The sequence below is a fragment of the Xenopus tropicalis genome, chromosome 8, assembly GCF_000004195.4.
Source record: "Xenopus tropicalis strain Nigerian chromosome 8, UCB_Xtro_10.0, whole genome shotgun sequence".
Classification (NCBI taxonomy): Eukaryota; Metazoa; Chordata; class Amphibia; order Anura; family Pipidae; genus Xenopus; species Xenopus tropicalis.
The window spans coordinates 134,215,611-134,286,560 of record NC_030684.2 but is presented as its reverse complement, the minus strand read 5'-3'; the positions used below and the strand labels follow the sequence as shown (position 1 = coordinate 134,286,560).

General features: G+C 45.1%; 4 protein-coding genes across 4 annotated transcripts in view; all 4 read left to right on the top strand.

The window, feature by feature from the left end:
* Positions 1–6,300, top strand: part of LOC101734387 (major histocompatibility complex class I-related gene protein-like) — a 9,691-nt gene extending 3,391 nt beyond the window's left edge. The window contains exons 2-6 of the mRNA XM_031890828.1: positions 462–719; positions 1,797–2,078; positions 2,629–2,898; positions 3,732–3,842; positions 5,756–6,300. Coding sequence (XP_031746688.1) covers positions 462–719; positions 1,797–2,078; positions 2,629–2,898; positions 3,732–3,842; positions 5,756–5,949 — 1,115 coding nt within the window. The 3' untranslated portion in view covers positions 5,950–6,300. The remainder of the gene's footprint in view (positions 1–461; positions 720–1,796; positions 2,079–2,628; positions 2,899–3,731; positions 3,843–5,755) is intronic.
* Positions 6,301–18,475: 12,175 nt separating this feature from the next.
* Positions 18,476–32,292, top strand: LOC100495542 (major histocompatibility complex class I-related gene protein). The gene is made up of 6 exons (XM_002940065.5): positions 18,476–18,688; positions 23,536–23,793; positions 25,100–25,375; positions 27,202–27,474; positions 28,247–28,357; positions 29,566–32,292. The coding sequence occupies exons 1-6, from the start codon at positions 18,625–18,627 to the stop codon at positions 29,754–29,756; spliced, it is 1,173 nt and encodes a 390-aa protein (XP_002940111.1). The 5' UTR covers positions 18,476–18,624; the 3' UTR covers positions 29,757–32,292.
* An 8,708-nt stretch (positions 32,293–41,000) lies between these two features.
* Positions 41,001–57,771, top strand: LOC116406581 (major histocompatibility complex class I-related gene protein-like). Its single transcript, XM_031890827.1, has 6 exons — positions 41,001–41,098; positions 46,383–46,640; positions 48,383–48,658; positions 52,328–52,600; positions 53,415–53,525; positions 55,036–57,771. Exons 1-6 carry the CDS (start codon positions 41,035–41,037, stop codon positions 55,224–55,226), a joined length of 1,173 nt encoding a protein of 390 aa, XP_031746687.1. The 5' UTR covers positions 41,001–41,034; the 3' UTR covers positions 55,227–57,771.
* A 2,257-nt stretch (positions 57,772–60,028) lies between these two features.
* LOC100495225 (class I histocompatibility antigen, F10 alpha chain) overlaps positions 60,029–70,950 on the top strand; it is a 21,694-nt gene continuing 10,772 nt past the window's right edge. Inside the window, exons 1-3 of the mRNA XM_031890829.1 lie at positions 60,029–60,109; positions 65,523–65,777; positions 69,180–69,455. Of these exons, the coding sequence (XP_031746689.1) occupies positions 60,046–60,109; positions 65,523–65,777; positions 69,180–69,455 (595 nt within the window). The 5' untranslated portion in view covers positions 60,029–60,045. The remainder of the gene's footprint in view (positions 60,110–65,522; positions 65,778–69,179; positions 69,456–70,950) is intronic.

Below are 70,950 nucleotides of genomic sequence, written 5' to 3'. Positions count from 1 at the left end.
TGGCCAGTCCTACACTCACTCCCCCCCGGTCTGGCCAGTCCTACACTCACTCCCCCTGGTCTGGCCAGTCCTACCCTCACTCACCCCCGGTCTGGCCTGTCCTACACTCACTCACCCCCGGTCTGGCCTGTCCTACACTCACTCACCCCTGGTCTGGCCTGTCCTACACTCACTTTTATCTGATTCATTAAGAATTCTACTGCTTCATTATACATTTAGCAAAGGGACTAAGTTTTTGTCCCAACACTTCAACTTTAGTGAACTTTAGCCTTTCCTTTTTTCAGGTCTGACCTGTAAAGCAAGGAAACCAGGATCCTTCTTATCATGCTTTTTATATAGGTTTTATGTTAAAGAGAGGAAAGGAGAAGATTAAAGAAATGCCAGTCTCAGTTAAATATTTGTTCTGTTTGTATATTTCCTTATACATGTTAAAGCCTCTCTGTATATTTTTGGTCTCCTAGAAAGTCACACTTTACAGTATCATATCACTTTGGCATCAGTGCCTATCCCTGGTGTGCCTCAGTATTCAATTATTGCGTATGTGGATAACAAGCAGTACGGAAGATACAACAGTGAGGTATGTGAGGCCGAGGCTTTGCTTCCATCACTGGGGGCACTTACCGAGCACTTGAAGTTGCAGACCCAATTTGCTAAGGGATATGTGTTGAAGCAAACACAGAAGCTGAATTTTCTAATTGAATTTTTCAATACAACAAAAGGTAAGTGGAAAACATTCTACAAATCTCAAAAGAAAATGTTGTTATCTGAAGAGACCCCCTTCTGAATATAGACAGATGTATTTTCTATTGTACAATACGATTTAGTGAATAATAATAATTAAATTATTATATTGTGTTGTAGTTTTTTGGACTTGCTCTTTAAAGAGGAGCCATGAAAGTCACATGGTAGAATAATCCTTGATCTGTGTGCTAGTAGGGATTGACAGTTCTTTGAAATGTCTTACCTCTTCAACTGTATGTAGCTATTCTTAAGGTGGCAAAGCACTGTAAGATACGCTCGTTTGGCAAAGTCGCCAAACAAATGGATATTTCCATGGATATGCCCACCTAAGGTGGGTGATGTGGGAGTAACCTGATCGTTTGTCCCTCAGGGAATAGAAGTTGCCAGAGTTGATATGGTCCCCGATCTGACAGGCAAATCAAACCTGCCCAATCGCCCTCTTGCCGGTTTTGGGCCAGAAATCAGTTGGGTAGGCAACAGAGATCCCCATCAACATCAAATTCAGGACAAGCACCAAGTTGGATAAGTACATATACTTATCCAAAATGGTGCTTGTCTTGAATTTGATGTTGATGGGGATATTTAAGTGCAGTTATTGTAGCAGTTAGGTGCTGGCTTCTGTGTGGCACATTCTTCCTTGTTGTGAAAGAATTATCTCAGTTGGAGAATTCAGAAGAATTCTTCCATGTCACTATACAATCTGATAAAGTCTATAGACTTTGCCTGTCCTTTATATAATAATGATGTCTCCTAATGGGAGGAGGGAAGCTTTATGCCAGTATTTTCCTTCTCTTTTCTTAAATGTCATCAAGAAAAAGATGTCAGCATTAAATTGCGCAAGTTTCTTCCATTGGTCATACAGTGAGACTTGATACAGGAACCAATAACGTGTACTCAAAACACAAAACTTAGTAAGATAAGACTAAAGCAAAAAAGTATAAAAAGTTGTGAAATAAAAGACCTCAGGTAACATTAAGTGGAAACAAAACAGAACAGGAAAGGTGTAAAATATGGTGTGTCATATATATCTGTGACTCAGTACATTTACATTGCAGGTAACGGGGATACCCATATCTACCAGAGGAAGGCTGCCTGTGAGCTGCATGATGATGGCACCATTGGGGGATACCAGGAGATTGCCTTTGATGGGAAGGAGCTTTTAATATTTGATAAGGAGAGAGCGGTATATGTGTCTGTAAGACAAGAGGCTGGAATGCTGGAACAGCTATGGAATAAGGAATATAATTCAATGAATAATAAGCTGTTCATGGAGATTGACTGCATTAAGCACATAAAGATGTATCTCCCGTATATATCCACTGACTTGGAGAAGAAAGGTGAGATCACAAAGCAGTGCTTGACCATTTTCTTTAGAAATTTGCTTTAAAGCAGTTACTCCTGCAGTGACGTTGCTCCTATAGTGTACTATATATAGAATTTTTTCAGTGTTTATCCCAGAATTAAGTGCTTACCCAATCGTTAGCCTTGGAAGCAAACAGTCAATAGGAGCAAATATAGTCCTTCCTCACTCATTAACAGCCAGTAGAATTAACGCTCTATAAATGAGAAAGAAAGAGATGGGCATGACAGTTACCAACAGGAGTAATTCTATTTGATTGACCAAGAGAGTATGCCTAGCAGTGCCTTTACTCCTCCTTACTTATTATGTTGCACTTCTCTGCATTAGTTTAGCTCAACCCCTCCTCTACTAGTATGCAGCTGAACCCGGGGATGTAGTTCATGGTCACGTGAATGTGGATCCAATTTATATGTGGGTAATATCATTTAAAGATGAGTTTAGTTACCCTTTAGAAGCCACCACTTTAATTTGCAGCTAAGTTACAATTCCTTTTAATGTTTAATGTATCTGCTCTCTTTTCCTGCTAGTCCCAAGGGTGAAGATTTCCAGCTCAGAGTCAAATGGGAGAATCAAACTGCACTGCCGGGTGTATGGGTTCTACCCCCGAGATGTGGAAGTGAAGTGGATAAAGAATGGGAGAGATGAGATTCACTCAGAGGAGGCAGCACAGATCCTGCCAAACCCTGATGGCACCTATCAGATCAGAGTCAGTGTGGGGGTAACACCAGACAAAAATAGTAACTACTCCTGCCTTGTGGATCATAGCAGTTTGGAGACCCCCATGATTGTACACTTTGGTGAGTTTTTTGTACTCTTGTTTAGCGTTTATAAGCAGGCCTTTGCAGTTCTAATGCAAGTTAGTGTCTGCTTTACCTATTGGCACAGCCCACAGTGAGAACCCTGAAACCTCTTCTGCCTTCCCCTACTCCTAAATCTCTTGCCCCCTACTGCCTTCACACATTGTGCTCCCCTCCAATAATGTCATTGTGCACACAGGAGCAGAGTGGGGTGGGAGGAGGCAAGGTAGCCGGCCAGGTTTCCTAGGGTGCCCAGTTGGGGTGGCCCACCCATGGGAGAGATGCAATAAAAAGTCTGAGGGGAGTTGCCAAGAGTGGGGAATGGAGAGGCAGAAGGACAGTTACAGAGTGGTGGGTGGCGCGCAGGCAGATTACGCTAGGGGTTTTCCTTGAGATGCCTCCATCATTACTGGTGGCGCTGAGCTGCCCTGTGATTGGGCAGGTGGGGAAGGAAGTCCAAATTTGAATTTGCTCAGTCAGCCTTCAGTCAGTAGTTGGAGCTTTAATATTTAAAAAAAAACTCAAAACCATACAGTCAGAAATGAAAAATAGAATAAATTCAAGATTTATACTATAATATATTGTTTGTTGTATTGTTTCTTACTATACTGTATATTAGAAATTATTGTATTGTATTAATACATTTTTGACTGAAAGAATACTATATTGTAAATAATGTAAATGGTTAATTTAATTCTCCTAATATTTTTTTCTTCAGTTGTTTTCCCATGATGCTCTTTACATTACTACCTGTGAAAAGATTTTCCTTCAAACCAATATCAGATCCTTACATTTTTTTTTTACTATACATTTCCTTTTTTAACATTCAACAGAAACCAAAAATGGAAGCTGTTTATATATCATCATTTCTGTCAGTGTGACGTTGCTCCTCCTCCTCCTGATTATCCTGGGAGTATTTATATACAGAAAAAGAATGACGGAAGGTATTTATTTCAATATTAAAATATCTTTATATTACATATATAACAAAGGTTTATGATCCAGAAGAGGGCACCAGGGGTCATTTATAAACATTGGGCAGATGGGCACCTTGCCAGTAACTGATGGCAAGAGGTAGAATCATTAGAATCGTTATTCTACTTGCAGCTGTCTAAAAAAGCTACCCGTGTTTCAACTTCACTGAACTGAGGCAGCGGAAAAGTAACCTGGTGAGGTTGAGATGGGCTAAAATGAGCCAAAGAGCCCTTTTCAAATACAAGATATGCACCGAGAGCCTACTTAGAACAGACAGTAGCCACATGCCGTGACTCTCACTCAAGGAATATTGGGCGAAGACATGCAAATCACTTCTTAATGTCTCTGTGGCCATAGTGTAATATATAGTGTAATACTGTTATTGCTTCACAATGTGCACTCTCATGTGCCTTTTAACACCAATGATGACTTTTACTTATATCACCCTTTTGTGCCCAGTTGTGATATCCCTTTCTGATTGCCAATCTACTAACAGACCCCCTTGGGTTTATATGGCATCCAATTGGTTTGCTTGTAGCTCCCACCTCTTAGTTTCAGGCAGTGTTAGAAACCACTTCCCATAGGTAAATTTCCAACTTTAGCAACTTTAGGTTAATTCCACGACCTTTCTGTTTCCCTTCCCCTTCTGTGCATTTACTGTGGGATAAATGCATACACCATATGTGTAAAAACTTAAATACTTTAGTATAAATAAAACTTCCCAATACACTCACAAACAGAGTATAGGATGTGCAGGAGTCACTGGTATGGATCAGGTGGCTGCTCCTTTTTCTTTCCCTGTTCCCGACCTGCAGTGTCATTCCTGGGTTCAGCAGTCCTGCCCTGTATAGTGCTCCTCCTCTGCGTCCTCTCTCACCACTGACGTGTTTCGCCACTTCCGGCTTCCTTCCTTCTTTTTAATAGCAAGGTGTCAAACAGTACTCAGCCCACATTAGTTTGATGCTTCTCAAGGATGTGGCCCATCACTCACTCCTACCTGACATGGTTGCTGCAAGTAGCAGGGTACAGGGGCTTGGTATCCATTCTCCAGCCCCACTTAGTTTGTCTGTGCCGGTGTGCTCAGGGATATTAGGCCCAACAGAAAGCCACTGGTCACATGTATGTGCATTATCGACAGCCTTTAAACTCAAACATGTTTCCAAGTTTCACTTGCAGCCAACACATTAGTGAAATGCATCTTGTGGGAAACAAGGGATACTTAACATATAGGGGCAGATTTACGACTTTTTTTTTTTTTCAATTTTCAAAATCAACTAAATTCATTTTCCCAAATATCTAATATTTACTAAAAAAAAAAAGTCGCAAGGAAAAGTTGCTCGACTCGACTTTTTTGAATTGTTGCTGCGAAAATCCAGACTTTATCTAATTGTCACTGCAACAATTCTAAAAAATAGAGTTTTGCCTACACAGTTACACTAGCTTTATCATCAGCTCATAGCTCTCCTAATGTGTTACAATCCCCTAATAATAAGCCAAAATGAGACTTGCCCTAGCACCTCAGAGGAAATGTTATGACACCATTTGGGACAAGGTCAAAAGAACAGGACCATAAATGGCACTCTTCATAAGTACATAACCAGCACACAGAGGTGATAAGCTTATAATTGCATAGGTATTATAACTATGTACTAAGCATAACTGAGCAGGAACAGCCCTGAGTTTGCTTATAGCTGAGACATTCTGTAGGAACATGGGAGAGTATAGAGGCATACAGTATATAGACAGCATTGCAGGACAGCCAGTGATGACATTTCCCTCAACAGCTCCAGTTTCTTAATCCCCATATCTCCTCCCTGTAGTTGCTTGTGCCATGTAACTATTCTTTCTTTCATTATAAATAATGTTTTTTGTTTTCTTTTAGACTCTCATGGCAGCCATGAACCTGTGAGTATCGATGGGGAGAGCTTGAACACTGATGTGTGCCCCGAGGAGCAGGAAGAGCAGATATCTGATAGCCCGCCGGAGGGATTAGAGAACTTGGATAAGATAATTCAACCCAAAAATTTTAAAAGAAGGTGTTGTATTTTGGATTCAAGCTGTTTCAATGGGTTCTAAAGCCCCCATGAAGCTGACCCACTTATTTTGTTCCAGATGTGAACAAATTCTGCTGCTCAAAAGCAATTACAGATGCAGGAGGATTCACCAGAGAATGCTGATTATGAGCACTACGGCAGCCATCTTGTTATCTTACATGTAGACTTCATTGTGTCCGGAGAGCTGGGGAATTTTTCAGCAATCGATATTGTTTAGAGCAGGGATCCCCAAACTTTTATTAACACACCCAGATGTAAAAAGTGTTGGGGAGCTACACATGCAACCCAAGTTATTCGGGGATGCCAAATAAGGGCTGTGATTGGCTATTTGGTAGCCACATGTGGACTGCTAGCCTGCTCTGTGTTTCCACTTGCCTCCAAGACAGAAATGTAAAAATGAGCAAAGACATTATGGCCACTGGGAGCAAAATCAAAGAGGGTGGTGAGCGACATGTTGCCCCTGAGCCACTGGTTGGGGATCACTGGGTTAGAGGAGCAGAGGGGCCTAAGCCTTATTTCTTGTAACAGTAACATTACTTATTGGAGTTAGATAACTGACTGGAGGATGGGGCAATTCTCTGGTGGATCCTGGAGGTGCCAGGGGCACATGGGAAAGAAGCAGAACCTGGGAAGAGTCTGGTCCTGGAGCCCAAACTAAAGGGAGGTTCACCAGAGGCAATAAGGCACGCCCTACATGCCCAACAGGGAGGTTCCACCCCTGCAGCACCACCTGCCAAGCAACAAGAATTCTCAAGGTGACCAACGCCGTCTCAGTGCAACAGAATTGCCTGTAAACTCTACTGACTCAAACCCTCTGAGCATTTGCTTAATAAGTCCCCAATGGGAGGCTCCAGTGAGGCCTTTTTTTGCATAGAAAAGACATTTTTGAAAAGATAGTACTAACTGGGGTTTTAAGGAACACAAGGGGTTATGTAATAAAAAGTACTAAGTTTGCCGAGCAACAGTGACCCATAGCAACCAATCAGCAGGCATTTACTGGTCACCTGTTAAAAAAACATACATCTTATTGGTTGCTATGTGTTACTGCTCCTGGCAAACTTAGTGCCTTTTATTACATATGGGGGTTTGTGTAGCAATTGAACTGTGCTTTAAAAATCCCACCTGTAAGTAATTCAGGGGCTGCCACTTTAAAATACTGTGGTAGTTAGTGGGCCGGTACTGTATTGCTAGTCCGTTATACAGACCCCCATGTAGGTGTTCTACTACTCTGCATTTTTCTCTTTGCTATAAAAAGTTCATTTGCTACATTTGTGTTATGATACCCAAGATCTTCCTGTAACATATACAGTGGATAAGGTGCCCTTTACTGTGATTTAAAAAGATATCATCTATTATCATCTTAATAATAGCAGGGGCTCCTTTATTCAATATAATTAGCTTTTCTGGATGACCCAGTTAAAGGGGCCACAGTGCAAATCCACAAAACATTGCATTAAATGAATGAACCATGCTGCTACTTATTGCTGAGAGTCCGAGGGTTAAGAGTGCAGTACCTTTTTCATCTTTATATGCAGCATATATATTGCAAGAAAGGCACAACCATGATGTCATTATTATCAACAAATGCCACATGTTATCTATAAATAACATTATCTATAAATTAATATTAACTATAAAAAGTGCCTATATCTTTAATACACACATATTTATATAAATACCCTATCCAGTTTATACTACTGCAATCTCCTACTAACCAGCCCCCCAGACTCCCACCTCCCTCCCCTGCAATCACCCTACACCTACACCCTGCTGCTGGGATCCCCCTGCTCTCTCCTAAGAGAGAACCTATTTATTCCATGGTAATATCCCTATCATCAGCGCCGGATTTGTAGTGGGGACGCCCCGAGGCCACCCCCATTTGGCGCCCCCTATCCCCCCCCGCTGCGCCAATATGCATGCGTGAACCCCCCTTCCCCCGCCCGCCGAGCGCGCATGCGCAAGCGCCAAAGTTGAATCTCCCATACGGGTCAGTGGGGAGAGTTCCCCATTGCTCCGTATGGGAGCAAAATCTTAAAATTTGCCTGCGGCGGGGCGGCATGCCGCCCCTATGCTTGTGCTGCCCTAGGCCCGGGCCTTTGTGGCCTCGCCACAAATCCGGGCCTGCCTATCATGGCTGCCTGTTAAGCAAAGGAAAGCATACAAATTCCTTCTGCTAACATTCATATGGCACTGCCATCTCTCAACTTAAACCTTTCTACCTTGCTGCTCCCCAATTCCTAATTCCATCCCCGAATTCCTTCTTAAGGAACAATCTCTCTAAGTAGGGATGAACCAAATCCACTTTTCTCGAATTCGACCGAACCCCAAATCCTTCTTGAGAGATTCGGCTGAATACCGAACTGAATCCGAATCCTAGTTTGCAAATGCAAATTATATTACAGAAGGGTTAAATGTTGCCGTCTGATAAAAAAATTTAAACTTCTATGTTTACATGACAAAGAGTCACATCGTTTTTGAGGATTTGGTTTCAGTTCTGCCAGGAGCGTGGATTCGGCCGAATCTTGTTGAAAAAGGCAAAATCCCAAACCGAATCCTGGATCCCTAACTTTATTTGTCTTGTCTAGTCCTACACTAGTGCCAAACCCCAAAACATGTGCGCTTTTATCCTCCAAATTGTGCCTGTATGTTACCCGACTACTTAGATTGTAAGCTCTATGGGGCAGGGACCTCCTTCCTACTGTGTCTCATACCACATGGCACTTACGCCCTGTGTATTTATACTTATTTATTGTATTTATTATAACACTTGTCCTCCCTGTGTGTAATTGTGTATATTGTAAGACTGTACAGCGCTGCGTACCCTTGTGGCGCTTTATAAATAGAGTTACATATAAACAAGGGCTTTGTTCACTCAGGCTGAAAAGCCAGTACAGGTGTTGGGTCTGATTAGTCACTACCTGTAAAAAAGTGGATGGGGCTTGGAGCAGGGTAATTTGCGTTAACAAGGGCTGCTGAAAAAGACTACAATTGTTTATTTTCTTATTTAATGTTTGTGATTAGAGAAGTGTATGAGGCCCCAGTGGGTTTTCACATGCGGAAATTAGAGGAGTAACTGGATTCTGGTCTAGACATGCTCTTCTTTCTTAGGGAGCAGCACTGGTTCTAATCTGGTAGATCAGAAGGGGAAAAACTGAACAAACTAACACAAGGCATGATAAATATACCTAAGGAATAGCAATATTAGTATTATCTGTAGAAATAATCTTATACCAAAGCCAAATGTGGGAATCCCCCAGCAAAAAAAGGAAAGTTGTGCTCAACCACTAAATTTTAAACCTTTAGGCGGGGGTGCAATGAGGTTGGGACCACAAAATACATATAGACAACAACAAGAGTCCTTCTGCACTCACCCATTACCAATATATATATAGGCATTAACCCATTCTGTGCATTAAGCTACCAAGCAATGCCCTCCCCTTTAAGCAAAACAGGGATTGTTTGTCCATATATTGCAATATACTTCAAGCTGGCCAACTGCGTCAAAGTCATCCCTTCTGGCCTCTCTATGGGAGACTTTCCTTGGGCCGGGTTGGAGCTGCAGAGTGCCATTGAGCCCTATGGGAGATTTTCCTTGGGCCGGGTTGGAGCTGCAGAGTGCCATTGAGCCCTATGGGAGACTTTCCTTGGGCCGTGTTGGAGCTGCAGAGTGCCATTGAGCCCTATGGGAGACTTTCCTTGGGAGGCTTTCCTTGGGCCGGGTTGGAGCTGCAGAGTGCCATTGAGCCCTATGGAAGGATTTCCTTGGGCCGGGTTGGAGCTGCAGAGTGCCATTGAGCCCTATGGGAGACTTTCCTTGGGAGACTTTCCTTGGGCTGGGTTGGAGCTGCAGAGTGCCATTGAGCCCTATGGGAGGCTTTCCTTGGGCCAGGTTGGAGCTGCAGAGTGCCATTGAGCCCTATGGGAGACTTTCCTTGGGCCGGGTTGGAGCTGCAGAGTGCCATTGAGCCCTATGGGAGACTTTCCTTGGGCCGGGTTGGAGCTGCAGAGTGCCATTGAGCCCTATGGGAGACTTTCCTTGGGCCGGGTTTGAGCTGCAGAGTGCCATTGAGCCCTATTGGAGACTTTCCTTGGGCCGGGTTGGAGCTGCAGAGTGCCATTGAGCCCTATGGGAGGCTTTCCTTGGGCCGGGTTGGAGCTGCAGAGTGCCATTGAGCCCTATGGGAGACTTTCCTTGGGCCTGGTTGGAGCTGCAGAGTGCCATTGAGCCCTATGGGAGACTTTCCTTGGGCCGGGTTGGAGCTGCAGAGTGCCATTGAGCCCTATGGGAGACTTTCCTTGGGCCGGGTTGGAGCTGCAGAGTGCCATTGAGCCCTATGGGAGACTTTCCTTGGGCCGGGTTGGAGCTGCAGAGTGCCATTGAGCCCTATGGGAGACTTTCCTTGGGCCGGGTTTGAGCTGCAGAGTGCCATTGAGCCCTATGGGAGGCTTTCCTTGGGCCAGGTTGGAGCTGCAGAGTGCCATTGAGCCCTATGGGAGGCTTTCCTTGGGCCGGGTTGGAGCTGCAGAGTGCCATTGAGCCCTATGGGAGACTTTCCTTGGGCCGGGTTGGAGCTGCAGAGTGCCATTGAGCCCTATGGGAGACTTTCCTTGGGCCAGGTTGGAGCTGCAGAGTGCCATTGAGCCCTATGGGAGACTTTCCTTGGGCCGGGTTGGAGCTGCAGAGTGCCATTGAGCCCTATGGGAGACTTTCCTTGGGCCGGGTTGGAGCTGCAGAGTAGAGATGTAGCGAACTGTTCGCCGGCGAAGTAATTTGCGCGTACATCGGGTGTTCGCGAACGCGGAAGTTCGCGAACTTTCGGCGTATGTTCGCAATTTGGGTTCGCCTTAGCTGGCGCCAAATTTTGACCTCTCACCCCAGAGTCAGCAGATACATGGCAGCCAATCAGGCAGTTCTCCCTCCTGGACCACCCCCCCCAACCCTGGACCGCTCCCTTCCATATATAAACCGAAGCCCAGCAGCCATTTTACATTCTGCATGTGTGTGTTTGAAGAGATAGTGTAGGGAGAGAAGCTGTGCAGGGATTTGAGGGACAGTTTAGGTAGCTTTGCTGAGTCTGACTAGTGATCTACTTTCTACTGCTCTGTAGTAGCTGCTGTGGGCAGCTGTCCTGTGCTGATAATCTGCTGTAACCCAATAGTCCTTGTAAGGACTGCTTTTATTTTCTGATTACTGTTACTCTAGTTTTCTTTTCACTGTGTACTGCAGCTCCGTCTGTGTGTGTTGGAGACAGGTGTGCTGCTCATAGTAGTGCACTAAGCACTAACCACCGTTTAAAACATAATTTTTTCTTATTTGTCTTTTTTTACTTTGCTACTGTAATTTATAGAGCCCAGTGCTATTAGTCTAGCTGTGTTGGGGACTGGTGTGCTGCTCCTAGTAGTTCACCCCCAGCACCAACCAGAGATCACTTTTGTTTTATTATTATTTTTTTTTTCATTTATCTTATTAGATATTAGATATAGATATTTAGATATTTATTTAGACATTCTGTCTAAAAATAACAATAGTAATTCCGTGTCCAGAAACATCACGCGAGTGATGTTTTTCCACCGGCAATACTACATCCACTACTGTATACTTTGCCATTGCAGGCCTTGTTGTTGCCACTGTCTTTTTCAACCAAGTGCCACCTAGCTGTGTGAGCTTTTGCACATTCTGTCTAAAAATAACAATAATAGTTTCGTGTCCAGAAACATCACCCAAGTAAAAAAAATGCCAGGCAAAGGCAGGCCGCCACGCAGAGGCACTAGGGGCCGTGCTGCTATGATATCCTGTGGCCCTAGGAAATTGCCCAGTGTTCCGAAGGCACTTACCCTGAACTCCCAAAATGCTGAAGAGGTAGTTGACTGGCTTACACAGCACACCCTATCCTCTACCGTTTCTAACTTTGCCATAACATCCTCATCCTCCTCTGCTATGGGCACCCCACGTACCACTTCCTCCACCACCATCGCCCCTTCTTCACTGACAGTGGAGTTGTTTTCACATGAGTTTATTGAACTGAGTGATGCGCAACCATTATTGCCTGAAGAAGATGAAGGAGATGAGGACGTTACACCAGATATCATAATTCAGGCAGGCAACACAACAGAGATGGACATAAGGTGTGATGAGGTCCCCGCTGCTGATGTCTTCTGTGAGCTGTCTGAGAAGAAATTGATGCATCTGAGGAGAATGATGATGAGGAGATTGATATTTTGTGGGTGCCCACAAGAAGAGAGCAAGAGGAGGATAGTTCAGATGGAGAGACGGAGAGTCAGAGAGGCAGGAGGAGAATAAGACTTAGAAGAAGCGTACTTCAAAACAAAGTTGCACAATATATGAAAGTCTGGACAATATGGGAACTCCGAGGCCTAGCCTCCTGACCGAATCATTTCTACCCTTATCACTTCCACACCCAGACCGCCATGAGGATTATTACTAAGCCAATCGCTCTCTCCCTTTCTATCCCCTATCCTCCCTCTACTCTCATTTATGGCTTACTCATATAGTTATATGTTTTCATCATGCATCCAACTGTTAAATGGTTTGATCTCTTAATCTGTATACCTCCACCTCTTTTCCCTCTCCCTTATACATAATATTAATCATTTAGCCTTCAGTATAACTTGCATAGACGACAATAAGGCACTTGCATTACGTACTGTTTCTTTTTAATATGCTATTCAAAGAATGTATAATGTAAAAGCCAATGGTACAATGTAATAACCATGCATGCACTGAAAAAATAATAAAAAATTTTAAGTTACAAAAAAAAAAAGACTTAGAAGAAGCAGGGACAGCTCGCAGGGAACAGTAGGGCAACAACATGAATTGGCACCTGTGGTCAGCCAGCCAACGCACCCGCCAACTTCTACTGTTACTGCTAGAAAGCCCACATCAAAAGGCTCAGCAGTGTGGCATTTTTTTAATGTGTGTGCCTCTGACAAAAGCGCTGTAATTTGCAATGAGTGCAGTCAGAAACTGAGTCTTGGGAAGCCCAACACCCACTTAGGTACAACTGCTATGCGAAGGCACATGAACGCCAAACACAAAGCACTATGGGAGCAACACCTCAAAGGCAGCAGCCAAACGCTAAGCCACCCTCCTTCTGCTCCAGCATCTTACTGCTCTACCTCTGCTGTCCTTGACCCGTCTCAACCACCCTCCACTCCGCCTTCCACCTTGACCACCAGTTCCTGCTCATCTGCCCCCAGCCAAGTTTCTGTGAGGGCCATGTTTGAGCGTAAGAAACCAATGCCTCCGAGTCACCCCCTTGCCCGGCTTGACAGCTGGATTGTCTGCACTCTTAGCCCGCCAGCTTTTACCATACCAGCTGGTGGACTCTGAGGCTTTCCACCAATTTGTAGCAATTGGGACACCGCAGTGGAAGGTACCCAGCTGCAATTTTTTTTCACAGAAGGGAATACCACACCTGTACCAGCATGTGCAGAGCCAAGTCACCGCATCTCTGTCATTTAGTGTTGGGGCAAAGGTCCATATGACTACTGACACATGGTCCTCCAAGCATGGTCAGGGCAGGTATGTCACCTACACTGCCCACTGGGTGAACCTGGTGATGGCTTGGAAGCAGGGAATGCGTGGTTCAACAACAGTGGAGTTGGTGTCACCGCCACGGGTTGCATGCGGGTCTGCCACCACCTCTACTCCTCCTTTGCTCTCTAACTCGTCTTCTAAGTCGTCTTCTAACTCGTCTTCTAACTTGGTTTCTTCCTCGGCTTCTTCCTCCTCTTCTGCTGTGTCCTCCTCCACACCTGTGCACCCCCAGCTCAACCTAGGCTATTCGATGTGCCAGGTACGCCGTTGTCATGCTGTCTTGGGCATGACGTGCCTGGAAAGCAGAAACCATACCAGGTCTGCACTCCTGTCATCTCTGCACTCACAGGCCGATTGGTGGCTGACCCCACACCAACTGAAAATCGGAAAAGTGGTGTGTGACAACGGAAGCAATCTGTTGGCAGCACTGAGACTGGGCAATTTAACACATGTGCCCTGCATGGCACATGTTTTAAATTTGATAGTCCAACGGTTTGTCTCAAAGTACCCAGGATTGCAGGACATTCTCAGGCAGTCCAGGAAGGTGTCTGGCCATTTCAGACATTCCTACACAGCCATGGCACGCCTTGCTCACATTCAGCGGCAGCACAAGTTGCCAGTCAGGCGTTTAATTTGCGACAGCCAGACTCGCTGGAATTCCACGCTTATGATGTTTGAACGTCTGCTGCAACAACAAAGAGCCGTCAATGAATACCTGTTTGAACTGGGTGGTAGGACTGGATCTGCAGAGCTGGGGATTTTTTTCCCCCATTACTGGGTGCTTATGCGTGACACCTGCAGGCTGATGTGCCCTTTTGACGAGGTCACAAATATGGTTAGTCGCACCAAAGGCACAATCAGCAACCTAATACCCTTTGCTTTTTTTCTTGAGCGTGCCGTGCGACGAGTGACAGATGACGCTGTAGACCAGCGTGACCAAGAGCATGATTTCTGGGCGGAATCACCAGAACATTCCCAGGCACCTGCTGCAACGCAGGGAGAGGTGTCAGAAGTGGAGTCAGAGGAGGAAGGTGGCTTTGTGGAGGCGGAAGACCAACAGGAGCAGGCTTCCCGGGGGGCTTGTGGTCACCTTTTGGGGAGCCCTGGTCTTGTATGTGGCTGGGGGGAGAAGACGGTGGTGGATGAGGACGTAGTCCTTGATAACGAGGAAGGGGAGATGGATACCTCTGCATCCAACCTTGTGAGAATGGGGTCTTTCATGCTGTCATGCCTGTTGAAGGAGGCTGTCATGCCTGTTGAAGCCCTGTATCAAGAGGCTTAAGGAGAAGGGACCTGTACTGGGTGGCAACGCTACTAGACCCTCGTTACAAGCATAAAGTGGCAGAAATGTTACCAACGTACCATAAGTCCGAAAGGATGCTGCATTTCCAAACCAGCCTGCAGAACATGTTGTACAATGCTTTTAAGGGTGATGTCACTCCACATTCCAGGGGCAGAGGTGCTAGTAATCCTCCCACGAGCACACCTGCAAGGACAATGCACTTTGGCCACTCTGTAACGTCAGACATGCAAAGTTTTTTCAGTCCAAGGCAGCGCCAGGACCCTTCTGGATCCACCCTCAGAGAATGCCTCGACCGGCAGGTAGCGGACTACCTGGCATTAACTGCAGATATTGACACTCTGAGGAGTGATGAACCCCTGGACTACTGGGTGCGCAGGCTTGATCTGTGGCCAGAACTGTCACAATTTGCCATAAACCTGTTGTCTTGCCCCGCCTCAAGTGTCCTCTCAGAAAGGACCTTCAGTGCAGCAGGAGGGATTGTAACTGAGAAGAGAACTCGCCTAGGTGACAAAAGTGTTGATTACCTGACCTTTATTAAAATGAATGAGGCATGGATCTCGGAGGGTTACTGCACTCCGAAAGACTCGTTCTGACTGCCCATGCAGCTGTCCTTCTCTGCACGCCGCTTGACACCACACACAGCTGTCCTTTAGCGTCCTCCTCCACCACCGTACAAACTAGGGTGCAAATCCTACTGGTTTCATTTTAAGCCAAACTTTTTGGACAGGTAAATCCTGAATTTTTCTGTCTTCTGTGCTTGTTACGCTATCTTAGTTTTTTGAAAGGTTTTGCCTAGGGCATGGTTATGATACCATTTATCTAACATATTTTTTCTGTCTTCTGTGCTTGTTACGCTATCTTAGTTTTTTTAAAGGTTTTGCCTGGGGCATGGTTGTGATACCATTTATCTAACATATTTTTTCTGTCTTCTGTGCTTGGTATGCTATCTTCGTTTTTTGAAAGGTTCTGCCTGGGGCATGGTTGTGATACCATTTATCTAACATATTTTTTCTGTCTTCTGTGCTTGGTATGCTATCTTCGTTTTTTGAAAGGTTCTGCCATGGGCATGGTTGTGATACCATTTATCTAACATATTTTTTCTGTCTTCTGTGCTTGGTATGCTATCTTCGTTTTTTGAAAGGTTCTGCCTGGGGCATGGTTGTGATACCATTTATCTAACATATTTTTTCTGTCTTCTGTGCTTGGTATGCTATCTTCGTTTTTTGAAAGGTTCTGCCATAGGCATGGTTGTGATACCATTTATCTAACATATTTTTTCTGTCTTCTGTGCTTGGTATGCTATCTTCATTTTTTGAAAGGTTCTGTCTGGGGCATGGTTGTGATACCATTTATCTAACATATTTTTTCTGTCTTCTGTGCTTGGTATGCTATCTTCGTTTTTTGAAAGGTTCTGCCATAGGCATGGTTGTGATACCATTTATCTAACATATATTTTCTGTCTTCTCTGCTTGGCACGCTATCTTCATTTTTTTAAAGGTTCTGCCATGGGAATTGTTGTGATACCATTTATCTAACATATTTTTTCTGTCCTCTGGGCTTCAGTGGCTGCGACAACAAAAATACAAACTTTTTCAACATTTATCTAACATATTTTTTCTGTCCTCTCCTCTGTGCTTCAGTGGCTGCAACAAAAAAAAAAACATAATTTTTCAGGAATGTACACATTCCTGATTTTTCAGGGTTCTGCAACAGCGGCAAAATTGTATCTTTTATGGTCACCACAGGTGATCAATAAAGTAGGACAAAACTGGGCCCACACTGCAGAATCAGTGTTTTTTGGTTCACGTCACTGTACATTGAATTACCTCTGCCTGACCGTGCACGTGCGCACAAGCACGGTGACTGCTAAACACACCACTACAGAAATATTCCCACCGACAGGACGAACGTCCTGGAGGTGACAAGCAACTAGTAAAAACTATTATTCGCTTACTTGACGGTATCATTAAAGCTTTTTGCGTTTTTTTTCGTTGCAGTAAACGCAGCGTTTTGTCTTTGCGTGTGAACCGGCCGTAACCTTTACACGACTTGATTGGCATGTAGACGCCGGACGTTTTAAAGCAGTTTATTACACAAGTTTAGGAATGTAGTGTGATTTGTGCCCTTTACAGCACAAAACGCAACGCTGTGTCAACAACGTATTTTTGAGAGACATTTTTGCCCTTGATCCCCCCCCGGCATGCCACTGTCCAGGTCGTGGCACCCTTTAATCAACTTTAAAATCAGTTTTCTGGCCAGAAATGGTTTTTCTAGGTTTTAAAGATCGCCTTCCCATTGAAGTCTATGGGGTTCGCAAAGTTCGCGAACGTTCGCAAACATTTTTTTTGAGGTTCGCTACATCCCTACTGCAGAGTGCCATTGAGCCCTATGGGAGGCTTTCCTTGGGTTGGGTTGGAGCTGCAGAGTGCCATTGAGCCCTATGGGAGACTTTCCTTGCACCGGGTTGGAGCTGCAGAGTGCCATTGAGCCCTATGGGAGACTTTCCTTGGGCCGGGTTGGAGCTGCAGAGTGCCATTGAGCCCTATGGGAGACTTTCCTTGGGCCAGGTTGGAGCTGCAGAGTGCCATTGAGCCCTATGGGTGACTTTCCTTGGGCCGGGTTGGAGCTGCAGAGTGCCATTGAGCCCTATGGGAGACTTTCCTTGGGCCGGGTTGGAGCTGCAGAGTGCCATTGAGCCCTATGGGAGACTTTCCTTGGGCCAGGTTGGAGCTGCAGAGTGCCATTGAGCCCTATGGGAGACTTTCCTTGGGCCGGGTTGGAGCTGCAGAGTGCCATTGAGCCCTATGGGAGACTTTCCTTGGGCTGGGTTGGAGCTGCAGAGTGCCATTGAGCCCTATGGGAGGCTTTCCTTGGGCCGGGTTGGAGCTGCAGAGTGCCATTGAGCCCTATGGGAGACTTTCCTTGGGCCGGGTTGGAGCTGCAGAGTGCCATTGAGCCCTATGGGAGACTTTCCTTGGGCCGGGTTGGAGCTGCAGAGTGCCATTGAGCCCTATGGGAGGCTTTCCTTGGGCCAGGTTGGAGCTGCAGAATGCCATTGAGTCCTATGGGAGACTTTCCTTGGGCCGGGTTGGAGCTGCAGAGTGCCATTGAGCCCTATGGGAGACTTTCCTTGGGCCAGGTTGGAGCTGCAGAGTGCCATTGAGCCCTATGGGAGACTTTCCTTGGGCCAGGTTGGAGCTGCAGAGTGCCATTGAGCCCTATGGGAGACTTTCCTTGGGCCGGGTTGGAGCTGCAGAGTGCCATTGAGCCCTATGGGAGGCATCCAAAATCATGCACAGAAGGATCAAAGTCAGAAAGGCTTTGCCCCGTTTACGATTGTCCAGAGAACTAACAGTGTAAGTTGGCAGGGACTTTTGCCTTTCATTCTTAATTACAGTTAAGGCAAAAATACACTGGCAGAGAATTTAGTAAGTTGGGTTGAAAAATTTACAGCGGCTAAATATCAGCACATTGAGCTTGCACAGTGTAGTTACATTTGTAAGTAAATAAACCAGTAGAAAATGTGCACTAGTCAATATGGCCCTAAGTGCAAGACTGAGAACACAGTATGAAAATCTTGTAGATTGCACAATTTTTTTTTTTTACAATATACATCCCTTCCTGCACAGGGGAAACAAGCCAAATATGTTTTCTCTTCTGTTATTTCATTAGGGTCCCTGTTAATGTAAATATACTTTCCCTTTTCTGCCCAGCAACTGTGCCTGAGAAGGCTCCTGCTTTCCCATTGGAGAGATCACGTAACCCTGCCCAATCAGTGGAAACGTTTGACTCACAAAAATGAAACTAATATTCCATTGTGTGAATATAACGGGAACATGGCTGGTATCCTCCCTCCGGTGTTTCTGATCTTTAGCCTGGGGACTTCTGTTGTGTATTCTGGTGAGTAATAATAATATTATCAAGGATAATAACTAAGAAGCTAATTAATCTTATGTTAGTACATAGTTATACCTACAAGTAGAAACAATAACAAAAGAATATCCATGACTTGCTTGCTAGTAGCTGGAATAATTATTTACTTTTATGCTTTTTTTACACAATCAGACACAAATAAACACACAACTACATGCAAAGACAAATACCCGCCCCCCCCAGTGAAAATATTCTGTTGAGAATTTTTAGTTTTCTTAAGGTTACAATTGTTATTAAGTAGAAAATGTATCATTAACAGAAAGCTCCCAAATACCCCAGGGTCTGGCAAGAAGTACATTTGTACCCTGCTCACAGTTGGGGCCCTCACAGATGTAGTTAGTGGAGGGGGTAATGGGCTATGTGGTACTAAATCGTCTGTAACACAGACACTTGGTCTGATAGTGGCCCTTATCTACAGTACAGGCTTTGGACACAAACACAGCCACCATCATGCCTAAGGAGTTTAGGAACCTAGACTTTCTACACTTTATTTCAGAAATTAAACCTATATATATATATATGTGTATTTCCTTAACCCATAGAAAGACAAACCATACAGCTCTCCTAAGAACTCCAAAAGTTTATCTTGATGTGGCGCAATGTGAAATTGCGTGGTTTTTTGGGGGGGATATATATCTGCATTAGCCCCTTCCCCCTTTTTTTTCTTTCAGTACCACCCCCTCCTGATTATTACAGTAATGGCATTAATAAAGATTAAAAAAAAAAATAAAAAAGGAGTTTAGGAACCCAGACACATACAAGGTTTTTCACTGGCTGCACAGGACCAACCATTTAAAGTCACCAACCAACTGTTCAGAACATGAATATTTTCCAATTTTCACTTCCCTTAATCCATTAATACAAGATATTATCATGTAATCCTAGTCAGGCATGGATCACGGCAAATTTTCACCATTGTATGTATGTATGTATAACTTTATTTATAAAGTGCCACAAGGGTATGCAGCGCTGTACAATCTTACAATATACAAAATTATACACAGGGAGGACAAGTGTTATAATAAATACAATAAATAAGTATAAATACACAGGGAGTAAGTGCCATGTGGTATGAGACACAGTAGGAAGGAGGTCCCTGCCCCGTAGAGCTTACAATCTGAGTGGTTGGGTAACATACAGGCACAAACTGGAAGGTAAGAGTGCACCAGGTATGGTCCCTGCCCCGTAGAGCTTACAATCTAAGTGGTTGGGTAACATACAGGCACAAATTGGAAGGTAAGAGGCACCAGGTATGGGCATTTGCCCTTAAGCGCAGGACTGGGCAAAATAATGTTTTAGTGCCCCAGAAGGTACAGTCTGAGTTTTATCTTAAAGAGAGTGGGTGAGTGTTCCCAACGGAGGGATTCAGGGATAGAGTTCCAGAGGGAAGGAGCAGCGAGATAGAAAGGGTTAAGTTGAGAGAGTGCAGTGGGTGTGGATAGGGTAAAGAGACGGAGGCTCTGAGAGGAGCGGAGGAGATGGCCAGGAACGTGCAGGGAGACCAGTGAGCTTTTGCAGGGTATTAGTTGGAGGTGTTAGATTTTTCAAAAAGTTATATACTGTAGTTTATAAGAACAGCAGTGTGTAGAATGGAGCAGAGAGGAAGATATTACTACAGAGTAGGGACAGGCAGCTGGAGGGCTAAAGGAAGACGTTACCTTTGGAAGCACAAACATGAAAGATAAAACTAATAAGAGCAATGCCATTATGCAGGGATATCCAGTAAACTGGGTCTTGATTCACATGGACAGAGGCTGCCGAGTCTTCTGCTGTTGCTCCCTAGTTGCTCCTCTTGTTAAACTCCCTTTTCAATTCACTTGTGAATAGAGATGTAGCGAACCTCACAAAAAAAGTTTGCGAACCCATTTGGGAACTTCCGCCAAAAAGAGCGAACTTTTGCGAACTTTGCGAACCCCATAGACTTCAATGGGAAGGCGAACTTTAAAACCTAGAAAAGCCATTTCTGGCCAGAAAACTGATTTTAAAGTTGTTTAAAGGGTGCCACGACCTGGACAGTGACATGCAGGAGGGGGATCAAGGGCAAAAATGTCTCTGAAAAATTACAAAGAATTTTGGGTTACAGCAGATGAGATCAGCAGGACAGCTGCCCAGCTAAGGTGAACCCAAAATTGCCAACATCGCTAAAAGTTCGCGAACTTGCAAACACCCGATGTTCGCGCGAATTAGTTCGCCGGTGAACAGTTCGCTACATCTCTACTTGTGAATGATTCACTTTGGAAGGATTCACTCTTGCGCTGCTTTCCCAAATGAGGTTCTTAAGATATAGGGAGAGCAAGCTGGGACACTCCTATACACAGGGCTGGGGAATCAGAGCTGATTGCAGCTAGTTAAATTACAAATTGAATCAGCTCAGAGTCCCAGGATGAGAAAAGATACACTGAACTACAAAGTTTGTTTAGATAAGTTTACGATGGGGGTCATAAAATGTACAAATTAATGGAGCACAGGAATAGGGGGCATGTAATATTGGGAATTGAGAATGGAAATAGAATAGCGCAGCAATTACCCAATAAACTAGCACAATGCAGTATTCAGGGCCACAGTAGAGATGGAAATAGTGCAGCAATTACCAATAAACTAGCAAAATGCAGTATTCAGGGCCACAGTAGAGATGGAAATAGTGCAGCAATTACCAATAAACTAGCAAAATGCAGTATTCAGGGCCACATTGGATATGGAAATAGTGCAGCAATTACCAATAAACTAGCAAAATGCAGTATTCAGGGCCACAGTAGAGATGGAAATAGTGCAGCAATTACCAATAAACTAGCAAAATGCAGTATTCAGGGCCACAGTAGAGATGGAAATAGTGCAGCAATTACCCAATAAACTAGCAAAATGCAGTATTCAGGGCCACAGTGGACATGGAAATAGAATAGTGCAGCAATTACCTGTAGAATAAGTAGAAGAGAGAAGGTGTCAATTCCTAACTCCTTGTTAAACTCCTTTTCCAGTTCACTTGTGAATGATTCACTTTGGAAGGATTCACTCTTGCGCTGCTACCCTAGCGCTGCTTTCCCAAATGAGGTTCTTAAGATATAGGGAGAGCAAGCTGGGCCTGAACACAGGACTGGGGAATCAGAGCTGATATATAGATACATGCACTCCTCACTACACTGGACAGCATAGACCACAATACTTTTTATGTCCCTTCTGTATTGGGTATTTTGGGTGTACCAACTTCGGTCTCAGCATGTTGCTTGGTTCAGTGGAACCATAAGGAATGGATAGAAACAGGTAAGATGAAATAACTTCTTTCCCACATTTCCCTCAAAATATGCTCACTGCTCAGGATTGCACTGCCTGCAGCCCTTTCCATCTAAGTGATCAACAAACTCTTTTGCTGAGTGCCCTACTCCACAAGAAACTCCAACCCCGATTATGCAGGATGTGATAATTGCCATAACTGGAACATTAGAGAAACAGGTTGGCACTCTAGAATACCACACTGTCTCTATTGCTGCCCACAGTTTTATATTAGCAAGTGTTTACTACCTCCCCCCCCCCCCCCCCCCATTTTAATGGGAGACTTTAGAACTGTCCTCAACCCTGAGAATACTTGGGGAGAATTAGCAGCCCATCGGGACTGGTTTAGAGCCAGAAATGGATTTGTGAAGGTGGTTTTACCCTTCCACACGATAGTACTCATGCTAGGAGGGCCCTTAACGGTCCCTGTCTGTTATGTTTTCATAACTCACCGGTCCTTCCTTAACAGGCAATGAATTAAAGAGTTGGATGCATGCCTTAGAGACTGTGTGTGATCTGGGAGAGGCTGAGGATCAATATGCAGTTGATACAAGCTCCAGTAGAAAAATGGGGTCTTGCCCTTCCAAAATTTCTGATGGACTTTTATGCCAGCAAATTAGTATACATGCCTGGAGGTGGCTCAACCCAGACCCAAATAACCAGGCCATGGTCAACCAATTGCATAGAGGTCTTCCCACAATATATATCATGACCTATTCCGTGAAAACTGCAACTCATTCATAGGACCGTGGTGTCTGCTTCACCGACTAGCTGCCAGCTACCTTTCCCAGTCAAAAGCTGACCTACACAGCATAAGGATGTCCAGATAAGTTTGGGAACATGGAACACATGTCTGGCAGATACACAAATAGGAGACCCTTCCCTCTAACTCTAGGTACAGCCCATTTGCATCGAGAGGCCCCTATAACTGGAGAGATCCCAATGGATATTAGCATAGTTCTAACCTTTATTAAGTCATAATACAACAGATCTTAGATTGCACATCTTTTGTGGGATACACTGTTACTCCATGAATAGTACATCATTGATCTATACATTCTTCTTTATTTTGTTTTCCTTTTTTATGTGTACGATTACATGATATTCGTCAATTTTATTGTTACAAAACAACAATAAAAACAAATATTTGCCTTTGTTTTACAGCTCTTACACTCCTGTTTTCATGTCTCCATTGAAAAAATGTTCTGCTTGTATAGTATCCTTATAAACTCAGTGTCGGACTGGGACCCCAGGGTTCACCAGAAAACCTTAGACCCTAGGCCCACTTTCCAAACTATTTTTCCTCCTTTCCTCACCCAACCTCTTTATTCTCCCAGTCTCTTTTATTTACATGCTAGCATCTATTCTTCCACCTATTTCTCCTCTTTATTCCCATTTAGAAATAGGGAATGACCATATAGCAGGCCATTTGGTAAAGGGCAGGAGGGCCCATTGACACCTGGGCCCACCGGGAGATTTCCTGGTATCCTGGTGGGCCAGTCCGACACTGTATAAACTGTAAACAAAGCCTTTTTTTTCTTCCTTAGGAAGTCACACTCTACACTATGATGTCACTATTGTATCAGCTCCGACCCCTGGGGTCCCTCGGTATTTAGTTAGTATGTATGTGGATGGCGTGCAGTATGGGAGGTACAACAGTGACACGTGCCATGCCGAGGCTTTATATCCGTCCCTGGGGGCACTTTCTGAGCACATAGAAAAGCAAACTCAGTATGCTCAGGGATATGAAATGAGGCAAAGACGCAGGCTGAAATCTCTAAATGGATATTTAAACAAAACAAGAGGTAAGTGTAAAATACTCTGCATATTTCCTAAGCAAAAATATTTTATATGTTTCTTCATTAAAAGTACCTTGCACCTCCACATGGTTGTGCTCTGTGCCACTCTGTTCGCTTTGCCCCCCTTGTAAATCGTGTGCAGTGCACATGTTGATGCAAGGAAACCGTGAATCTACTGCCACCTCCAAAGGTGACAGTATCTCCAGGAGTCCCTAGTGTCCTGTGTCAACAGCTGAAGCACATTTGGGTCTTAACAATCCCATAGTTGTCACTTTGACGTGGAGCACCAGAAATAGTAAAATCCAAACACTGAAAAGATTTAGTGCAACTGTGTCCGATTCGCATTAAAGTGTCAGACGTTTTTTAGATCACTAGCTGCAATTTTATCAGACAAAATGCAACCTTGCAAACGCAATCATGCAGGAATTTGAATGTAAAAAAAATGTGAAGAAATGCTGCATTGTGAGTAAAAAATATGCAGAAAATTGCACACTGCACAACGTGATTCAATTGCTTGTAAAGGAGTCCTATTTAACCCCTTCAAAACCGAAAAAGAAAGCAATTCGAATGTAGCCGACTCACTCTCTGTCTTTAATTATTTACTTGTTAGTCATTTATGTTTTCAATTGATTCTTATCGCTTTTATATTCCCTCTTCTGCCCTTCATTTGTTTTTGTCTACTTATATAATTTATATAGTATAAGTAAAGTCAAAATCAAAATCTGACTCTTTCTTTGTTAAAGAAAATGAAGAGAAATGGGTTGCTAAGAGAGGGATAGCGAAGAGTAACTTGTAGTGATACGCACATTTTTTTGCCAGGCATGGATTCACTGGAGAATCATTGAGAAATATTTTTGTGAAACTGATGCACGTTAAAATCAGTCACGGTCACGTTGAAAAAGTTGCACTCGTGGCAAACAACCCACAGCCCCATCAAAAAAGTCTCACCAGTAAAAGTTGCATGGAAACCACTTTAGCTAGTTAGATTTATATTTCCCTTTAGTTTGGAAATATTTTTAAAACCTACTCAGTGATGCACAGAAAGTAAAGAGAGCCCAATCTTTACAAGTGGACACCCAGGAATGGAACTAGGGGAAAGCAAAAAAGGTCATGTGCCTAGAGCTTACAACCAATGGGTGTGCAGGAACCCTAGGCTCATACCTCTGCTCCCTTCTCTTACTCTGGGCTGCACATCCAGAACTGCCCTGAGGAGCAAACAGGTGGGGTTGTTGGCAAGCAGTGAGGGGAAAGGGGTTGAGTGGCATCTTGTCTTCTTGGCACCAAAAGCTGTGTGTGTACGGTTGTATTGCAGGTAATGGTAATATCTACCAGAGGAGGCTTGCCTGTGAGCTGTATGAAGATGGCACCATTGGTGGATATGAGGAGATTGCCTTTGATGGGCAGGAGCTTTTGGTATATGATAAGGAGAGAGTGGTGTATGTGCCTGTAACACAGGAGGCTGAGATGTTATCGTTCATATGGAATATACGTTGTGGTCCCACTGATACTAAGATATACATGGAGAATGACTGCATTGAGCATATAAAGCTGTATCTCCCTTATATATCCACTGACTTGGAGAGGAAAGGTAAGAACTCAGAAAAATGTTTAAATAACAGTAATTAATTTGTTTCACTACTTTAATATATGTAGCACATTTCCAAAGAGAACTAAAAAAAAAATAAGTTAAAAAAACTTGGTTATATTTGTCTTTGAGGTATGTGTTGATCCATTCATCAGGTCCAGTGGCATAAACATAGACAGTCACTAGGCTTATTCTGTTTTTGGCAGCAGAAATTGAAGAGAAGAAAAGGTATTGCTGGAGTCTAGTGCTGCTATACATGTGTAGTGCCCTCACTTCTTGGTAGTATTAATAGTATTAATAGTATGCCTATGAGCAAGGAAGGGATGGGCATGCCTAGTATCCAATAGGATTAATGGTATGCCTATGAGCAAGGAAGGGATGGGCATGCCTAGTATCCAATAGGATTAATGGTATACATATGAGCAAGTTAGAGATGGGCATGCCTAGTATCCACCTATCTGCCTATAATCCCCTCTAATGTACTTGTACAGAGTAATCATGTCCCCTCGCAAGCGCCTCTTTTCCAGAGAAAACAACCCCAACCCTGACAGTCTAACCTCATAGTTTAACCCTTCCATCCCCTTTACCAGTTTAGTTGCAGTCTCTGCACTCTCTCCAGCTCATTAATATCCTTCTTAAGGACTGGAGCCCAAAACTGCACTGCATACTCAAGGTGAGGCCTTACCAGGGACCTATAAAGGGGCAAAATTATGTTCTCATCCCTTGAGTCAATGCCCTTGTTTATACAAGACAGCACTTTATTTGCTTTAGTAGCCACAGAATGACACTGCCTGGAATTAGACAACTTGTTATCTACAAAAACCCCCAGATCCTTCTCCATTAAGGATACACCCAACACAGTATCATTCAGTAGATAGTTCAAGTTTATATTATTTCTACCAAAGTGCATAACTTTGCACTTATCGACATTGAACCTCATTTTCCAGTTTACTGCCCAGCAATTGGTCTTCATTATTTATTTTTTTTATAGTTCTTTGGATGATTTGCCTTCCTCTTTTAAATCTTTCCTGCTCTTTTACACCACCACCTGGTTGCTAAGGTAAACAGTACCCTAGCAACCAGATAGCTGCTGAAATACCAAACTAGAGAGTTGCTAAACAAAAACCCAAGTAACTGAAAAACTACAAAACATAAAAATGACAACCAATTGTAAATTGAATATCAGTCTACTTCATACCAAAAGTTCATTTCACAGTGAACAACCCATTTAATAAACAAGTTGAAAAACAAAGGGCCAAGGACTGACCCCTGCGGTACCCACTAACCACACTGGTCCAATTAGAAAATGTTCCATTTACCCCACTCTGTGTAATCTATCCTTCAGCCAGTTCTCTATCCAATTACAAATATTATTTTCCAATATTCCTTTACCTTTTGTATGGTACTGTATCAAATGCTTTACCAAACTGTAAGTTGATCACATCCACTGCCATTCCAGAGTCTAGGTTCCTTATTGCCTGCCTTATTTATGGCTAACATGTTTAACCTGGCTGTATTTTGCCCTATATTAAGAGAAATTTTTATCAAAATGAAACTTGCCAGGAAAATAAAGAGTAACTTACAATCTGTTTTGTTAACATGCCTATTATCAAAAGTAAAAGAAATGGTGGTTTCTACCCTCTGCACTTGGCTTTGTGCCCTCGGGTACAGGGGAACTATAGAGGTTGGAATGCTCATATGCAGGCATGATAATTTACAACGGATTTAATTATCTTTATTTGTAGCCATGTTACACTTCTATTGTAAGGAGTTTCTACTTCTGTTGCATTTGCTTTCATTAGCTAATGATTTCTCACTCTTCCTGCCAGTTCCCCCCAATGTGAATATTTCCAGCTCAGAGTCAGAGAGTGGCACCAAACTGCACTGCCGGGTGTATGGGTTCTACCCCCGAGATGTGGAAGTGAAGTGGATAAAGAATGGGAGAGATGAGATTCACTCAGAGGAGGCAGCACAGATCCTGCCAAACCCTGATGGCACCTATCAGATCAGAGTCAGTGTGGGGGTAACACCAGACAAAAATAGTAACTATTCCTGCCTTGTGGATCATAACAGTTTGGAGACCCCGATTATTGTAACCTTTGGTGAGTTTTTTGTACTCTTGTTTAGCGTTCATAAACAGGCCTTTGCAGTTCTAATGCAAGTGAGAACACAGTGAGAACCCTGAAACCTCTTCTGCCTTCCCCTACTCCTAAATCTCTTGCCCCCTACTGCCTTGACATATTGTGTTCCCCTCCAATAATGTCATTGTGGACACAGGAGCAGAGTGGGGTGGGAGGAGGCAAGGTAGCCGGCCAGGTTACCTAGGGGACCCAGTCGGTGGGGGACACCCATGGGAGAGATGCATGCAATAAAGAGTCTGAGGGGAGTTGCCAAGAGTGGGGAATGGAGAGGCAGAAGGACAGTTGCAGAGTGGTGGGTGGCGCGCAGGCAGATTACGCTAGGGGTTTTCCTTGAGATGCCTCCATCATTACTGGTGGCGCTGAGCTGCCCTGTGATTGGACAGGTGGCATCAGTCAGCCTTCAGTCAGTAGTTAGAGCTTTAACCAGGAGAAATATTTGAAAAAAAAACTCAAAACCATACAGTGAGAAATGAAAAATAGAATAAATTCAAGATTTATACTATAATATACTGTTTGTTGTATTGTGTCTTACTATACTGTATATTAGGAATTATTGTATTGTATTCATCCATGTTTGACTGATTAATCCATTTTTCCTAATATTTTTTTCTTCAGTTGTCTTCTCATGATGCTCACTAAATTATTACCTATGAAAAGATTTTCCTTCAAATCAATATCAGATCCTTACATTTTTTTTTACTATACATTTCCTTTTTTAACATTCAATATACAGTACCCAACAATGGAAGAAGCCATTTGTATTTCATCATACCTGTCAGTGTGATATTTCTCCTCCTCCTGATTATCCTGGGAATATTTATATACAGAAAGCAAATGACGAAAGGTATTTATTTTAATGTCAAAATATCATTATATTAGATATATAACAGGTGTATGATCCAGAAGAAGGTACAGCATGTTGTTACTCTCGGCTCTGGGCACTGGGGGCTCTGGAAAGTGAAAGGACTAAGCAGGCAAGTCACACTCTGTCATAAGCAACTTGGGCACCAGGGGTCATTTACTGTATAAACATTGGGCAGATGGGCACCTTGCCAGTAACTGATGGCAAGAGGTAGAATCATTAGAATCGTTATTTTACTTGCAGCCGTCTAAAAAAGCTACCCGTGTTTCAACTTCACTGAACTCATAGGATCTACAGTTATTAACCAGATAAGGCAGCGGAAAAGTAACCTGGTGAGGTTGAGGAATGCACCGAGAGCCTACTTAGAACAGACGGTAGCCACATGCCTTGACTCAGGAATATTGGGTGAAGACATGCAAATCACTTCTTAATGTCCCTGTGGCCATCTATGGATCCAGAACCCATGGTTTAACAGTAGGCAGAGAACACTTCCCTTCCATAGTGCCACAGTGAGCGTCTCCCTCTCTATCCAGCACCAGTTCAACAGTATAACTGGGGAGTCTAGTCTAGACTAGTCTAACTACAAAGAAGAATAACTATAAAATAAAACCCTTATGGTCAATCTGTTCCCTTCTTTTTAATAGCAAGGTGTCAAACAGTACTCAGCCCACATTAGTTTGATGCTTCTCAAGGATGTGGCCCATCACTTACTCACTCCTACCTGACATGGTTGCTGCAAGTAGCAGGGTACAGGGGCTTGGTATCCATTCTCCAGTCCCACTTAGTTTGTCAGTGCCGGTGTGCTCAGGGATATTAGGCACAATGGAAAGTCACATGTATCTGAATTAGCAACAGGCTTTAAACTCAAACATGTTTTCCTAATTTCACTTGTTGCCAATGCATTGAAAATGCATCTTGTGGGGAACAATATAATTGCATAGGTATTATAACTATGTACTAAGCATAACTGAGCAGGAACAGCCCTGAGTTTGCTTATAGCTGAGATATTCTGTAGGAACATGGGAGAGTATAGTGGCATACAGTATATAGACAGCATTGCAGGGCAGTCTGTGATGACATTTCCCTCAACAGCTCCAGTTTCTTAATCCCCATATCTCCTCCCTGTAGTTGCTTGTGCCATGTAACTATTCTTTCTTTCATTATAAATAATGTTTTTTGTTTTCTTTTAGACTCTCATGGCAGCCATGAATGTGTGAGTATCAGTGGGGAGAGCTTGAACACTGATGCGCGCCCCAAGGCGCAGGAAGAGCAGATAACTCATAGCTCGCCGGAGGGATTAGAGAACTCTGATGAGATTTTACGAAAAGTTGAAAAGAGGCATTATCCTTTTTATATCAAGCAAGTTCTAAAGCCTCAATGAAGCTGACCCACTAATTTTGTAAAGAAGTTGACTAATTCCAGTGGCGAACAAATTTATCTGACCAAATTCTGCTGCTCAAAAGCAATTACAGATGCAGGAGGATTCACCAGAGAATGCTGATTATGAGCACTACGGCAGCCATCTTGTTATCTTACATGTAGACTTCATTGTGTCCCGAGAGCTGGGGAATTTTTCAGCAATCGATATTGTTTAGAACTGGGATCCCCAACCTTTTATTACCACACTCAGTTGTAAACAGTGCTGGGGAGCAACACAAGCAACCCAAGTTATTCGGGGATGCCAAATAAGGGCTGTGATTGGCTATTTGGTAGACACATGTGGACTGCTAGCCTGCTCTGTGTTTCCACTTGCCTCCAAGACAGAAATGTAAAAATGGGCACCGACTTTATGGCCACTGGGAGGAAAATCAAAGAGGGTGGTGAGCGACATGTTGCCCCTGAGCCACTGGTTGGGGATCACTGGGTTAGAGGAGCAGAGGGGCCTAAGCCTTATTTCTTGTAACAGTAACATTACTTATTGGAGTTAGTTATCTGACTGGAGGATGGGGCAATTCTTGGTGGATCCTGGAGGTGCCAGGGGCAGATGGGAAAGAAGCAGAACCTGGGAAGAGTCTGGTCCTGGAGCCCAAACTAAAGGGAGGTTCACCAGAGGCAATAAGGCACACCCTACATGCCCAACAGGGAGGTGCCACCCCTGCAGCACCACCTGCCAAGCAACAAGAATTCTCAAGGTGACCAACACCATCAGAATTGCCTGTAAACTCTACTGACTCAAACCCTCTGAGCATTTGCTTAATAAGTCCCCAATGGGAGGCTCCAGTGAGGCCTTTTTTTGCATAGAAGAGACATTTTTGAAAAGATAGTACTAACGGGGGTTTAAGGAACGTAAGGGGTTATGTAATAAAAAGTACTAAGTTCGCCCAGCAACAGTGACCCATAGCAACCAATCAGCAGGTAGCATTTACTGGTCACCTGTTAAAAAACATACATCTTATTGGTTGCTGCTCCTGGCAAACGTAGTGCCTTTTATTACATATGGGGGTTTGTGTAGCAATTGAACTGTGTTTTAAAAATCCCACCTGTAAGTAATTCTGGGGCTGCCACTTTAAAATACTGTGGTAGTTAGTGGGCCGGTACTGTATTACTAGTCCGTTATACAGACCCCCATGTAGGAGTTCTACTACTCTGCATTTTTCTCTTTGCTACATTCATTTGCTACATTTGTGTTATGATACCCAAAAGCTTCCTGTAACATATACAGTGGATAAGGTGCCCTTTACTGTGATTTAAAAAGATATCGTCTATTATCATCTTTATAAATAATAGTAAGGGCTCCTTTATTCAATACAATTAGCTTTTCTGGATGACCCAGTTAAAAGGGCCACAGTGCAAATCCACAAAACACTGCATTAAATGAATGAACCATGCTGCTACTTATTCCTGAGAGTCCGAGGGTTAAGAGCGCAGTAACTTTTTCATCTTTATATGCAGCATATATATTGCAAGAAAGGCACAACCATGATGTTATTATCAACAAACACCACATATTATCTATAAATAACATTATCTATAAATTAATATTAACTATAAAAAGTGACTATATCTTTAATACACACATATTTATATAAATACCCTATCCAGTTTATACTAAAGCAATCTCCTACTAACCAGCTCCCCAGACTCCCACCTCCCTCCCCTGCAATCAGTCTTACACCCTGCTGCTGGGATCCCCCTGCTCTCCCCTAAGAGAGAACCTGTTTATTCCATGGTAATATCCCTATCATGGCTGCCTGTTAAGCAAAGAATAGCATACAAATTCCTTCTGCTAACATTCATATGGCACTGCCATCCCTCAACTTAAACCTTTCTACCTTGCTGCTCCCCAATTCCTAATTCCATCCCCGAATTCCTTCTTGAGGAACAATCTCTCTAAGTAGGGATGAACCAAATCCACTTTTTTTGAATTCGGCCGAACCCCAAATCCTTCTTGAGAGATTCGGCTGAATACCGAACTGAATCCGAATCCTAGTTTGCAAATGCAAATTATATAACAGAAGGGTTAAATGTTGCCGTGCGATTAAAAAAAATCCAACTTCTATGTTTACATGACAAAGAGTCACATCGTTTTTTGAGGATTTGGTTTCAGTACTGCCAGGAGCGTGGATTCGGCCGAATCCTGTTGAAAAAGGCAGAATATTGGCCAAATCCCAAATAGAATCCTGGATCCCTAACTTTATTTATCATGTCTAGTCCTACACTAGGGCAAAACTCCAAAACATGTGCGCTTTTACCCTCCAAATTGTGCCTGTATGTTACCCGACTACTTAGATTGTAAGCTCTACGGGGCAGGGACCTCCTTCCTACTGTGTCTCATACCTCATGGCACTTACTCCATGTGCATTTATATATATTTATTGTATTTATTATAACACTTGTCCTCCCTGTGTGTAATTGTGTATATTGTAAGATTGTACAGCGCTGCGTACCCTTGTGGCGCTTTATAAATAAAGTTATATATAAACAAGGGCTTTGTTGGGTCTGATTAGTCACCACCTGTAAAAAAGTGGATGGGGCTTGGAGCAGGGTAATTTGCGTTAACAAGGGCTGCTGGAAAAGAATACAAGACTACAATTGTTTATTTTCTTATTTAATGTTTGTGATTAGAGAAGTGTATGAGGCCCCCAGTGGGTTTTCACATGCGGAAATTAGGGGAGTAACTGGATTCTGGTCTAGACATGCTCTTCTTTCTTAGGGAGCAGCACTGGTTCTAATCTGGTAGATCAGAAGGGGAAAAACTGAACAAACTAATACAAGGCATGATAAATATACCTAAGGAATAGCAATATCAGCATTATCTGTAGAAATAATCTTATACCAAAGCCAAATGTGGGAATCCCCCAGCAAAAAAAGGAAAGTTGTGCTCAACCACTAAATTTTAAACCTTTAGGTGGGGGTGCAATGAGTTTGTGACCACAAAATACATATAAACAACAACAAGAGATCCTCTGCACTTACCCATTACCAATATATATAGGCATTAACCCATTCTGTGCATTAAGCTACCAAGCAATGCCCTCCCCTTTAAGCAAAACAGGGATTGTTTGTCCATACATTGCAATATACTTCAAGCTGGCCAACTACGTCAAAGTCATCCCTTCTGGCCTCTCTATGGGAGACTTTCCTTGGGCCAGGTTGGAACTGCAGAGTGCCATTGAGCCCTATGGGAGACTTTCTTTGGGCCAGATTGGAGCTGCAGAGTGCCATTGAGCACTATGGGAGACTTTCCTTGGGCCGGGTTAGGCCAGGGTGCCATTGAGCCCTATGGGAGGCTTTCCTTGGGCCGGGTTGGAGCTGCAGAGTGCCATTGAGCCCTATGGGTGACTTTCCTTGGGCCGGGTTGGAGCTGCAGAGTGCCATTGAGCCCTATGGGAGACTTTCCTTGGGCCGGGTTGGAGCTGCAGAGTGCCATTGAGCCCTATGGGAGACTTTCCTTGGGCCAGGTTGGAGCTGCAGAGTGCCATTGAGCCCTATGGGAGGCTTTTCTTGGGCCGGGTTGGAGCTGCAGAGTGCCATTGAGCCCTATGGGAGGCTTTCCTTGGGCCGGGTTGGAGCTGCAGAGTGCCATTGAGCCCTATGGGAGACTTTCCTTGGGCCGGGTTGGAGCTGCAGAGTGCCATTGAGCACTATGGGAGGCTTTCCTTGGGCCGGGTTGGAGCTGCAGAGTGCCATTGAGCCCTATGGGAGACTTTCCTTGGGCCGGGTTGGAGCTGCAGAGTGCCATTGAGCCCTATGGGAGGCTTTCCTTGGGCCGGGTTGGAGCTGCAGAGTGCCATTGAGCCCTATGGGAGACTTCCTTGGGCCGGGTTGGAGCTGTAGAGTGCCATTGAGCCCTATGGGAGACTTTCCTTGGGCCTGGTTGGAGCTGCAGAGTGCCATTGAGCCCTATGGGAGGCTTTCCTTGGGCCGGGTTGGAGCTGCAGAGTGCCATTGAGCCCTATGGGAGACTTTCCTTGGGCCGGGTTGGAGCTGTAGAGTGCCATTGAGCCCTATGGGAGACTTTCCTTGGGCCGGGTTGGAGCTGCAGAGTGCCATTGAGCCCTATGGGAGACTTTCCTTGGGCCGGGTTGGAGCTGCAGAGTGCCATTGAGCCCTATGGGAGACTTTCCTTGGGTCGGGTTGGAGCTGCAGAGTGCCATTGAGCCCTATGGGAGACTTTCCTTGGGCTGGGTTGGAGCTGCAGAGTGCCATTGAGCCCTATGGGAGACTTTCCTTGGGCCGGGTTGGAGCTGCAGAGTGCCATTGAGCCCTATGGGAGACTTTCTTTGGGCCAGATTGGAGCTGCAGAGTGCCATTGAGCACTATGGGAGACTTTCCTTGGGCCGGGTTGGGCCAGGGTGCCATTGAGCCCTATGGGAGGCTTTCCTTGGGCCGGGTTGGAGCTGCAGAGTGCCATTGAGCCCTATGGGAGACTTTCCTTGGGCCAGGTTGGGGCTGCAGAGTGCCATTGAGCCCTATGGGAGACTTTCCTTGGGCCGGGTTGGAGCTGCAGAGTGCCATTGAGCCCTATGGGAGACCTTCCTTGGGCCGGGTTTGAGCTGCAGAGTGCCATTGAGCCCTATGGGAGACTTTCCTTGGGCCAGGTTGGGGCTGCAGAGTGCCATTGAGCCCTATGGGAGACTTTCCTTGGGCCGGGTTGGGGCTGCAGAGTGCCATTGAGCCCTATGGGAGACTTTCCTTGGGCCGGGTTGGAGCTGCAGAGTGCCATTGAGCCCTATGGGAGACTTTCCTTGGGCCGGGTTGGAGCTGCAGAGTGCCATTGAGCCCTATGGGAGACTTTCCTTGGGCCGGGTTGGAGCTGCAGAGTGCCATTGAGCCCTATGGGAGACTTTCCTTGGGCCGGGTTGGAGCTGCAGAGTGCCATTGAGCCCTATGGGAGACTTTCCTTGGGCCAGGTTGGAGCTGCAGAGTGCCATTGAGCCCTATGGGAGGCTTTTCTTGGGCCGGGTTGGAGCTGCAGAGTGCCATTGAGCCCTATGGGAGGCTTTCCTTGGGCCGGGTTGGAGCTGCAGAGTGCCATTGAGCCCTATGGGAGGCTTTCCTTGGGCCGGGTTGGAGCTGCAGAGTGCCATTGAGCCCTATGGGAGGCTTTCCTTGGGCCGGGTTGGAGCTGCAGAGTGCCATTGAGCCCTATGGGAGACTTTCCTTGGGCCGGGTTGGAGCTGCAGAGTGCCATTGAGCCCTATGGGAGGCTTTCCTTGGGCCGGGTTGGAGCTGCAGAGTGCCATTGAGCCCTATGGGAGGCTTTCCTTGGGCCGGGTTGGAGCTGCAGAGTGCCATTGAGCCCTATGGGAGACTTTCCTTGGGCCGGGTTGGAGCTGCAGAGTGCCATTGAGCCCTATGGGAGGCTTTCCTTGGGCCGGGTTGGAGCTGCAGAGTGCCATTGAGCCCTATGGGAGACTTTCCTTGGGCCGGGTTGGAGCTGCAGAGTGCCATTGAGCCCTATGGGAGACTTTCCTTGGGCCGGGTTGGAGCTGCAGAGTGCCATTGAGCCCTATGGGAGGCTTTCCTTGGGCCGGGTTGGAGCTGCAGAGTGCCATTGAGCCCTATGGGAGACTTTCCTTGGGCCTGGTTGGAGCTGCAGAGTGCCATTGAGCCCTATGGGAGACTTTCCTTGGGCCTGGTTGGAGCTGCAGAGTGCCATTGAGCCCTATGGGAGGCTTTCCTTGGGCCGGGTTGGAGCTGCAGAGTGCCATTGAGCCCTATGGGAGACTTTCCTTGGGCCGGGTTGGAGCTGTAGAGTGCCATTGAGCCCTATGGGAGACTTTCCTTGGGCCGGGTTGGAGCTGCAGAGTGCCATTGAGCCCTATGGGAGACTTTCCTTGGGCCGGGTTGGAGCTGCAGAGTGCCATTGAGCCCTATGGGAGACTTTCCTTGGGTCGGGTTGGAGCTGCAGAGTGCCATTGAGCCCTATGGGAGACTTTCCTTGGGCTGGGTTGGAGCTGCAGAGTGCCATTGAGCCCTATGGGAGACTTTCCTTGGGCCGGGTTGGAGCTGCAGAGTGCCATTGAGCCCTATGGGAGACTTTCTTTGGGCCAGATTGGAGCTGCAGAGTGCCATTGAGCACTATGGGAGACTTTCCTTGGGCCGGGTTGGGCCAGGGGTGCCATTGAGCCCTATGGGAGGCTTTCCTTGGGCCGGGTTGGAGCTGCAGAGTGCCATTGAGCCCTATGGGAGACTTTCCTTGGGCCAGGTTGGGGCTGCAGAGTGCCATTGAGCCCTATGGGAGACTTTCCTTGGGCCGGGTTGGAGCTGCAGAGTGCCATTGAGCCCTATGGGAGACCTTCCTTGGGCCGGGTTTGAGCTGCAGAGTGCCATTGAGCCCTATGGGAGACTTTCCTTGGGCCAGGTTGGGGCTGCAGAGTGCCATTGAGCCCTATGGGAGACTTTCCTTGGGCCGGGTTGGGGCTGCAGAGTGCCATTGAGCCCTATGGGAGACTTTCCTTGGGCCGGGTTGGAGCTGCAGAGTGCCATTGAGCCCTATGGGAGACTTTCCTTGGGCCGGGTTGGAGCTGCAGAGTGCCATTGAGCCCTATGGGAGACTTTCCTTGGGCCGGGTTGGAGCTGCAGAGTGCCATTGAGCCCTATGGGAGACTTTCCTTGGCCGGGTTGGAGCTGCAGAGTGCCATTGAGCCCTATGGGAGACTTTCCTTGGGCCAGGTTGGAGCTGCAGAGTGCCATTGAGCCCTATGGGAGGCTTTTCTTGGGCCGGGTTGGAGCTGCAGAGTGCCATTGAGCCCTATGGGAGGCTTTCCTTGGGCCGGGTTGGAGCTGCAGAGTGCCATTGAGCCCTATGGGAGGCTTTCCTTGGGCCGGGTTGGAGCTGCAGAGTGCCATTGAGCCCTATGGGAGGCTTTCCTTGGGCCGGGTTGGAGCTGCAGAGTGCCATTGAGCCCTATGGGAGGCTTTCCTTGGGCCGGGTTGGAGCTGCAGAGTGCCATTGAGCCCTATGGGAGACTTTCCTTGGGCCGGGTTGGAGCTGCAGAGTGCCATTGAGCCCTATGGGAGGCTTTCCTTGGGCCGGGTTGGAGCTGCAGAGTGCCATTGAGCCCTATGGGAGGCTTTCCTTGGGCCGGGTTGGAGCTGCAGAGTGCCATTGAGCCCTATGGGAGACTTTCCTTGGGCCGGGTTGGAGCTGCAGAGTGCCATTGAGCCCTATGGGAGGCTTTCCTTGGGCCGGGTTGGAGCTGCAGAGTGCCATTGAGCCCTATGGGAGGCTTTCCTTGGGCCGGGTTGGAGCTGCAGAGTGCCATTGAGCCCTATGGGAGGCTTTCCTTGGGCCGGGTTGGAGCTGCAGAGTGCCATTGAGCCCTATGGGAGACTTTCCTTGGGCCGGGTTGGAGCTGTAGAGTGCCATTGAGCCCTATGGGAGACTTTCCTTGGGCCTGGTTGGAGCTGCAGAGTGCCATTGAGCCCTATGGGAGGCTTTCCTTGGGCCGGGTTGGAGCTGCAGAGTGCCATTGAGCCCTATGGGAGACTTTCCTTGGGCCGGGTTGGAGCTGTAGAGTGCCATTGAGCCCTATGGGAGACTTTCCTTGGGCCGGGTTGGAGCTGCAGAGTGCCATTGAGCCCTATGGGAGACTTTCCTTGGGTCGGGTTGGAGCTGCAGAGTGCCATTGAGCCCTATGGGAGACTTTCCTTGGGCTGGGTTGGAGCTGCAGAGTGCCATTGAGCCCTATGGGAGACTTTCCTTGGGCCGGGTTGGAGCTGCAGAGTGCCATTGAGCCCTATGGGAGACTTTCTTTGGGCCAGATTGGAGCTGCAGAGTGCCATTGAGCACTATGGGAGACTTTCCTTGGGCCGGGTTGGGCCAGGGTGCCATTGAGCCCTATGGGAGGCTTTCCTTGGGCCGGGTTGGAGCTGCAGAGTGCCATTGAGCCCTATGGGAGACTTTCCTTGGGCCAGGTTGGGGCTGCAGAGTGCCATTGAGCCCTATGGGAGACTTTCCTTGGGCCGGGTTGGAGCTGCAGAGTGCCATTGAGCCCTATGGGAGACCTTCCTTGGGCCGGGTTTGAGCTGCAGAGTGCCATTGAGCCCTATGGGAGACTTTCCTTGGGCCAGGTTGGGGCTGCAGAGTGCCATTGAGCCCTATGGGAGACTTTCCTTGGGCCGGGTTGGGGCTGCAGAGTGCCATTGAGCCCTATGGGAGACTTTCCTTGGGCCGGGTTGGAGCTGCAGAGTGCCATTGAGCCCTATGGGAGACTTTCCTTGGGCCGGGTTGGAGCTGCAGAGTGCCATTGAGCCCTATGGGAGACTTTCCTTGGGCCGGGTTGGAGCTGCAGAGTGCCATTGAGCCCTATGGGAGACTTTCCTTGGGCCGGGTTGGAGCTGCAGAGTGCCATTGAGCCCTATGGGAGACTTTCCTTGGGCCGGGTTGGAGCTGCAGAGTGCCATTGAGCCCTATGGGAGGCTTTTCTTGGGCCGGGTTGGAGCTGCAGAGTGCCATTGAGCCCTATGGGAGGCTTTCCTTGGGCCGGGTTGGAGCTGCAGAGTGCCATTGAGCCCTATGGGAGGCTTTCCTTGGGCCGGGTTGGAGCTGCAGAGTGCCATTGAGCCCTATGGGAGGCTTTCCTTGGGCCGGGTTGGAGCTGCAGAGTGCCATTGAGCCCTATGGGAGACTTTCCTTGGGCCGGGTTGGAGCTGCAGAGTGCCATTGAGCCCTATGGGAGGCTTTCCTTGGGCCGGGTTGGAGCTGCAGAGTGCCATTGAGCCCTATGGGAGGCTTCCTTGGGCCGGGTTGGAGCTGCAGAGTGCCATTGAGCCCTATGGGAGACTTTCCTTGGGCCGGGTTGGAGCTGCAGAGTGCCATTGAGCCCTATGGGAGACTTTCCTTGGGCCGGGTTGGAGCTGCAGAGTGCCATTGAGCCCTATGGGAGGCTTTCCTTGGGCCGGGTTGGAGCTGCAGAGTGCCATTGAGCCCTATGGGAGGCTTTCCTTGGGCCGGGTTGGAGCTGCAGAGTGCCATTGAGCCCTATGGGAGACTTTCCTTGGGCCGGGTTGGAGCTGCAGAGTGCCATTGAGCCCTATGGGAGACTTTCCTTGGGCCGGGTTGGAGCTGCAGAGTGCCATTGAGCCCTATGGGAGACTTTCCTTGGGCCGGGTTGGAGCTGCAGAGTGCCATTGAGCCCTATGGGAGACTTTCCTTGGGCCGGGTTGGAGCTGCAGAGTGCCATTGAGCCCTATGGGAGGCTTTCCTTGGGCCAGGTTGGAGCTGCAGAGTGCCATTGAGCCCTATGGGAGACTTTCCGTGGGCCGGGTTAGAGTTGCAGAGTGCCATTGAGCCCTATGGGAGGCTTTCCTTGGGCCAGGTTGGAGCTGCAGAGTGCCATTGAGCCCTATGGGAGACTTTCCTTGGGCCGGGTTGGAGCTGCAGAGTGCCATTGAGCCCTATGGGAGACTTTCCTTGGGCCGGGTTGGAGCTGCAGAGTGCCATTGAGCCCTATGGGAGACTTTCCTTGGGCCGGGTTGGAGCTGCAGGGTGCCATTGAGCCCTATGGGAGGCTTTCCTTGGGTCGGGTTGGAGCTGCAGAGTGCCATTGAGCCCTATGGGAGACTTTCCTTGGGCCGGGTTTGAGCTGCAGAGTGCCATTGAGCCCTATGGGAGACTTTCCTTGGGCCAGGTTGGAGCTGCAGAGTGCCATTGAGCCCTATGGGAGACTTTCCTTGGGCCAGGTTGGAGCTGCAGAGTGCCATTGAGCCCTACGGGAGACTTTCCTTGGGCCGGGTTGGAGCTGCAGAGTGCCATTGAGCCCTATGGGAGGCTTTCCTTGGGCCGGGTTGGAGCTGCAGAGTGCCATTGAGCCCTATGGGAGACTTTCCTTGGGCTGGGTTGGAGCTGCAGAGTGCCATTGAGCCCTATGGGAGACTTTCCTTGGGCCGGGTTGGAGCTGCAGAGTGCCATTGAGCCCTATGGGAGACTTTCCTTGGGCCGGGTTGGAGCTGCAGAGTGCCATTGAGCCCTATGGGAGACTTTCCTTGGGCCGGGTTGGAGCTGCAGAGTGCCATTGAGCCCTATGGGAGGCTTTCCTTGGGCCAGGTTGGAGCTGCAGAGTGCCATTGAGCCCTATGGGAGACTTTCCGTGGGCCGGGTTAGAGTTGCAGAGTGCTATTGAGCCCTATGGGAGGCTTTCCTTGGGCCAGGTTGGAGCTGCAGAGTGCCATTGAGCCCTATGGGAGACTTTCCTTGGGCCGGGTTGGAGCTGCAGAGTGCCATTGAGCCCTATGGGAGACTTTCCTTGGGCCGGGTTGGAGCTGCAGAGTGCCATTGAGCCCTATGGGAGACTTTCCTTGGGCCGGGTTGGAGCTGCAGGGTGCCATTGAGCCCTATGGGAGGCTTTCCTTGGGTCGGGTTGGAGCTGCAGAGTGCCATTGAGCCCTATGGGAGACTTTCCTTGGGCCGGGTTGGAGCTGCAGAGTGCCATTGAGCCCTATGGGAGACTTTCCTTGGGCCAGGTTGGAGCTGCAGAGTGCCATTGAGCCCTATGGGAGGCTTTCCTTGGGCCGGGTTGGAGCTGCAGAGTGCCATTGAGCCCTATGGGAGACTTTCCTTGGGCCGGGTTGGAGCTGCAGAGTGCCATTGAGCCCTATGGGAGACTTTCCTTGGGCCGGGTTGGAGCTGCAGAGTGCCATTGAGCCCTATGGGAGACTTTCCTTGGGCCGGGTTGGAGCTGCAGAGTGCCATTGAGCCCTATGGGAGACTTCCAAAATCATGCACAGAAGGATCAAAGTCAGAAAGGTTTTCCCACCGTTTACGATCGTCCAGAGAACTAACAGTGTAAGTTGGCAGGGACTTTTGCTTTTCTGGCAGAGAATTTACAGCGGCTAAATATCAGCACATTGAGCTTGCAACTGTGTAGTTACATTTGTAAGTAAATAAAGCAGTAGAAAATGTGCATTTTAGTCAATATGACCCTAAGTGCAAGACTGAGTACACAGTATGAAAATCTTGTAGATTGCACAATGTTTTTTTACAATATACATCCCGCCCTGCACAGGGGAAACAAGCCAAATATGTTTTCTCTTCTGTTATTTCATTAGGGTCCCTGTTAATGTAAATATACTTTCCCTTTTCTGCCCAGCAACTATGCCTGAGAAGGCTCCTGCTTTCCCATTGGAGAGATCACGTAACCCTGCCCAATCAGTGGAAAAGTTTGACTCACAAAAATGAAACTAATATTCCATTGTGTGAATATAACGGGAACATGGCTGGTATCCTCCCTCCGGTGTTTCTGATCTTTAGCCTGGGGGCTTCTGTTGTGTATTCTGGTGAGTAATAATAATATTATCAAGGATAATAACTAAGAAGATAATGATAATAACTAAGAAGCTAATTAATATCATGTTAGTACATAGTTATACCTACAAGTAGACACAATAACAAAAGAATATCCATGACTTGCTTGCTAGTAGCTGGAATAATTATTTATATATGCTTTTTTTACACAATCAGACACAAATATACACACAACTACATGTAAAGACAAATACCTCCCACCCCCCCTGGTGAAAATATTCTGTCGAGAATTTTTAGTTTTCTTAAGGTTACAATTGTTACTAAGTAGAAAATGTATCATTAACAGAAAGCTCCCAAATACCCCAGGGTCTGGCAAGAAGTACATTTGTACCCTGCTCACAGTTGGGTCCCTCACAGATGTAGTTAGTGGAGGGGGTAATGGGCTATGTGGTACTAAATCGTCTGTAACACAGACACTTGGTCTGATAGTGGCCCTTATCTACAGTACAGGCTTTGGACACACACACAGCCACCATCATGCCTAAGGAGTTTAGGAACCTAGACTTTCTACACTTTATTTCAGAAATTAAACCTATACATATATATATATGTTAACTTTTCCTTAACCCATAAAAAGACAAACCATACAGAACTAAGAACTGCAAAAGTTTATCTTGATGTGGCACAATGTGAAATTGCGTGGTTTTTTGGGGGGATATATATCTGCATTAGCCCCTCCCCCCTTTTTGTTATTTCAGTACCACCCCCTCCTGTTTATTAATGGCATTAATAAAGATTAAAAAAAAAAAAAGGAGTTTAGGAACCCAGAAATCGCGTCTGAGGGTTAAGCCAGGGACGGGAAATACGGGCACGACTGCGTTGCGGTTGCAGGGGGGCATGGGTGTTAATTGTGGATGATAAAATAGAGATGTAGGTATTTACCAGTAACTCAGGATCAGAGGAAGCACAGAAGGAGGAGAGGCTAGAGCTAAGAGAGTTAGAGAGAGAAGTTATATCAACCATTCGAGTGTTGCTAATCAGGGTTTTAGGCTGAGAGTTAGTAGAAGGAGACACGTGCGAGATAGAAAAAGAGATAAGATGATGATCTGAAAGAGGAAAAGGCTCACTGTTAAATGCAGATAGATCTAGGAAATGCCCATCCTTATGGGTAGCTGTATTAGTCCCACTGCCGGAGATCAAAGGAGGAGGTTAGATGGAGAAATCGAGAGGGCCAGGGCTGAGAGGGGTCATCTATATGGCAATTGAAATCTCCCAAAATGATTGCAGGGGTGTCAGAGCATAGAAAAAAAGAGAGCCAGGATTCAAAGTCAGAGAGAAACGTAGCCAAGGATTTTGTAGAAGGAGGTCTGTAACCAACTGCCCCCCGCACAGAGAGAGGTTGGAACAGCTGAACCACATGCACCTCAAAAGTAGGAAACCTGAAAGTAGGGGGTATAGGGATTAGTTTAACCCGGCAATGAGGGGAGAGCAGAACCCCTACCCCTCCCCCACGGCCAGTAATGTGGGGAGTGTGAGAGAGGGAAAGGCTGCCATAGGAGAGAGCTGCCTCAATAGCATTATCATTCTGAGAGAGCCGGGTCTCTGCTATGGCAAACAGGTGAAAGGACTTGGAGCAAAACAGATCATGAATTAATTGGCTTTGTTACTTACAGAGCGGGTATTGAGAAGGGCACAAGCGAATGGGGAGATAAGAAGAGGAGAGAGTGGGAATTTGAATAAGGTCAGACAGTTTAGTAGTATGTGAGGGTTCTACCAGAAGAGAAGCATTGCATGGGCGATAGCAGATAGGGATACGGCAGGTAGGTATACGACAGGTAGGTATATAGCAGATAGGGATACGGCAGGTAGGTATATAGCAGATAGGGATATGGCAGGTAGGTATATAGCAGATAGGGATACGGCAGGTAGGTATATAGCAGATAGGTATATAGCAGATAGGGATATGGCAGGTAGGTATACAGCAGGTAGGGATACGGCAGATAGGGATACGGCAGGGACCAGGATTTGGAGAGATATAATGTGCGACAAGTAGGAGCAGTAAGGAGAGGGAGAGGAGGTGGGAGAATGATTTGAATTTTTTAAGCTTTTGCAGGGTATTAGTTGGAGGTGCTAGATTTTTAAAAAAGTTATATAGATAATAAGAGCAGCAGTGTGTAGAATGGAGCAGAGAGGAAGATATTACTACAGAGTAGGGACAGGCAGCTGGAGGGCTAAAGGAAGCCGTTACCTTTGGAAGCACAAACATGAAAGATAAAACAAATAAGAGCAATGAAATTATGCAGGTATATCCAGGAAACTGGGTCCCGATTCACATGGACTGAGGCTGCTGAGTCTTCTGCTGTTGCTCCCTAATTGCTCCTCTTGTTGCTCCTCTAGGAAGCCCTGAAGCTATAAACGCAGGGGCTGCATGACAAGGGATCTGAATGACCAGCAGCCAGATTACACTGGTTTATGTTAAAAGATTGAAAAATCAGATGCAGCTGTGATTGGGTGAGAAGCAGTATGTTAAGGAGGGGTAAAGCTGGGCTGGGGGTGGAGAAGGATAGGGATGTGATGTCACAAAAGAAGGAGTTCACTTCCTATCTTCTGAACAGGTAGAAACATCCCACCCCCCCTCTTTTTTGCATATTTTGTAAAATGCCAGGAGATTCTCTTCTTTATGCTCTCATATTATCTGTTAATAACAGAATGTGGATGTTTTCCTATTTGCACTGTTATATTGTGGTTTCGGTAACACTATACAGTATGAATGTGAGAGTCTGTATGGTATTATTTATGCTAAATAAAAGTCAAATCCTTGATCCAGGGAATTTTCCGATCGCCCAGGGGGTCAGGAAGGAATTTTTTCCCTCTTGAGGCATAATTGGCACAGGCTTCAGGCTGGGTTTTTTGCCTTCCTCTGGATCAAAACAGTGGATATATGTTAATGTATTTTAAGTTGTTTCTGTCACAGCAGCAGTAGGACCTTGCCAGAGTACTGCACAGGAAATTTTAGAAGAGGGAGAAAGGAGCTTCTCTGCTGTGACTGCACGGTGGGTTGATTGATACAGACGCTACTACTGCTTGTGCTAGGTGACAGCCTGCTTGGATTTCCTATCATCGAGGCACTGCAGATTCAGGACCGGCAGCAGGGCTGCTTAACTTCTCTCATGGTGGGAGATGCAGTTCATGCTGGTAGCAGAGTTTGGGTCCTCTCTGTAGGCAGAGGCAGTCTAATACTCAGTGGCGGATATAATGACATAGTGCTGATCTCAAGTCTTCAGTAAGGAACAGCAGAGCATAGTAGCGATCTCTTATGGAATTCTGGCTTTGAATATTGCCTTGGGGTGAGGCTGGCAAGGTCCTATTTATTTGATAAAATGTAAATAAATGCTGTGGCCTCTTTTTACCCATTTCCGTCTCCTGGTGTTTTATTAATGTATGTAACAATGGGGTTCAGAGGGATGGCTGAAGGCGAAGGGAAATTGAGGAGTCCCCTTGTCATGTTAAACTCCCTTTTCAGTTCACTTGTATATTATTCACTTTGGAAGGATTCACTCATGCGCTGCTTTCCCAAATGAGGTTGTTAAGATATAGGGAGAGCAAGCTGGGCCACTCCTATACACAGGGCTGGGGAATTAGAGCTGATTGCAGCTAGTTAAATAACATCTTAGGCTGATGCCACACGTGGTGTTTTTATGCTGCGTATTTTCTAATTCTCTCAGCGGCTGAAAAACGCCCCATATCATCATCCATAGAAATAACTTGAAAAGACTCGAAGCAAACCACAAAATGCGTAAATACGCTAGAAAACGCCTTAGCACGGTTTTTCAAGCGTTAGCCGAAATACGCCAGTATTTGCAAAGCAAGCTATTCCTATGCCAGACCTAGCGGAAATACACTGCGTTTTTTGCTATTTCATACTATTAGCACCATGGAAATGGGATTTGCTATGTCACCAGTACTAGGCTGAAAAACGCCATAGTCAGGGGATGTGTGACTTTTGCTGCGTTTTTAGGCTGAGAAAAAACGCAGCGTAAAAACGCCACATGTGGCATCAGCCTTAAATCAGCTCAGCTGTGTCCCAGGATGAGAGAAGTGCAAGAGTGAAGATCCCCCCACAGATACACTGAACTACAAAGTTTGTTTAGATGAGTTTACAATGGAGATCATAAAATGTACAAATTAGTGGGGCACAGGAATAGGGGGCATATTGGGAATTGAGAATGGAAATAGAATAGTGCAGCAATTACCCAATAAACTAGCACAATGCAATATTCAGGGCCACAGTGGACATGGAAATAGAATAGTGCAGCAATTAATTACCTGTAGAATAAGCAGAAGAGAGAAGGTGTCAATTCCTAACTCCTTGTTAAACTCCGTTTTCAGTTCACTTGTGAATGATTCACTTTGGAAGGATTCACTCTTGCGCTGCTACCCTCGCGCTGCTTTCCCAAATGAGGTTCTTATTATATAGGGAGAGCAAGCTGGGCCTGAACACAGGGCTGGGGAATCAGAGCTGAGATATAGATACATGCACTTCTCACTACACTGGACAGCATAGAGCACAATACTTTTTATGTCCCTTCTGTATTGGGTATTTTGGGTGTACCGACTTCGGTCTCAGCATGTTGCTTGGTTCAGTGGAACCATAAGGAATGGATAGAAAAGGGTAAGATGAAATAACTTCTTTCCCACATTTCCCTCAAAATATGCTCACTGCTCAGGATTGCACTGCCTGCAGCCCTATCCATCTAAGTGATCAACAAACTCTTTTGAAAACTGCAACTCATTCATAGGACCGTGGTGTCTGCTTCACCGACTAGCTGCCAGCTACCTTTCCCAGTCAAAAGCTGACCTACACAGCTTAAGGATGTCCAGATAAGTTTGGGAACATGGAACACATGTCTGGCAGATACACAAATAGGAGACCCTTCCCTCTAACTCTAGGTACAGCCCATTTGCATCGAGAGGCCCCTATAACTGGAGAGACCCCAATGGACATTAGCATAGTTCTAACCTTAATACAACAGGTCTTAGATTGCACATCTTTTGTGGGATAAACAGAAACCGTTACTCCATGAATAGTACATTGCTGATCTATACATTCTTCTTTATTTTGTTTTCCTTTTTTATGTGTACGATTACATGATATACTTCAATGTTATTCTTACAAAACAACAATAAAAATAAAAATAAATATTTGCCTTTGTTTTACAGCTCTTACACTCCTGTTTTCATGTCTCCATTAAAAAAAAATTCTCCTTGTATGGTATCCTTATAAACTGTAAACAAAGCCTATTTTTGTTTCCATAGGAAGTCACACTCTACACTATCATGTCACTATTGTATCAGCTCCGACCCCTGGGGTCCCTCGGTATTTAGTGAGTATGTATGTGGATGGCGTGCAGTATGGGAGGTACAACAGTGACATACGCCATGCCGAGGCTTTATATCCATCCCTGGGGGCACTTTCTGAGCACATAGAAAAGCAAACTCAGTATGCTCAGGGATATGAAATGAGGCAAAGACGCAAGCTGAAATTTCTAAATGGATATTTAAACAAAACAAGAGGTAAGTGTAAAATACTCTGCATATTTCATAAGCAAAAATGTTTTATATGTTACGTCATTAAAAGTACCTTGCACCTCCACATGGTTGTGCTCTGTGCCACTCTGTTCGCTTTGCCCCCCTTGTAAATCGTGTGCAGTGCACATTTTGATGCAAGGAAACAGTGAATCTACTGCCACCTCCAAAGGTGGCAGTATCTCCAGGAGACCCTAGTGTCCTGTGTCAACAGCTGGAGCACATTTAGGTCTTAACAATCCCATAGTTGTCACTTTGACGTGGAGCACCAGAAATAGTAAAATCCAAACACTGAAAATATTTAGTGCAACTGTGTCCGATTCGCATTAAAGTGTAAGAGGTTTTTTAGATCACTAGCTGCAATTTTATCAGACAAATGCAACCTTGCAAACGCAACTATGCAGGAATTTGAATGTAAAAAAAAATGTGAAGAAATGCTGCATTGTGAGTAAAAAATATGCAGAAAATTGCACACTGCACAACGTGATTCAATTGCTTGTAAAGGAGTCCTATTTAACCCCTTCAAAACCGAAAAAGAAAGCAATTCGAATGTAGCCAACTCACTCTCTGTCTTTAATTATTTACTTGTTAGTCATTTATGTTTTCAATTGATTCTTATCGCTTTTATATTCCCTCTTCTGCCCTTCATTTGTTTTGTCTACTTATATAATTTATATAGTATAAGTAAAGTTTATTGTGACTAATTAGTGCAATAGAAAAGAATTTGGATTCATTTCTTAGGGTGTCAAGACCCCTTCAACTATGTAACTAGGAAGTAAATGCTTCTTGAGGTCTGTTTAATCAGTGACTTCTGCTACAGGAGAAAAAAACAGCAAAGGATATACAACAGACAGATACTGCTTTTTAATTTGGTGGGGTGCTTGCTTTTGCCTAGAAGATGTATTTGAGCTCATTTTTTCTTAAATAACTGACTCCAACACTAATCCTCCATGTAGAGAGACATTATCTGAGCTAGAGCTGGTTATTTTGAAAGAGTGAGCTCTAGGCAAGGGACTCCACTTCTTATGATGTATTAGACCTAAATGTCAAAATCAAAATCTGACTCTTTCTTTGTTAAAGAAAATGAAGAGAAATGGGTTGCTAAGAGAGGGATAGTGAAGAGTAACTTGTAGTGATAAGTACATTTTTTTGCCAGGCATGGATTTACGGCAAAATCATTGATAAATATTTTTGTGAAACTGATGCACGTTAAAATCAGTCGCGGTCACGTTGAAAAAGTTGCACTCGTGGTAAGCAACCCACAGCCCCATCAAGTCTCACCAATAAAAGTTGCATGGTTACCACTTTGGTTAGTTAGATTTACATTTCCCTTTAGTCTGGAAATATTTTTAAAACCTACAGTCTGAAAGACATTCCTCTGCAATCTCTTACGCTCACTTGTAACACTGTGACAACTCAGTGATGCACAGAAAGTAAAGAGAGCCCAATCCTTACAAGTGGACACCCACTTTCATGCTATTGTCCAAACATGTAACCAGGAATGGAACTAGGGGAAGGTAAAAAAGGTCATGTGTCTAGAGCTTACAACCAATGGGTGTGCAGGAACCCACGGCTCATACCTCTGCTCCCTTCTCTAACTCTGGGCTGCACATCCAGAACTGCCCTGAGGAGCAAACAGGTGGGGTTGTTGGCAAGCAGTGAGGGGAAAGGGGTTGGTGGCATTTTGTCTTCTTGGCACCAAAAGCTGTGTGTGTACGGTTGTATTGCAGGTAATGGTAATATCTACCAGAGGAGGCTTGCCTGTGAGCTGTATGAAGATGGCACCATTGGTGGATATGAGGAGATTGCCTTTGATGGGCAGGAGCTTTTGGTATATGATAAGGAGAGAGTGGTGTATGTGCCTGTAACACACGAGGCTGAGATGTTATCGTTCATATGGAATATATGTTATGGTCCCACTGATACTAAGTTATACATGGAGAATGACTGCATTGAGCATATAAAGCTGTATCTCCCTTATATATCCACTGACTTGGAGAGGAAAGGTAAGAACTCAGAAAAATGTTTAAATAGCAGTAATTAATTTGTTTCACTACTTTAATATATGTAGCACATTTCCACAGAGAATTAAAAAAAAAAATAAGTGAAAAGAACTTGGTTATATTTGTCTTTGAAGTATGTGTTCATCCATTCATCAGTTCAGTGGCATAAACATAGACAGCCACTAGGCTTATTCTGTTTTTGGCAGCAGAAATTGAAGAGAAGAAAAGGTATTGCTGGAGTCTAGTGCTGCTATACATGTGTAGTGCCCTCACTTCTTGGCAGTATTAATAGTATTAATGGTATGCCTATGAGCAAGGAAGGGATGGGCATGCCTAGTATCCAATATGATTAATGGTATGCCTATGAGCAAGGAAGGGATGGGCATGCCTAGTATCCAATAGGATTAATGGTATGCCTATGAGCAAGGAAGGGATGGGCATACCTAGTATCCAATAGGATTAATGGTATGCCTATGAGCAAGGAAGGGATGGGCATGACTAGTATCCAATAGGATTAATGGTAAGGAAATGAGCAAGGAAGGGATGGGCATACCTAGTATCCAATAGGATTAATGGTATACAAATGAGCAAGGAAGGGATGGGCATACCTAGTATCCAATAGGATTAATGGTATACAAATGAGCAAGGAAGGGATGGGCATGCCTACTATCCAATAGGATTAATGGTAAGGAAATGAGCAAGGAAGGGATGGGCATATCTAGTATCCAATAGGATTAATGGTATACATAGGGCAGGCAGAGTATGGCACACACAGGCAGCATAGGTCAGGCAGAGTATGGCACACACAGGCAGCATAGGTCAGGCAGAGTATGGCACACACAGGCAGCATATAGGGCAATGCTGGCACTACTCCTACAGTCAGAGGTGTGAACAGGTAGACAATGTGGGTGATTAGGGCCTGAGCCTGAGGTGTGAACACTGCAGGGGGTGAACAATGCAGAGATTAAAAGGTGTGAACAGTACAGGGGATTACATTTTTAAACAATACAAGCGGATTACAGCCTGAATCTGAGGTAAGAACCATGCAGGGGGGCTGTTAATCTCAGTACTGATACCATTTAAATCTTACACAAAGGTAAGCCATCAAAGCAGCCAGACAGGTGGGGGGCCACACAGAGGGGGGTCGTGGGCCGCCAGTTGGACAGCACTGCTCTAATGTAAAGGGGGGGGCCTCTGGTGCGTTTATTGTTTTTATTGGAAAAAAGAACATCCCCCATCTGCCTATAATCCCCTCTAATGTACTTGTACAGAGTAATCATGTCCCCTCGCAAGCGCCTCTTTTCCAGAGAAAACAACCCGAACCCTGACAGTCTCACCTCATAGTTTAACCCTTCCATCCCCTTAACCAGTTTAGTTGCAGTCTCTGCACTCTCTCCAGCTCATTAATATCCTTCTTAAGGACTGGAGCCCAAAACTGCACTGCATACTCAAGGTGAGGCCTTACCAGGGACCTATAAAGGGGCAAAATTATGTTCTCATCCCTTGAGTCAATGCCCTTTTTATACAAGACAGCACTTTATTTGCTTTAGTAGCCACAGAATGACACTGCCTGGAATTAGACAACTTGTGATCTACAAAAACCCCTAGATCCTTCTCCATTAAGGAAACCCCCAACACACTCCCATTCAGTAGATAGTTTGTGTTTATATTATTTCTACCAAAGTGCATAACTTTGCACTTATCAACATTGAACCTCATTTTCTAGTTTACTGCCCAGTAATTGGTCTTCATTATTCTTTTTTTATAGTTCTTTGGATGATTTTCCTTCCTCTTTTACATCTTTCCAGCTCTTTTACACCACCACCTGGTTGCTAAGGTAAACAGTACCCTAGCAACCAGATAGCTGCTGAAATACCAAACTAGAGAGTTGCTAAACAAAAACCCAAGTAACTGAAAAACTACAAAACATAAAAATGACAACCAATTGTAAATTGAATATCAGTCTACTTCATACCAAAAGTTCATTTCACAGTGAACAACCCATTTAATAAACAAGTTGAAACAGGATTCTGGGAAGAAATTCCTTAAGGCTCCTAGAAAAGTCCATTTACATGGGTTTATCCTATAGGCTAAAGCTCACCCACTGGGTTTAAAGCAGAAGCCAGGATAATAGCTGATCAGATTCCCAACTACAGACCGGTTTCGCCCTTTTTGGGGCTCATCAGTGTAGTGCAGGGTTTTCTGATCAGCTTAGGTAGAGCCAGGAGTGGGGTTACACAAACAAGCTAAAGGGATTGAGGAGACCTCCTCATACGTATGCAAAAGTCATAACAGGATTCTGGGAAGAAATTCCTTAAGGCTCCTAGAAAAGTCCATTTACATGCTTTAAACCCAGTGGGTGAGCTTTAGCCTATAAAATAAACCCATGTAAATGGGACAAAGCCCATGTAAATGGACTTTTCTAGGAGCCTTAAGGAATTTCTTCCCAGAATCCTGTTATGACATTTGCATACGTATGAGGCGGTCTCCTCAATCCCTTTAGCTTGTTTGTGTATACCCTACAACATTCAGCTCCCTCCATTTCCTAATATCCTAATAATTACCCCTACAAGCAGAGCTCCGGAGCTGTTCATTTCTTAGCTGTCCCAGGAAAGTACTTTGCTGCTGAAAAGTAATTTATGATTGGACGGAGATGGAATGGCACAGCCATTTTTCCCCCCCTTCTGTTCTACACTCCTGGTTTTGCCATTTGCGAAGAAGATGGATGGCGCTGATGGGTGTCAACTGGGAAATGGGAACCTAATCATATATAATAATATAACCATTATTCTTGCCTAATTATACTCGAGGCATTTTGGGTTTGGCTCTCCTGTTGTGCAGTGAATCTATTATTCCTACCATGCTGTATGTACCTGTATGTGATGAAAAATAATCAGAAAGCAGCAAACCAGGCAGTGGTTAATACGTTTAGACTTGACCTTATCTTTTAATACTCAGAGGATGTCATCAAGACCATGGATGGTAATGACTTGCTGGATCTAGAAATATTATGGTGCCTAACTTAGCATGATTCAATTGCAACTAATGCAGTCTCTTTGATAAACAAGTTGAAAAACAAAGGACCAAGGACTGACCCCTGCGGTACCCACTACCCACACTGGTCCAATTAGAAAATGTTCCATTTACCCCCACTCTGTGTAATCTATCCTTCAGCCAGTTCTCTATCCAATTACAAATATTATTTTCCAATACTCCTTTACCTTTTGTATGGTACTGTATCAAATGCTTTACCAAACTGTAAGTTGATCACATCCACTGCCACTCCAGAGTCTAGGTTTCTTATCGTCTGCCTTATTTATGGCTAACATGTTTAACCTGGCTGTATTTTGCCCTATATAAATAGAAATTCTTATCAAAATGAAACTTGCCAGGAAAATAAAGAGTAACTTACAATCTGTTTTGTTAACATGCCTATTATCAAAAGTAAAAGAAATGGTGGTTTCTACCCTGTGCACTTGGCTTTGGGCCCTCAGACACAGGGGAACTATAGAGGTTGGAATGCTCATTTGCGGGCATGATAATTTACAATGGATTTAATTATCTTTTAAAAACCAACATCTTTATTTGTAGCCATGTTACCCTATTGTAAGGAGTTTCTACTTTTGTTGCATTTGCTTTCACTAGCTAATGATTTCTCACTCTTCCTGCCAGTTCCCCCCAATGTGAATATTTCCAGCTCAGAGTCAGAGAGCGGTACCAAACTGCACTGCCGGGTGTATGGGTTCTACCCCCGAGATGTGGAAGTGAAGTGGATAAAGAATGGGAGAGATGAGATTCACTCAGAGGAGGCAGCACAGATCCTGCCAAACCCTGATGGCACCTATCAGATCAGAGTCAGTGTGGGGGTAACACTAGACAAAAATAGTAACTACTCCTGCCTTGTGGATCATAGCAGTTTGGAGACCCCCATTATTGTAACCTTTGGTGAGTTTTTTGTACTCTTGTTTAGCGTTTATAAACAGGCCTTTGCAGTTCTAATGCAAGTTAGTGTCTGCTTTTCCTATTGGCACAGCCCACAGTGAGAACCCTGAAACCTCTTCTGCCTTCCCCTACTCCTAAATCTCTTGCCCCCTGCTGCCTTGACATATTGTGCTCCCCTCCAATAATGTCATTGTGCACACAGGAGCAGAGTGGGGTGGGAGGAGGCAAGGTAGCCGGCCAGGTTGCCTAGGGTGCCCAGTTGGGGTGGCCCACCCATGGGAGAGATGCAATAAAGAGTCTGAGGGGAGTTGCCAAGAGTGGTGAATGGAGAGGCAGAAGGACAGTTGCAGAGTGGTGGGTGGCGCGCAGGCAGATTACGCTAGGGGTTTTCCTTGAGATGCCTCCATCATTACTGGTGGCGCTGAGCTGCCCTGTGATTGGACAGGTGGGGAAGGAAGTCCAAATTTGAATTGGCTCAGTCAGCCTTCAGTCAGTAGTTAGAGCTTTAACCAGGAGAAATATTTGGAAAAAAAACTCAAAACCATACAGTGAGAAATGAAAAATAGAATACATTCAAGATTTATACTATAATATACTGTTTGTTGTATTATTTCTTACTATACTGTATATTAGGAATTATTGTATTGTATTCATCCATGTTTGACTGATTAATCCATTTTTGACTGATTATTTTTCCTAATATTTTTTCTTCAGTTGTTTTCCCATGATGCTCACTAAATTACTACCTATTTCCTTCAAACCAATATCAGATCCTTACTTTTTTTTACTATACATTTCCTTTTTTAATATTCAACAGAACCCAAAAATGGAAGCTGTTTATATATCATCATTTCTGTCAGTGTGACGTTGCTCCTCCTCCTCCTGATTATCCTGGGAGTACTTATATACAGAAAAAGAATGATGAGAGGTATTTATTTCAATATTAAAATATCTTTATATTACATATATAACAAAGGTTTATGATCCAGAAGAGGGTACAGCATGTTGTTACTCTCGGCTCTGGGCACTGGGGGCTCTGGAAAGTGAAAGGACTAAGCAGGCAAGTCACACTCTGTCATAAGCAACTTGGGCACCAGGGGTCATTTATAAACATTGGGCAGATGGGCACCTTGCCAGTAACTGATGGCAAGAGGTAGAATCATTCGAATCGTTATTCTACTTGCAGCCGTCTAAAAAAGCTACCCGTGTTTCAACTTCACTGAACTCATAGGATCCCTACAGTTATTAACCAGATAAGGCAGCGGAAAAGTAACCCGGTGAGGTTGAGACGGGCTAAAATGAGCCAAAGAGCCCTTTTGAAATACAAGATATGCACCGAGAGCCTACTCAAAACAGAAGTTAGCCACATGCCGTGACTCTCACTCAAGGAATATTGGGTGAAGACATGCAAATCACTTCTTAATGTCCCTGTGGCCATCTATGGATCCAGAACCGCTGGTTTAACAGTAGGCAGAGAACACTTCCCTTCCATAGTGCCACAGTGAGCATCTCCCTCTCTATCCAGCACCAGTTCAGCAGTATAACTGGGAGTCTAGTCTAGACTTGACAATATAGTAACTACAAAGAAGAATAACTATAAAATAAAACCCTTATGGTCAATCTGTTCCCTTCTTTTTAATAGCAAGGTGTCAAACAGTACTCAGCCCACATTAGTTTGATGCTTCTCAAGGATGTGGCCCATCACTCACTCCTACCTGACATGGTTGCTGCAAGTAGCAGGGTACAGGGGCTTGGTATCCATTCTCCAGTCCCACTTAGTTTGTCAGTGCCGGTGTGCTCAGGGATATTAGGCACAATGGAAAGTCACATGTATCTGAATTAGCAACAGGCTTTAAACTCAAACATGTTTTCCTAATTTCACTTGTTGCCAACGCATTGAAAATGCATCCAGTGTCGGACTGGAACCCCGGGGGCCCACCAATATTTTTCCTCCTTTTCCACTTAAAATCTTTATTCTCCTATTATTTTTACTTACATGCCAGTATCTAGCTTTCCATCTATTTTTCCTCTTTGTTCCCATTCAGGAATAGGGAATGACCATGAAACAGGCCAAATGGTCAGGAGCAGGAGGGCCCACTGACACCTGGGCCCACCGGGAGTTTTCCTGGTATCCTGGTGGGCCAGTCCGACACTGAATGCATTTTGTGGGGAACAATATAATAGCATAGGTATTATAACTATTTACTAAGCATAACTGAGCAGGAACAGCCCTGAGTTTGCTTATAGCTGAGATATTCTGTAGGAACATGGGAGAGTATAGTGGCATACAGTATATAGACAGCATTGCAGGGCAGACAGTGATGAAATTTCCCTCAACAGCTCCAGTTTCTTAATCCCCATATCTCCTCCCTGTAGTTGCTTGTGCCATGTAACTATTCTTTCTTTCATTATAAATAATGTTTTTTGTTTTCTTTTAGACTCTCATGGCAGCCATGAACCTGTGAGTATCAGTGGGGAGAGCTTGAACACTGATGCCCACCCCAAGGCGCAGGAAGAGCAGATAACTCATAGCTCGCCGGAGGGATTAGAGAACTCTGATGAGATTTTACGAAAAGTTGAAAAGAGGCATTATCCTTTTTATATCAAGCAAGTTCTAAAGCCTCAATGAAGCTGACCCACTCATTTTGTAAAGAAGTTGAATAATTTCAGTGGCGAACAAATTTATCTGACCAAATTCTGCTGCTCAAAAGCAATTACAGATGCAGGAGGATTCACCAGAGAATGCTGATTATGAGCACTACGGCAGCCATCTTGTTATCTTACATGTAGACTTCATTGTGTCCGGAGAGCTGCGGAATTTTTGAACAATCAATATTGTTTAGAGCAGGAATCCCCAACCTTTTATTACCACACTCAGTTGTAAACAGTGCTGGGGAGCAACACAAGCAACACAAGTTATTCGGGGATGCCAAGTAAGGGCTGCGATTGGCTATTTGGTAGCCACATGTGGACTGCTAGCCTGCTCTGTGTTTCCACTTGCCTCCAAAACAGAAATGTAAAAATGAGCAAAGACTTTATGGCCACTGGGAGCAAAATCAAAGAGGGTGGTGAGCGACATGTTGCCCCTGAGCCACTGGTTGGGGATCACTGGTTTAGAGGAGCAGAGGGCCCTAAGCCTTATTTCTTGTAACAGTAACATTACTTATTGGAGTTAGTTATCTGACTGGAGGATGGGGCAATTCTTGGTGGATCCTGGAGGTGCCAGGGGGCAGATGGGAAAGAAGCAGAACCTGGGAAGAGTCTGGTCCTGGAGCCCAAACTAAAGGGAGGTTCACCAGAGGCAATAAGGCACACCCTACATGCCCAACAGGGAGGTGCCACTCCTGCCGCTCCACCTGCCAAGCAACAAGAATTCTCAAGGTGACAGACACCGCTGTTAATAAACAGGCAGAATTGCCTGTAAACTCTACTGACTCAAACCCTCTGAGCATTTGCTTAATAAGTCCCCAATGGGAGGCTCCAGTGAGGCCTTTTTTTGCATAGAAAAGACATTTTTGAAAAGATAGTACTAACTGGGGTTTTAAGGAACGTAAGGCATTATGTAATAAAAAGTACTAAGTTCACCCAGCAACAGTGACCCATAGCAACCAATCAGCAGGTAGCATTTACTGGTCACCTGTTGAAAAACATACATCTTATTGGTTGCTGCTCCTGGCAAACTTAGTGCCTTTTATTACATATGGGGGTTTGTGTAGAAATTGAACTGTGCTTTAAAAATCCCACCTGTAAGTAATTCAGGGGCTGCCACTTTAAAATACCGTGGTAGTTAGTGGGCCGGTACTGTATTGCTAGTCAGTTATACAGACCCCCATGTAGGAGTTCTACTACTCTGCATTTTTCTCTTTGCTATAAAAAGTTAATTTGCTACATTTGTGTTATGATACCCAAGAGCTTCCTGTAACATATACAGTGGATAAGGTGCCCTTTACTGTGATTTAAAAAGATATCGTCTATTATCATCTTTATAAATAATAGCAGGGGCTCCTTTATTCAATATAATTAGCTTTTCTGGGTGACCCAGTTAAAGGGGCCACAGTGCAAATCCACAAAACATTGCATTAAATGAATGAACCATGCTGCTACTTATTCCTGAGAGTCCGAGGGTTAAGAGCGCAGCACCTTTTTCATCTTTATATGCAGCATATATATTGCAAGAAAGGCACAACCATGATCTTATTATCAACAAATGCCACATGTTATCTATAAATAGCATAATCTATAAATTAATATTAACTATAAAAAGTGACTATATATTTAATACACACATATTTATATACATATCCTATCCAGTTTATACTACTGCAATCTCCTACTAACCAGCCCCCCAGACTCCCACCTCTCTCCCCTGCAATCAGTCTTACACCCTGCTGCTGGGATCCCCCTGCTCTCTCCTAGGAGGGAACCTGTTTATTCCATGGTAATATCCCTATCATGGCTGCCAGTTAAGCAAAGGAAAGCATACAAATTCCTTCTGCTAACATTCATATGGCACTGCCATCTCTCAACTTAACCCTTTCTACCTTGCTGCTCCCCAATTCCTAATTCCATCCCCGAATTCCTTCTTAAGGAACAATCTCTCTAAGTAGGGATGAACCAAATCCACTTTTTTCGAATTCGGCCGAACCCCAAATCCTTCTTGAGAGATTCGGCTGAATACCGAACTGAATCCGAATCCGAGTTTGCAAATGCAAATTATATAACAGAAGGGTTAAATGTTGCCGTGCGATAAAAAAAATTCAACCTCTATGTTTACATGACAAAGAGTCACATCGTTTTTTGAGGATTTGGTTTCAGTTCTGCCAGGAGTGTGGATTCGGCTGAATCTTGTTGAAAAAGGCAGAATCTCAAACCGAATCCTGGATCCCTAACTTTATTTGTCTTGTCTAGTCCTACACTAGTGCCAAACCCCAAAACATGTGCGCTTTTACCCTCCAGTTTGTGCCTGTATGTTACCCGACTATTTAGATTGTAAGCTCTACGGGGCAGGGACCTCCTTCCTACTGTGTCTCATACCACATGGCACTTACTCCCTGTGTATTTATACTTATTTATTGTATTTATTATAACACTTGTCCTCCCTGTGTGTAATTGTGTATATTGTAAGATTGTACAGCGCTGCGTACCCTTGTGGCGCTTTATAAATAAAGTTATATATAAACAAGGGCTTTGTTCAAAGTACAGGTGTGCTGAAAAAGTGGATGGGGCTTGGAGCAGGGTAATTTGCGTTAACAAGGGCTGCTGGAAAAGACTACAATTGTTTATTTTCTTATTTAATGTTTGTGATTAGAGAAGTGCATGAGGCCCCCAGTGGGTTTTCACATGCGGAAATTAGGGGAGTAACTGGATTCTGGTCTAGACATGCTCTTCTTTCTTAGGGAGCAGCACTGGTTCTAATCTGGAAGATCAGAAGGGGAAAAACTGAACAAACTAACACAAGGCATGATAAATATAGCTAAGGAATAGCAATATTAGTATTATCTGTAGAGATAATCTTATACCAAAGCCAAATGTGGGAATCCCCCAGCAAAAAAAGGAAAGTTGTGCTCAACCACTAAATTTTAAACCTTTAGGCAGGGGTTCAATGAGGCTGTGACCACAAAATACATATAGACAACAACAAGAGCCCCTCTGCACTCACCCATTACCAATATATATAGGCATTAACCCATTCTGTGCATTAAGCTACCAAGCAATGCCTCCCCTTTAAGCAAAACAGGGATTGTTTGTCCATACATTGCAATATACTTCAAGCTGGCCAACTACGTCAAAGTCTTCCCTTCTGGTCTCTCTATGGGAGACTTTCCTTGGAGCTGCAGAGTGCCATTGAGCCCTATGGGAGACTTTCCTTGGGCCAGGTTGGAGCTGCAGAGTGCCATTGAGCCCTATGGGAGACTTTCCTTGGGCCGGGTTGGAGCTGCAGAGTGCCATTGAGCCCTATGGGAGACTTTCCTTGGGCCGGGTTGGAGCTGCAGAGTGCCATTGAGCCCTATGGGAGACTTTCCTTGGGCCGGGTTGGAGCTGCAGAGTGCCATTGAGCCCTATGGGAGGCTTTCCTTGGGCCGGGTTGGAGCTGCAGAGTGCCATTGAGCCCTATGGGAGGCTTTCCTTGGGCCGGGTTGGAGCTGCAGAGTGCCATTGAGCCCTATGGGAGACTTTCCTTGGGCCGGGTTGGAGCTGCAGAGTGCCATTGAGCCCTATGGGAGACTTTCCTTGGGCCGGGTTGGAGCTGCAGAGTGCCATTGAGCCCTATGGGAGACTTTCCTTGGGCCAGGTTGGAGCTGCAGAGTGCCATTGAGTCCTATGGGAGGTTTTCCTTGGGCCGGGTTGGAGCTGCAGAGTGCCATTGAGCCCTATGGGAGACTTTCCTTGGGCCGGGTTGGAGCTGCAGAGTGCCATTGAGCCCTATGGGAGACTTTCCTTGGGCCGGGTTGGAGCTGCAGAGTGCCATTGAGCCCTATGGGAGGCTTTCCTTGGGCCGGGTTGGAGCTGCAGAGTGCCATTGAGCCCTATGGGAGACTTTCCTTGGGCCGGGTTGGAGCTGCAGAGTGCCATTGAGCCCTATGGGAGACTTTCCTTGGGCCGGGTTGGAGCTGCAGAGTGCCATTGAGCCCTATGGGAGGCTTTCCTTGGGCCGGGTTGGAGCTGCAGAGTGCCATTGAGCCCTATGGGAGACTTTCCTTGGGCCGGGTTGGAGCTGCAGAGTGCCATTGAGCCCTATGGGAGACTTTCCTTGGGTCGGGTTGGAGCTGCAGAGTGCCATTGAGCCCTATGGGAGACTTTCCTTGGGCCGGGTTGGAGCTGCAGAGTGCCATTGAGCCCTATGGGAGACTTTCCTTGGGCCGGGTTGGAGCTGCAGAGTGCCATTGAGCCCTATGGGAGACTTCCAAAATCATGCACAGAAGGATCAAAGTCAGAAAGGTTTTTGCCCCGTTTATGATCGTCCAGAGAACTAACAGTGTAAGTTGGCAGGGACTTTTGCCTTTCATTCTTAACTACAGTTAAGGCAAAGATACACTGGTGATTTTTTGCAGAGAATTTACAGCGGCTAAATATCAGCACATTGAGCTTGTAACTGTGTAGTTACATTTGTAAGTAAATAAAGCAGTAGAAAATGTGCACTAGTCAATATGACCCTAAGTGCAAGACTGAGAACACAGTATGAAAATCTTGTAGATTGCACAATTTTTTTTTTTTTACAATATACATCCCTTCCTGCACAGGGGAAACAAGCCAAATATGTTTTCTCTTCTGTTATGTCATTAGGGCCCCTGTTAATATAAATATACTTTCCCTTTTCTGCCCAGCAACTGTGCCTGAGAAGGCTCCTGCTTTCCCATTGGAGAGATCACGTAACCCTGACCAATCAGTGGAAAAGTTTGACTCACAAAAATGAAACTAATATTCCATTGTGTGAATATGACGGGAACATGGCTGGTATCCTCCCTCTGGTGTTTCTGATCTTTAGCCTGGGGACTTCTGTTGTGTATTCTGGTGAGTAATAATAATATTATCAAGGATAATAACTAAGAAGATAATGATAATAACTAAGAAGCTGATTAATATCATGTTAATACATAGTTATACCTACAAGTAGACACAATAACAAAAGAATATCCATGACTTGCTTGCTAGTAGCTGGAATAATTATTTACTTTTATGCTTTTTTTTACATAATCAGACACAAATATACACACAACTACATGTAAAGACAAATACCCGCCCCCCCCCCCCCCCCCCGGTGAAAATATTCTGTTGAGAATTTTTAGTTTTCTTAAGGTTACAATTGTTACTAAGTAGAAAATGTATCATTAACAGAAAGCTCCCAAATACCCCAGGGTCTGGCAAGAAGTACATTTGTACCCTGCTCACAGTTGGGGCCCTCACAGATGTAGTTAGTGGAGGGGGTAATGGGCTATGTGGTACTAAATCGTCTGTAACACAGACACTTGGTCTGATAGTGGCCCTTATCTACAGTACAGGCTTTGGACACAAACACAGCCACCATCATGCCTAAGGAGTTTAGGAACCTAGACTTTCTACACTTTGTTTCAGAAATTAACCCTATATATATATATATATATATTAACTTTTCCTTAACCCATAGAAAGACAAACCATACACCTCTCCTAAGAACTGCAAAAGTTTATCTTGATGTGGCGCAATGTGACATTGCATTTTTTGGATATATATCTGCATTAGCCCCTTCCCCCTTTTTCTTATTTCAGTACCACCCCTCTTGTTTATTAACAGCATTAATAGATTAAAAAAAAGGAGTTTAGAAACCCAGACATGTACAAGGTTTTTTTACCAACCAACTTTTCAGAACATGAATATTTTCCAAATTTCACTTCCCTTAATCCATTAATACAAGATATTATCTTTTACCCTATTGCATATAATTGGTGCAATTTTTTGGCAGGCATGGATTCACAGTAAATTTTAACCATTGTATGTATGTATGTATAACTTTATTTATAAAGCGCCACAAGGGTACGCAGTGCTGTACAATCTTACAATATACACAATTACACACAGGGAGGACAAGTGTTATAATAAATACAATACATATATATAAATACACAGGGAGTAAGTGCCATGTGGTATGAGACACAGTAGGAATTCCCCGTAGAGCTTACAATCTGAGTGGTTGGGTAACATACAGGCACAAACTGGAAGGTAAGAGGCACCAGGTATGGGCATTTGCCCTAAAGTGCAGGACTGGGCAAAATAATGTTTTAGTGCCCCAGAAGGTACAGTCTGAGTTTTATCTTAATGAGAGTGGGTGAGTGTTCCCTACGGAGGGATTCAGGTATAGAGTTCCAGAGGAAAGGGCAGCGAGATAGAAAGGGTTAAGATGAGAGAGTGCAGTGGGTGTGGATGGGGTAAAGAGACGGAGGCTCTGAGAGGAGCAGAGGAGATGACCAGGAACGTGCAGGGAGACCAGTGAGGGAATGTAGTGAGGAGCAGGGAGACCAGTGAGGGAATGTAGTGAGGAGCAGGGAGACCAGTGAGGGAATGTAGTGAGGAGCAGAGGAGACCAGTGAGGGAATGTAGTGAGGAGCAGGGAGACCAGTGAGGGAATATAGTGAGGGGAAGGGAGACCAGTGAGGGAATGTAGTGAGGAGCAGGGAGACCAGTGAGGGAATGTAGTGAGGAGCAGTAAGACCAGTGAGGGAATGTAGTGAGGAGCAGGGAGACCAGTGAGGGAATGTAGTGAGGAGCAGGAGACCAGTGAGGGAATGTAGTGAGGAGCAGGGAGACCAGTGAGGGAATGTAGTGAGGAGCAGAGGAGTGAGGGAATGTAGTGAGGAGCAGAGGAGTGAGGGAATGTAGTGAGGAGCAGGGAGACCAGTGAGGGAATGTAGTGAGGAGTAGGGAGACCAGTGAGGGAATGTAGTGAGGAGCAGGGAGACCAGTGAGGGAATGTAGTGAGGAGTAGGGAGACCAGTGAGGGAATGTAGTGAGGAGCAGGGAGACCAGTGAGGGAATGTAGTGAGGAGTAGGGTGACCAGTGAGGGAATGTAGTGAGGAGCAGAGGAGTGAGGGAATGTAGTGAGGAGCAGAGGACTGAGGGAATGTAGTGAGGAGCAGGGAGACCAGTGAGGGAATGTAGTGAGGAGTAGGGAGACCAGTGAGGGAATGTAGTGAGGAGCAGAGGAGTGAGGGGCTTTGAATGTTAGCAGAAGGATTCTGGCAGCCATGCAAGAGAGAATAGAATTGACAAAAGAAATCAGCAAAGTCCTGGGGGTTTGTGTTCAGATACGATTGATTCATTAGGTGAAGGATGGAGTAGTGCATTAAATATGGAGAATAATTGCCGTGGGTTTGATTTATTATTATTTATAAGTGTATTATAGTATACTTGCTTGGCCTGGGATAGGGCAGTATTGAGGCACACCATAAGAAATTTATAGTGGAGGAAATCTGCTTTCGCACGAGATTTTCTCCAAATGCGCTCAGCAGATTGTGCACAGGAGCAGAAATAATGTCCGAGGGTTAAGCCAGGGACGGGGGTTGTGGGCACGATGGGGAGCATGGGTGTTTATTGCGGATGATAAAACAGAGTTGTAGCTATTTACCAGTAACTCAGGATCAGAGGAAGCACAGAAGGAGGAGAGGCTAGAGCTAAGAGAGTTAGAGAGAGAAGTTATATCAACCATTCGAGTGTTGCTAATCAGGGTTTTAGGCTGAGAGTTAGTAGAAGGAGACACGTGCGAGATAGAAAAAGAGATAAGATGATGATCTGAAAGAGGAAAAGGCTCACTGTTAAATGTAGATAGATCTAGATTTTTGGAAAACACCAGATGTAGGAAATGACTATCCTTATGGGTAGCTGTATTAGTCCCACTGCCGGAGATCAAAGGAGGAGGTTAGATGGAGAAATCGAGAGGGCCAGGGCTGAGAGGGGTCATCTATATGGCAATTGAAATCTCCCAAAATGATTGCAGGGGTGTCAGAGCATAGAAAAAAAGAGAGCCAGGATTCAAAGTCAGAGAGAAACGTAGCCAAGGATTTTGAAGAAGGAGGTCTGTAAACAACTGCCCCCCCCCCCCCCGCACAGAGAGAGGGTGGAACAGCTGAACTGCATGCACCTCAAAAGAAAGAAACCTGAAAGTAGGGGGTATAGGGATTAGTTTAACCCGGCAATGAGGGGAGAGCAGAACCCCTACCCCTCCCCCACGGCCAGTAATGCGGGGAGTGTGAGAGAGGGAAAGGCCGCCATAGGAGAGAGCTGCCTCAATAGCATTATCATTCTGAGAGAGCCAGGTCTCTGTTATGGCAAACAGGTGAAAAGACTTGGAGCAAAACAGATCATGAATTAATTGGCTTTGTTAGTTTCAGAGCGGGTATTGAGAAGGGCATAAGGGAAGGGGAGGTAAGAACAGGAGAGAGTGGGAATTTGGATAAGATTAGACAGGTTAGTAGTATGTGAGGGTTTTACCAGAAGAGAAGCATTGCGTGGGTGATAGCAGATAGGTATACAGCAGATAGGTATATAGCAGATAGGTATATGGCAGGGACCAGGATTAGGAGAGATATCGCGTGCGGCAAGTAGGAGCAGTAAGGAGAGGGAGAGGAGGTGGGAGAGTGATTTGAATTTTTTAAGCTTTTGCGGGGTATTAGTTATATAGATTATAAGAGCAGCAGTGTGTAGAATGGAGCAGAGAGGAAGATATTGCTATGGAGTAGGGACAGGCAGCTGGGGGGCTAAAGGAAGACGTTACCTTTGGAAGCACAAACATGAAAGATAAAACTAATAAGAGCAATGACATTATGCAGGTATATCCAGGAAACTGGGTCCCGATTCACATGGACTGAGGCTAGACGGTCTTCTGCCGTTGCTCCCTAATTGCTCCTCTTGTTAAACTCCCTATTCATTTCACTTGGGAAGGATTCACTCATGCGCTGCTTTCCCAAATGAGGTTCTTAAGATATAGGGAGAGCAAACTGGGCCTGAACACAGGACTGGGGAATCAGAGCTGATATATAGATACATGCACTCCTCACTACACTGGACAGCATAGACCACAATACTTTTTATGTCCCTTCTGTATTGGGTATTTTGGGTGTACCAACTTCGGTTTCAGCATGTTGCTTGGTTCAGTGGAACCATAAGGAATGGATATAAACAGGTAAGATGAAATAACTTCTTTCCCACATTTCCCTCAAAATATGCTCACTGCTCAGGATTGTACTGCCTTCAGCCCTTTCCATCTAAGTGATCAACAAACTCTTTTGCTGAGTGCCCTACTCCACAAGGAACTCCAACACCGATTATGCAGGATGTGATAATTGCCATCATTGGAACATTAGAGAAACAGGTTGGCACTCTAGAGTACCACACGGTCTCTATTGCTGCCCACATTTTTATATTAGCAAGTGTTTACTACCTCCACCACTTCCTCCCCCCCATTTTAATGGGAGACTTTAGAACTGTCCTCAACCCTGCAGCTGACAGGCTGAGAATACTTGGGGAGAATTAGCAGCCCATCGGGACTGGTTTAGAGCCAGAAATGGATTTGTGAAGGTGGTTTTACCCTTCCACACAATAGTACTCATGCTAGGAAGGCCCTTAACGGTCCCTGTCTGTTATGTTTTCATAACTCACCGGTGCTTCCTTAACAGGCAATGAATTAAAGAGTTTGATGCATGCCTTAGAGACTGTGTGATCTGGGAGAGGCTGAGGATCAATATGCAGTTGATACAAGCTCCAGTAGAAAAATGGGGTCTTGCCCTTCCAAAATTCCTGATGGACTTTTATGCCAGCAAAGGAGTATGCATGCCTGGAGGTGGCTCAACCCAGACCCAAATAACCAGGCCATGGTCAACCAATTGCATAGAGGTCTTCCCACAATATATATCATGACCTGTTCCGTGAAAACTGCAACTCATTCATAGGACTGTGGTGTCTGCTTCACCGACTAGCTGCCAGCTACCTTTCCCAGTCAAAAGCTGACCTACACAGCATAAGGATGTCCAGATAAGTTTGGGAACATGGAACACATGTCTGGCAGATACACAAATAGGAGACCCTTCCCTCTAACTCTAGGTACAGCCCATTTGCATCGAGAGGCCCCTATAACTGGAGAGGCCCCAATGGACATTTGTATAGTTCTAACCTTTATTAAGTCATAATACAACAGATCTTAGATTGCACATCTTTTGTGGGATACACTGTTACTCCATGAATAGTACATCATTGATCTATACATTCTTCTTTATTTTGTTTTCCTTTTTTATGTGTACGATTACATGATATTCGTCAATGTTATTGTTACAAAACAATCAAAATAAATATTTGCCTTTGTTTTACAGCTCTTACACTCCTGTTTCAGTTAAATATTGTTTCTCTTTGTATGGTATCATTATAAACTGTAAACCAAGCCTATTTTTGTTTCCATAGGAAGTCACACTCTACACTATGATGTCACTATTGTATCAGCACCGACCCCTGGGGTCCCTCGGTATTTAGTTAGCATGTATGTAGATGGCGTGCAGTATGGGAAGTACAACAGTGACATACGCCATGCCGAGGCTTTATATCCGTCCCTGAGGGCACTTTCTGAGCACATAGAAAGGCAAACTCAGTATGCTCAGGAACATGAAATGAGGCAAAGACACAGGCTGAATTTTCTAAAGGGATATTTAAATACAAAAGGTAAGTGTAAAATACCTTGCATTTCCACATAGTTGTGCTCTGCGCCACTGTATTCGCTTGGCCCCTCTTGGCACATTTTGATTCAAGGAAACAGTGAATCTACTGCCACCTCCAAAGGTGACAGTATCTCCAGGAGACCCTAGTGTCCTGTGTCAACAGCTGAAGCACATTTGGGTCTTATGAATCCCATAGTTGTCACTTTGACGTGGAGCACCAGAAATAGTAAAATCCAAACACTGAAAAGATTTAGTGCAACTGTGTCCGATTCGCATTAAAGTGTAAGAATATCCTAACTCACTGGCTGCAATTTTATCAGACAGATGCATCAGATGCAGGAATTTGAATGTAAAAAAATATGTGGAGAAATGCTGCATTGTGAGTAAAAAATATGGAGAAAATTGCACACTGCACATAAGAAGCAGTATAAATACAATCAGATGAAAATTCTGTACCATTTCTGAAATAATCAAGTTACTCTTCACTCTCAACATCTGTCTCTCAACAATCTCTCTTCATGCAGGAGTCGGGGTCAGATCTTGATTGACATTTATGTTTAATATAGAATTTGTGGGGTGCTCCCTTTTGCCTAGAAGATGTATTTGAGCTCATTTTTTTTAAATAACTGACTCCAACACTAATCCTCCATGTAGAGAGACATTATTTGAGCTGGAGCTGGTTATCTTGAAAGAGTGAGCTCTAGGCAAGGGACTCCACTTCTTATGATGTATTAGACCTAAATGTCAAAATCAAAATCTGACTCTTTCTTTGTTAAAGAAAATGAAGAGAAATGGGTTGCTAAGAGAGGGATAGCGAAGAGTAACTTTATAAATATTTTTTCGAAACTGATGCAAAAATTTGCCACAACAAAAAGTCAGTCGCGTATCAGGCTTACCAGGTAGGATCAGGCGTGTAGAGAGAGAGACCCACGAGCGCCCCACACAGCCCAAAGCTCACCTGAGGATGGTACAGGGAGCTGAGGGAGTGACGAGTAGCCGGTGAGGCCGGAAACGAGGTACACAAGGATGAGACGAAGGCTTGGTCAGGCAGATCCAGGTCGAGTCAGGCAGCAGAGGTTCTTAAACGGTAAACAGGCCAAAATCAGGAACAGAGAGTAGTCGGAAGGTCAAAAGCAGAACAGGGTCAAACCGAGGTATCAGGAACAGGAACAGGCTAGGTATCTTAGGAGTGGACCGTGATACCCAGGCACTGATAGGCATTGTAACCAGCCTTAAATAGCCCAGGGGGGAAGGCGTCAAGACGCACGCAATGCACCTGACGTGCGTCAAGACGCACGCCGCGTAACGCTATACGTGCGCGTAATTTCACCGTACGTGCTCGCGAAAAGTCGCCGCGCATGTACGCGATCCATCTCAATGGATCCGCGCGCATAATCGCGCGCGCACCAGGACGAGACGCGAGAATACGCACAATGCGACGCGACGTTCAGGTCGCGACACGCACTGAGCGACGAAAACCATGCCGACGGCGGACAACGCGGCGAACACGGTGAGTATCCTAACAGTCGTGGTCACGTTGAAAAAGTTGCGCTCGTCGCAAACAACCCACAGCCCCATCAAAATAGTCACACGCATAAAAGTCGTGTGGTAGCCACATTTTGTGAATTTTTAGCTGTTTTGCAAATATTCCTGCTTATAAAAATTTGATTTAGTTTAATTCCCCTACGATCTCCTACTCTCACTTGTGACAACTCAATGATGCACAGAAAGTAAAGAGAGCCCAATCCTTACAAGTGTCAATGATGAAAAAGCAGCAGCACTCCGGTTATGTTGAAATAAAAGTGACTTTTACTCAAGTGCACAAGGCAACATTTTGGGCATCAACCCAGCCCTTTATTAAGCCTAATCATACAAATACAATCAAGTGTTATATACCACACAGGAATATAAGTCCACACAGGAATATAAGTCCACACAGGAATATAAGTCCACACAGGAATAGGCTGATACACACAGCTGCAAAGGGTAACCCCAAATAGTTACTTTAACTCATGGTTAGCCGATAGGGGTGTCCCACCCAGGGCCGGATTTACCAATTGGCCGCCCAGAGGCCGCCCCCGCTCGCACGCCCCCCCCCCGCAGTGGGCATGCGTGTGTGAACAAGGGGAGGCGGGGTTTACGCGCGCATGCGCGAACAGTGCGCATGCGCTGTAGGCCAAACATGCATACGGAGCAGTGGGGAGAAGTCCCCATTGCTCCGTATGGGGACAAAACTTTTACAATTTTGGTGCGGCGGGGCGGCATGCTGCCCCCAGGTTTCTGCTGCCCTAGGCCCGGGCCTTTGGGGCCTTTCCACAAATCCGGGCCTGGTCCCACCCAGGGTACACTCCTCTTAGATAAGATAAGGTTCCCACAGTTGGTCGGAACCAAAGCTCTAGTCCAGTGCAGGAAAGAATCTGAATCTTTTATCCCTGGGGCAGTGTATTTTAGAATTCCCCCTTCAGAAGAATGCTGGAGGGGGGAAGGGACAGAGTCCATTCTGATTGGCTCAGTTATCCGAAACCTGTGCTCAGTCCCCTCTCACGTGCACAGAGGCGCTAGGGTGGAGTCTTTTGTTCAGCTCACGTGCACAGCTTGCTTTGGAGGGAAATTCCAGGAACCAGAGATGCAATATAAACTGGGGGTGGGGAAAGCTGGGCCCGACCTGGGCAATACTTCTAACATAGGGGAGTAGTTCTGTGTTATAACAATAAGTATCTTACTTCAATGTATTTCATCAACAACAAATTCTTCTGGCTCCAATGCCACACTCAGGGGGCAAATCACCCCTCAATTGTTAGGGATCAGGAGCTTCCACATCTTTAAAGCTTACTGTCCTAAAAAGAAAAACATTTCAAAGATTAAAAATTGAACAAAAACACTCCTCTTCCTGTGGGTATATAACACTTGATTGTATTTGTAGTATGAGGCTTGATAAAGGGCTGGGTTGATGCCCAAAACGTTGCCTTGTGCACTTAAGTAAAAGTCACTTTTTTCAACATTACCGGAGTGCTGCTGCTTTTTCATCATTGATACAGTTTTACCCGGGCAGAGGGTTCAGCGTGCACCTGGGGCTACATTAAGCCGTTTTGTCCACCGTGTAGCACACTTTAATTGGTTTCAATCCTTACAAGTGGACACCCACTTTCATGCTATTGTCCAAACATGTAACCAGGAATGGAACTAGGGGAAGGTAAAAAAGGTCATGTGCCTAGAGCTTACAACCAATGGGTGTGCAGGAACCCACGGCTCATACCTCTGCTCCCTTCTCTAACTCTGGGCTGCACATCCAGAACTGCACTGAGGAGCAAACAGGTGGGGTTGTTGGCAAGCAGTGAGGGGAAAGGGGTTGGTGGCATCTTGTCTTCTTGGCACCGAAAGCTGAGTGTGTACGGTTGTATTGCAGGTAATGGTAATATCTACCAGAGGAGGCTTGCCTGTGAGCTGTATGAAGATGGCACCATTGGTGGATATGAGGAGATTGCCTTTGATGGAAAGGAGTTTTTCAGTTTCGATAAGGAGAGAGTGGTGTATGTGCCTGTAACACAGGAGGCTGCGATGTTATCGTACCTATGGAATATACGTTATGATCCCACTGATACTAAGATATACATGGAGAATGACTGCATTGAGCATATAAAGCTGTATCTCCCTTATATATCCACTGACTTGGAGAAGAAAAGTAAGAATGTTTAAATAGCATTACACCTTTAATTAATTTGTTTCACTACTTTAATATATGTAGCACAGTTCCAAAGGGAACTAAAAAAGGAGGAGGAAAAAAGGTATTGCTGGAGTCTAGTGCTGCTATACATGTGTAGTTTCCTCACTTCTTGGCAGTATTAATAGTATTAATGGTATGCCTATGAGCAAGGAAGGGATGGGCATGCCTAGTATCCAATAGGATTAATGGTATGCCTATGAGCAAGGAAGGGATGGGCATGCCTAGTATCCAATAGGATTAATGGTATGCATATGAGCAAGGAAGGGATGGGCATGCCTAGTATCCAATAGGATTAATGGTATGCCTATGAGCAAGGAAGGGATGGGCATACCTAGTATCCAATAGGATTAATGGTATGCCTATGAGCAAGGAAGGGATGGGCATGCCTAGTATCCAATAGGATTAATGGTATGCATATGAGCAAGGAAGGGATGGGCATGCCTAGTATCCAATAGGATTAATGGTATGCCTATGAGCAAGGAAGGGATGGGCATGCCTAGTATCCAATAGGATTAATGGTATACATATGAGCAAGGAAGGGATGGGCATGCCTAGTATCCAATAGGATTAATGGTATACATATGAGCAAGGAAGGGATGGGCATGACTAGTATCCAATAGGATTAATGGTGTGCATATGAGCAAGGAAGGGATGGGCATGCCTAGTATCCAATAGGATTAATGGTATGCCTATGAGCAAGGAGGGGATGGGCATGCCTAGTATCCAATAGGATTAATGGTATGCATATGAGCAAGGAGGGGATGGGCATGCCTAGTATCCAATAGGATTAATGGTGTGCATATGAGCAAGGAAGGGATGGGCATGACTAGTATCCAATAGGATTAATGGTGTGCATATGAGCAAGGAAGGGATGGGCATGCCTAGTATCCAATAGGATTAATGGTATGCCTATGAGCAAGGAAGGGATGGGCATGACTAGTATCCAATAGGATTAATGGTGTGCATATGAGCAAGGAAGGGATGGGCATACCTAGTATCCAATAGGATTAATGGTATACGTATGAGCAAGGAAGGGATGGGTATGACTAGTATCCAATAGGATTAATGGTGTGCATATGAGCAAGGAAGGGATGGGCATGCCTAGTATCCAATAGGATTAATGGTATGCCTATGAGCAAGGAAGGGATGGGCATGCCTAGTATCCAATAGGATTAATCGTAAGAGATAAAGAGAGAGAGCATGCTCAATAGCGAATATGATGAATTCACATCAGTGATCAAGAAGAGAAGAAAAGGATTAAGACAAAGAGGGAAGGACTCGCTTTCCCCATCAGTCTCTAAAAAACAAAATGGATGAGCTACAGACTAGATGTTATGAAGAATATTCTCCTCTGCCCTCTGTACATTCTACTGTCGCAAAGCAATCCTATTCTAACTAACTAACAGGCTTCCCCAGGGAGGTGCTAACAATGTAAAGAATGTCCAGAAGCCTT

Coding starts and splice junctions, on each gene's coding strand:
- LOC116406581 (XM_031890827.1), top strand. CDS start 41,035: ATGGCTGGTATCCTCCCTCCGGTGTTTCTGATCTTTAGCCTGGGGGCT. Junction 46,641..48,382: donor ATATTTAAACAAAACAAGAG/GTAAGTGTAAAA, acceptor GTTGTATTGCAG/GTAATGGTAATATCTACCAG. Junction 53,526..55,035: donor CAGAAAAAGAATGATGAGAG/GTATTTATTTCA, acceptor GTTTTCTTTTAG/ACTCTCATGGCAGCCATGAA.
- LOC100495542 (XM_002940065.5), top strand. CDS start 18,625: ATGGCTGGTATCCTCCCTCCGGTGTTTCTGATCTTTAGCCTGGGGACT. Junction 18,689..23,535: donor GACTTCTGTTGTGTATTCTG/GTGAGTAATAAT, acceptor TTTCTTCCTTAG/GAAGTCACACTCTACACTAT. Junction 28,358..29,565: donor CAGAAAGCAAATGACGAAAG/GTATTTATTTTA, acceptor GTTTTCTTTTAG/ACTCTCATGGCAGCCATGAA.